Genomic DNA, 72,089 nt, shown 5'->3' with positions numbered 1-72,089 from the left:
TGAGTAATCTGCAAATTGGGATTTGAAGCCAATATGGAGTTCAGATCCTCATAGATACTGCCCAGCAAGGAAGTATTAGGCCCTTCGGAGTTACATAGTTGTCGTTGCACCATCTCAGAATCAGTCTCTATTACAGCAGGTAACAAATCCTGATCTAAAGCAAACTCAATTGCCATCTTACATGCCAAAACCTCTGCATGTTCTGGCGAAATTAATCCAGACAAAGGACGCCCACCACCAGCAACCATACTGCCATATTCATCATGAACCACAAACCCAGCACTTCCCATTCGTGAGACATGGTGAAAAGAACCATAATAGTATAGATTATTATTTTGGTTCCATGCATTTGCGTTGTTGAGATATTTCTATTGGCAATGTCACATGGTACCACCACTTGGCAATGTCACGTAGTAGGACATAACCACAAAATATTTAGGTTTCACTCCCCTTTTTGAAAACCACACACCTTCTTAATATTTTAATAGTTTCTTTTGTTCAACTTATATTTCTTTCCGACATTGCCCTTACAACCATAACTCTTTGATCATTTGACAAGTATCAGCAACAAGAAGAAGCAATATTTTTGAAACAATATGATCTTAACCTCTTGTGGCCAGAGCCCTTCCTGCTAGGTCCAGAAGCCATAGTAGACATCTGATACCTTGCGAAAACCATGTTCCTCATCTTCTTCGCAGACCTCCAAATCGAAGCTTTTCTGATGATCATTGTACCGCTCTCTGCAGCACTACTATCAGTACTCATGCTCTTAATTCCTGATCAAAGAGCTCGACACTCGACCAGAAAATCATTGGAGTTTGAAAGCACCAGAATCATCAACACTCGACCAGAACATATTTCTCTCAGTGGAACCTCTCTTCCTTCTCATCATCTTCCCATTTCTCTGATCACACAATTATATCCTTCATTTGGTTTTGTTACCTGATCTGGGAATTACATTAATTAGATCATTTTCCTCTGATTGTCAATTTCTCCTAATCTTGATTTGTCTCGTGATTAAACAACCAAACATCTCCTCTCCTTTGCTTTCACAATCTTGATTTGCCGAATAAATTGGATTTCGTATTGTTTTGACTGTGATTGGAACTCTAAAAGATTGAAGAGGAAGAACCTAGAAAACAAGTGGTACTTCAAGACCGTATCCCAAGACGTAAACGGACCCTCTCCAGGCTCGTCTATGCCATGAGATCGAAATCTCAGCCACTGCCCAGATTCCCGTTGCAGCGGTGATGCCAGAACCTGTCGCCGGCAAATCACAACCCGACGAGTCTTCTCGCTTGCTCTCACCCCCGATCTGAGAAGAACAGATCGAAATCGATCTACCCATTCTGAGATCAAACAGATCGAATTGGGCTTTTGCAGTTCTTCTGCCATGATGGCTCTATTGGAGGATTCTGAACAACTGTATTCATAATTTTGGCCTTGTTGCTGGGTTCGTTTCTATCGAGTTGGACTGTTGGAGAGAGATTAGAGAGCAAGGGAAAATAAAGTGACTGAGCAGGGATATTTTAGGAAGAGAAAAAAGCATCAGCTAACTAAAACTAATAAAATATTAAGAGGGTGTGTGGTTTTCAAAAAGGGGAGTGCAAATTTCACTCTTCAATAATTACTCTTCATATGGAAGGTTGAGATGTGTTCGCTCATGTTCAATTTCACAAGCATATTTATTAAAGCTCTTGTACTTTAAAAATTAAATAGACTTGTAAATAGACCAGATTTGAAGCACATGCATCGACATAAATCCGAATCCGTTTAGTAATAAAACTTTTCAACCTGACCTGATCCGATAACCCGATGGATCGTTGATAGCTCAATCCAAATCCCTATCTGGTGGATTAATGAATACCAGATCTGCTAACCTGATCTATTTATAATAACAAATATTATAACTTAAGTAAAAGAAAAGGATTTGGATTTGTTGTTGAGATTTCAAATGATTTGATTTGTCACGATGGTGACGTGTGTTTTTCTTAAAAGAAAAGGATTTTGATTTTGGAAATAATCATTGTGTTGATTTGTTGTCTTGAGTTGGAAAGGTGTATTGTGATTATTTGGGTTTATGCACACGAGCTTGCAAAGGCTTATCGGGTTTGTTGTTTCAACCCGGTGCACTATTCCATGGTGTAGGAGTTATTGTGCAGGTCAGAGTAATGAGTAATCGTAGTTGAAGCTGAGGCTTTGTTGCTGTTGTAGCTTGGATGTAGAAGTACTTTTGGTTTTAGTCTTTCGATGTGTAGTGACTGTGTTAATTATTGAATTGTTGTTCAGTTTAATTTGTAAACTCTATATAATGTAATATGTGACTCTAAAGAATGAGTCGGTATTGACATTTGTGAGCTCGGTTAGTTTTTTTTGCATAGTTTAAATGAAAAAATTTCTTAGTGTTCTTTTTGGGCTTGTTCACGTTTCGGATTCGAATTTCTTTACTCAAAATTCAGGGCGTGACATACAAGTACAAACATTTGCAGAGGAACCTAGTTCAAAAGCTAATACAGAGCTCGCATTTCTCCAATATCGAGTTATCGTGGCTAAGCGTAGATGGAGATCAAATTATGATTTAGACTATTGTCTAAGTAGTAAGTTCTGACTTACTTCTTGATTTTCTCTTGCAAGATCAGTTTCTTATGATTATTTATTGTACAAGTTGTTACAGTTCCCTACCAATGTTACTGCATGGATCTGTCAAACCTTAGTCACCTCAAGTCTACTAAAGCTTAGAGATTGTCTTCAGGTCATCACTTACTTTTTTGCAAATATGGTTTAGTTTTTAATTATGCACTACTTGCAGGCTATTGGTGTTGGCTCTTTCTCTGGCAATACTGTTCCAACGACCCTTGAAAATCTTGTTGCTCTTGATTACATGCAAGTCTATTCAATAAATAAAGGGAGTTGGTATGGAATTTAATGGTAATCAGTACAAAAAGGACTTCAGCACTGTGGGAGCTTTAGATTTCATTTCCTCATCTGAGAAGTGGGGTTATAGCAGTACAGGGGTTTACATGAGGAAGGATGATGCAAATTACATAGCAACAAACACCTTACCTGCCTCACCCCACTCTTAGAGAGGTAAGAAAACACTTGACCTTGAGCTTGGAGGGTTTTTTGCCTAACTAAATGAACAGCTTTTGCTACTATTATTGATCATTTTGACCCTAGTAGATTAGTCAATTTCAGGCTGGATTGATTTTAGTTTGTTGAAAATTTGGAAGAATTGATGTAGTTTAGTCACTTGGTGGCTGATTAAAGGGGTAGTACAATTTTTGCAATGTTTATCAATGGATATGTTGGTAGTGGTTTCCAGGTTTTTGATGAATGTATGGTACAAAGCGTTTCCAGTTTCTATATGAATGGTATATTGTGGTTTATATTTCCAAGTTTTGATGAATGTATGGTACATTATTATGGTTTCCAGGTTTCTGAATGTATGTTCCTTCATTAAGAAAAGAACAATATATTGAAGCCAAATTCTGTGGTTGTAAACCAAATGACACAACATAAAAAGCATAACAATTGAACATCCAACAATAGAATTCAAGAAAAATTATGTTGCCTGAACAACTAGAATCCATAGATAACTCACCATAGATGTTATTTGAATAAAGTTTACACAACAGATTTGCCAAAGAAAATTTAAATTTCTACATATTCAGACGATATTTTATTGTCGTTTCACATTAAATCAAACAATAGATAATTGGTAAAGTCTGTTGCTAAAGTTTAACTACAACAATATTTGATTGTTGTTCTATATTATATATAACCACATATACTTACAATTTGTGCATATTTGGGCACATTCAGACTACAGAAATTTTTAGGTGTCTGTCGTCTGAGTTACCTTCTGACATCGGGCTTTACCCGTCGTTTGAACGTCAATCAAATATTAGCTTACTAGAAGACAGTTTTTCTTCATATTAGATAACAGTCCAAGTCTGTCGTCTAATGAGGTTATTAGCATAGTGTCCTTTGCAGGTGACATTGGAACATCTTTTAGAAACTTCATGAATCTTCTTTGACGTCTCCTAATCCACTCAGGTCTCTTGGCATCATTAGGACTCCTCATGTCAACAGGTTTCCTTATCCAACAGGGACTTCTTAGCTGATATGTTCTGGAGTATTCTGAAACTTTCTCGAGCACTCCTTGTTCAATAATGACTCCTTATGACACTCGATTTCCTAATCCAACTAGGATTTGGTTTCCTTATTCAAGTAGGATTTTTAATTCCGCAACATTAAAAGTTTCATTTAAGTGTCATTTAGAAACTTTAATTATCAATAGAGCCACTAAATCTTTTTTGTCAACATAAGGCCACTTTGAGGCTAATAATGTGATTACTTTGACTATTATACCCCTCCAGAATTATATCGAAGAAAATTCTAATCCGGATAGATTTCAAACCAGATCTCATTGCTCTCTCCCCCCCCCCCCCCCCCCCCCCCCCCCGACGTGAAATTCTTTGATTCTTTTAGGGATGTGATATCAATTGAGTGTGATTTTGATTTTAATAGAGTGTGATTTTCAGGTAAGCTAGAGTGTAGAAGAACAACTCGTAAGCCAAGCTCACTTTTATGAGGCTAGCTCAGGTTTGTTCGAGTGATTGTTGACTTCTCTTCATACTTGAAACATAATTGCTCATGTATTTTCATTTTGGATAAGTTAATTCTTCTGCTTTGATTTCAATTTTGAATTCAACTGAAGGAATCTTCTTGTGCCCGTTACCAAACTTTTGAAGAGCTTGTCGAATTATGATCTATTGGTCATGGATGATTCAATCTTAGCATTATCTCTTCTTTTCCTTCTGTCTTCATAATTGCTAACATCATTATCGATCATTTTACTATAGCTCCTTTTGTTCAACAAAATTCATTAGGAATCTAATATCCGTGTCTATTAATCATGATCTGAAAGCTTTGCATAAAAATAATACTAGCATGGTTAGCAATTCAAGAATCTATTATGGCTTATGCTATGACCAGGGAGCTAGAGAATTAGAAGTTAACCAGGACATCTTGCATGACAAGACTGAACACCAAAGAGAACCAACCAAATTAAAGTTTTGAGAAAATACATAATGGAGATCAGGATTTATATAAAACTTTGGGAAAAAGATGGGATTGTCTATTTCAGATTTCTTTTAAGATTGATAAAAATATTACAAATAGTCTGTCATTGAATCATATTGCCTTGCAATTATTATTTGCTGGAACTTACATTTCTAATTGCATTTGGCATTTACATTCTATGCATTTTGATGGAACCGAGGTAGAGATTTTGCGTTATAAACTGAAATTGTGAGGCCAATAATGCACTTCTAAGCAACGTTTTGAGCTTTGTGATTGAGTCATTCGTAGATTTCTGTTTGGCTGAACTTGTGCTTAATAGGAGGTCCATTTGATTGAATTTTTGCCTAATCAGAACTTTGTTTGGTTGAATTTTTTTTTCTAATTAGAGTTGTGTTTGGTTGAAATCGGAGTGTTTTGATTCAAGCATTTGACATTGTAAATTTATAGTTGTTTCGATGGAGTAGCTTCTGTATTGGTTAGTAATAGCTTTCTCAGTCAATGGGAGTAGCTTTGTTCGTCTCTGGGAATAGTTTTTAAGTCTCTTGGAGCTCAGCTTCTGTTATGTTTGGTAGTACCTTTCTTGATTGTTGGAAATAGCTTTGTTAGTGTTTGGGAGTAGTTTTATTAATTTCTGGGAATAGCTTTTGTTCTGCTTGAGAGTAGTTTTCTGTCCCATTGTTAGTATCTTCTTAATCTGATGTCCGCAGTTTTTTTGTTTTCATTTTTGATTGATTTCAAGTGATCTTTTGTCAATAACTTATCAAATTGGAAAGTCATGATCTAGAATGAAATTCAATTTTCTTCTTGTTGTGATTTAATATCTCCACCATTTCTTGTTTGGAATTTGTGTTACACTATTAACATGTATAATCAGCTGGTTTTGTGTAATTAGTATCTATGTCAATAACTTTTTATTATTGGTCCAATAACTTTGTAAATATGTTAAAGTAATTTCTGTATCTATGACAATAGCTTTTTATTACTAGTCCAGTAGATTTGTACATGTTATTGTAATTTTTTTTACCCATGTCAGTAGCTTTTTATTATTGGTCTAGTAACTTTGTACATGTTTTATAGTAGCTTTTTATTATTAGTCCAGTAACTTTGCTGTGTTATAGTAGCTTTATAGATTGCTTATTTTTTATTCTCAAGTTGATAAAGAGTGGCATGTTTGCGATGCAGCAGTAAATTGCTGCATTTAGTTTTCATTTCAAATACTAATATTTTGTTGTATTTTTGTTCTTGTAGAATTCTTCTCCTTTGCATTTGTAGTAGTAGATTTTGAAAATCATGTGAATTTTGATATTGAAGCCTCCATTGACCAAGAGATCATTCGACCAACCAAGAAATGTTGAAATGAAGTCTTGTGCTGAAGATGGAAAAATTATGCCTGTGTGTTTAGAGTTTCACCATTGAAAAATGACAGTAGCATTACAACATTAACAGTAGCTTTATACAACTATTGTAATAGATTTTCATAACTATGGTAGTGACTTTTGACAACTACTGAAGTTGCTTTTTATATAGTGATATCATTGTTGAATGTTGCATACTCTTTATATCATTGAATATGTTTTCTTTTTTCGATTGTAGTAGCATTTTTTTAGGGTTGTATCCTTTACATTTTCATAGCTTTGTTAGTCACTAAGAATAGCTTTCTCAATCTCTAGGAGTAGTTTTTGTTCTGCTTAGTTATAGCTTTTGGCATTTATGAGAGTAGCTTTTGGTGATGGTGAGAATAATTTTTGTTACTGGTAAGAGTAGTTTTCTGGTGTTGATGACAATATCTATTGGTATTTGTAACAGTAGCTTTTATTAGTGGGGATAGTGAATTTTGGTTTTGAGGAGTGTATCTTTTGTTACAGGTGACAGTAGTTTTTAGTATTTGTAACAGTAGCTTTTATTGGTGGGGATAGTAGATTTTGGTTTTGAGGAGTGTATCTTTTGTTGTAGGTGACAGTAGCTTTTTGTCACCTCGCCAGAGGTTGCTGGAAATCTCACCAGAGTAGTTTTTGTTGCTAGTGACAATAGTTTTTGTTGGTAATGACAGTGGCTTTTGTTTCTGGTGACAGTAGCTTTTATTGCTGGTGATAGTAGCTTTTGTGACCTCGTTGGAAATCTCACCAGCGTAACTTTTGTTTGTGATAGCAGCTTTTGTGACCTCGCCGGAAATCTCACCAACGTAGCTTTTGTTGCTAGTGATAGTATCTTTTGTGACCTCACTGGAGGTTGCCGGAAATCTCATCGGAGTAACTTTTGTTGCGAGTCACAGTAGCTTTTGGTGTTAGTGACAGTAGCTTTTGTGGTTGCCGGAGTTTGCCGGAGTTCGGCTGGAGATCTCGCCGGAGAGAAGAGAGAGAATGATTGTTGACTTTTTACTCTAGTGGCATTTATATAAATATGTTGGTTTTTATATCCAAAATATAACATCATTTTTAATCAAATGGCCTTATGAGAGAAAAAATTAATTGGTGGCCTTATGGTTAAAAAAACATTTAAAGATGCACTTATATGCCAAGTAAGCTTCTGAATCTTACTCCAACTGGGATTCCTGTTCCTAATAGGAATAGGAGAACTTCATTTCGCCATTGTTGCTCATTTCTGTGCCACTTGTGCCTCACTTATATCATTTCTGGTCTTTGAGGCTTCATTTTACTCCTAAAGTATCTCCTTCACTACACATTACCTAGAAAACGAAAACTAAGTTAATATGATTAAGTTAAAGGAAATAACTTAGCAAAATATGAGAATATAAACATTATAAACGTCGTATTATATGCTCCTATAAAATTCTCCCACACTTAGATCTTGCTATTTGCTAGTCCCTTAGCAAAATCAAAACAAAGAAAACAAAAACTAAAATACTCAAAACCAACGAAAAATAAGTACGTGTAGAAAACGAAAATAAAAAAATTCAAAGGCTAGAAAACGTCATACCTAGTGACTTTGGTTGCTTTGGTTTGGGATGGCTTGGTTTTTTTTTTTTTTTTTGCAGATGCATAATTGCTCTCCAATTATGTCAGTGGCAAACTTCCTCAAATATCTTGGTTTATCTCGTACCACAATTGCGTGCATTGGTGAGTTGCGTAGGTAGAGTGAATTATGAAGTGATGTAATTGTTGATTAATTTTTTTTTTTTTTATGATAGAAAAAAGTTACATAACAAAACCACGAACAACACCCCTTCCCAACTAATCTAATTGGAATGTTGGAGACACAGAAAGGGGCAAACAGGAAAACCAAACTTTTGGATTCTGCTGATTTGAAGCTAAAGATAGGCCTCATCAAAAAGCCCCCAGATCAAGTGGGCCGATGGAGGCCGGCCGGCCGGCCCGGCCAGTCAAAAAGCCTGCAAAAACCCTGCCCGGCCACCCAAAAGTCCGCTAGGCCCAGCCCGTAAAAGCCCGCTAAGCCCAGCCCGTAAAAGCCCGTAAACTATTATATTATATTATATATATATATATATATATGTATGTTGATGTGCTCATATTTTCTTATATTTCTATGCCTCTTTCTCTTGGAGTCTTGGTATATATGTTTAGTTCTCCTTATTTATGGTTCATTTATATTAGTTTAGTGTCTTTGTAGGTGTGTTTCAAAGAAAGAAGAAAATTAGAAAAGAAGCTAAGCTGAGTTAACTAACACAGAAAACTGTTGTGCAGAACACCTAACTTTGCTGAATTACTGGGAACTTCTCGGATGGAATTAGGAGCTGTACTCTATATGCACGGAAAGCCCTATGTGTCTAATTTATGAGGAAATTTACGGTTTGCGATTCTGACTTTTCTAGAAGGAGTTATGGCAATTTAAGTGAAGGCAGTTCAGCTTGGACGGGAATCTGCAACATCTTTTACAAGTTCATGTCTAGAACCTAACTTCGCTGAATTTCTGGGAACTTCTTGGATGGAATTAGAAGCTTTACCCTATATGCACGGAAAGCCCCATGTGTCTAGTTTCTGAGGAATTTTACGGTTTGCGATTCCGACTTTTCTAAAAGGAGTTATGTTAATTTAAGTGAAGGCAGTTCAGCTTGGACGGGAATCTGCAACATCTTTTACAAGTTCATGTCTAGAAGGCCCAACACATATATTTGGAAATCTTCAGTGTGCCGCATCATCATTATTGAAGATTCAGGACTTTTAGACATGTTTATATATGTGTGTGTTTATATATATATATATGTATATATATATATATATATGTGTGTGTGTGTATATATATATGTATGTATGTATGTATGTATATGTTATATGTGTGTGTGTGTGTGTGTGTGTGTGAGTGTGAATTTGTTGTAATTTGGCTTATGGTGAAATTGGAAGTTCTCATACTTCTATAGAGAATATGTGCATATATATTCTACATGTCATGAATACGGTTGACCGATTCGATCGGATTCGAAAATATGGTGAAATTAGCTAAATTTTTTATCACACTCATAATTTATTATAATAATCTCATCCAACGGTCGGTTTTTCCATTTTATTTGAATTGATAGAGGTTGCCCTTTGGAGTGTATGATATATAAAAATAGGTTTATAAGAGTAACTAAGTTTGACCTAGTTGATCGAATTCGAAACGAGACCCAAATTAGCTGGATTTTCTACAACCACCATAAAACATTACAATCTCTCCATCGAGCGGTTGGTTTCTCCGAATTCATTTTCCACTTCATGGTTGCTTTAGAATGAACCTCAACAATTTAAATGCAATGTATAAGTCATACAACTTTAGGAGACAAATTGGTATAGGCCAACGTATTTGTAATTAAAATTGAAATTTTTATCTTATGTCCACGCACATCCATTGATGGAACATTTACAAACTTGATGTGAAAAAATAAGCACGTTTTGCGGTCGTCATGTCATCGGTCAACCAAGAAGACATATAAGTGACAACGGTTGACTAATTCGATCGGATTCGAAAATATGGTGAAATTGGCTAAATTTTTTACCACACTCATAATTTATTGTAATAATCACATCCACCGGTTGGTTTTTTCATTTTATTTGAATTTTCTCTTTGGAGTGTATGATATATAAATATAGGTTTATAAGAGTAACTAAGTTTGACCAAATTGATCGAATTCGAAACGAGAACTAAATTGGCTGGAATTTTTACAACCACCATAAAACATTACAATCTCTCCATCGAGCGGTTGGTTTCTCCAAATTCATTTTCCACTTCATGGTTGCTTTAGAATGGACTTCAACAATTTAAATGCAATGTATAAGTCATACAACTTTAAGAGGCAAAATTAGTATAGGCCAACATATTTGTAATTAAAATTGAAATTTTTATTTCATGTCCACGCACATCCATTGATGGAACATTTACATACTTGATGTGAAAAATAAGCACGTTTCGTGGTCGTCATGTCATCGGTCAACCAAGAAGACATATAAATGACAACGGTTGACCACTTCGATCGGATTCGAAAATATGGTGAAATTGGCTAAATTTTTTACCACACTCATAATTTATTGTAATAATCACATCCACCGGTCGGTTTTTTCATTTTATTTGAATTTATAGAGGTTGCTCTTTGGAGTGCATGATATATAAATATAGGTTTATAAGAGTAACTAAGTTTGACCTAGTTGATCGAATTCGAAACGAGAACTAAATTGGCTAGAATTTTTACAACCACCATAAAACATTACAATCTCTCCATCGAGCGGTTGGTTTCTCCAAATTCATCTTCCACTTCATGGTTGCTTTAGAATGGACCTCAACAATTTAAATGCAATGTATAAGTCATACAACTTTAGGAGGCAAATTAGTATATGTCAACGTATTTGTAATTAAAAATTGAAATTTTTATCTTATGTCCACACACATCCATCGATGAAATATTTACAAATGTGATGTAAAAAAACAAGCAACTTTTGTAGTCATTACGCCATCAGTCAACCAAGAAAACATGCAAGTGACTACGGTTGACTAATCCGATCGGGTTCGAAACTATGGTGAAATTGACTAAATTTTTAACCACACATATAATTTATTGTAATAATCACATCTAACAGTCGGTTTTCCTATTTTCTTTGAATTGCTAGAGGTTGCTCTTTGGAGTGTATGATATATAAATATAGATTTATAAAAAAATTAGTGTCTTTAAAAATTTATTTATAAATAAATTAGTGTCTATATATAAATATAGATTTTTTTTTGGTACAATATAGATTTGTTCCGTTTGGTTGTATTTGATCATTATCCAATGAATTTTCAAAGCTTGATTAAAAAAAAAGTATTAGTGTCTTTAAATATTTATTTATAAATAAAGCCTGCAAGGCCCGGCCCGAAAAAGCCCGCAAGGTCCGCTATATATGGACGGGCTTGGATCATTTGATTTACAATAAAGCCCGGCCCGCCATTATTTAAAAATGTAACAAGGCCCGGCCGGCCCGGCCCGTTGACGAGGCCTAGCTAAAGATGCTAAACAATTAGCTACAAAAGTAGCTTCCCTAAAAATATGTCTAAAAATTATCTCTTGGAACTGTGACGCCACAAGCTTGATGTCTCGAATTAGAACCTGAATTCTCTATTCTCCAAGGTATAGCAATATTTCCTTTGATATTGTCAATGAGAATTTTGGAACCACCTTTGAACACAATATGGGAATAATGACTAAGGAGAGCAGTATGAAGACCTTCCCTCAAGGCAGTAGCTTCTGCAACAAACTGTTAGTAGAACCAATATATCTACATGCAGCAATTAAAGGATTACCATCAAAATTTCTAATAACAAAAAAAATAGATGCATCACCATTTCGAATAAAACCATCAAAGTTTAATTTAACAAAAATATTATGAGGATGATCAATTGTGCTTCAATAGTTACGGTTATTTGATTAAGTGTGCAGTGATTTTTAGATTGGAGATTACTTGTTAAGGCTCTATACTCCGTTTAAGCCTAGTAAGCATCACAATTTATTGTTGTGGGCTTAGATTTTGATGTATACATTTTCCTAACAATGTCTCAGTGAAGTCATGCGAATATATGAATATTCATTCTCTTAAAATAAAAAATAAAAAAAACAAAGAATAAAAAAAGAACAACACAATTCCAGTTTTCTAGCATTACCTGGCTTAGTACGTAGTATTGTTATTATTTATAAAGTTTTCTTGTTTAGCCAGAAACCCGGTATATCTGTAAAATGGTTGAAGACTGCAACGATCAGAGGCAGCTAGACTTCGAAAAAAGTTGCCGTTCTTCATGAGACTGTCCTTGAACGGATCTTGTCTATTAAACTATACACACACATGGAAGAAACAAACCAAATTTAACTAGGCATTAATGTGTTTCACACCAAGAGAGCATCCTAGAATTTGCCATATGTCAAACTCATGATTGTCTATGGAACAGAATCTAGTCTTCTTACTTGTATATAAACAATAATCTAAGTGCATTACATTTTGGCATTTTCCTAAGTTCCAAATATAAGTTAGGGGGCCATTTTTATTAAACTAACTTACATGTCCTCCATAACCAGGACAACCAAGAGAACTTCGATGCCTCCATGTTTTATGTGACTTTCCAGGATTGAAGACCTCATTGGACTTGTTCAAACAGCTATTTCCAAGAAAAATAAAGGTTCTCCAGCTAATTTATTCTTTCCAATGCTATTTGATCTCTCTTTGTTCAGAGGCCTATGTATTTATTAATTTACATGCTTATTATACAATATCTATACGTTCTAAATATAAAAGCAAAATAGTCACACCTAAACCCTAAGCAAAATAGTCAAACTTAAGCGTATATTGTGTGAACCACTGCAAGTGGCATAGTGGTTCTTGCTTAGTTAGGTGTGCTCCCCAACCTAGGTTCGAACCCCGAAGCTGTCAAAGTGGCCAGACACTGTGCTGCAATACACAGTTAGAGCATTTCACATGCGCTGAAGGGGTTTATCTTGGGCCTAGGAAGCCTTTGGGTTCCCTTGACAAAGTAAAAAAAAAAAAGTGCATATTGTGTGAAACATGCAGCTAAACCTTTGAAAGAGTCAAGGATATACCAATCAATAATTAATGGTTTAAAAGAATGAAAGTTATGAATACCTTACCATACAATATGTTGTTCTTTTCTATGAAAATAATTTTAGTTTTCTTATGTTTTTATTTTGAAGTAGAAGTTGAATGCATTAGATCAATTCTCAAAGACTAGTCTACAAGAACTTACATAACAAATCCGACAAGAAAAGCCGAACTACCTACCTAAGCTAGAGTAGATCATTAAAATATCTGGGATGTTCACATTTAAGCGAGCCTATACAAGAATGGAAAAACTTTGTCTCCTGCGGGAAAAAAATCATTCAACAAGCCCTCCCTTGCCAATCACTCAATTGTGGTACAAACAAGATACCAGAAACGTCATAGAAAACTCATACAAGTTTATCCAACCTCACAGAGGCTTAATACCCTAATACATTAGGGCCCAGATTGCCTTGGCCTGAGCCCAACCCTGTAGGCCCAAACCCAAAACAAGTCTTGTCCAGCAGGAAAGCATCCCTTCCCCATCAGCCCAAGATTGAGCCCAGACTCAACCCCAAACAAACAGAGGAGGAGCCTCTCTGAACCGCTGCTCCTTTGCAGTCGCCGCTGTCATGTCCTCCAGTGGCAAACCTTTGGACCATAGCATTAGAAGTGCAACAAATTGACGGACCCGCTGCCCTGCCTCAACTTGACCGACCACTTCCTCACCACCAACGACATCGATCGAGCCTGACACTGCACCAGAGCCTAACGATTTAATCCACGCCTCCTTTGCAGCAAAGCGCTCTCCTATGTAGCCGGCCGGAAGTCTGCCCTGCCAAGCCGCTATATTCCGGTATGACCTAGAAGCCCAAACCAAAGTAAATTCGATCGAAGCCTCTCAGTACGATCACTGCCTGTCGCGTCTCATAGAACCCCTCCAACAGCGCGCAGGGCTTTCCTCCACAAACCGAGAACCAGTACAGTCTCACCTAGTCGTGACCGGTCTGGACGTGATCAGATCTGACGACCACCGCTTTGCTCGTCACCCTAGGCTTAGGGTTTCGCTTTATTGATTATTAAAAGTAATACACTGGTCACTCATAGTTAGTAATATTTAGTATTTTAGTTTTCTTATGTTGTTTTTGGATAACCAAAAATTATTGTTTTGGTAAAAGTATATACATTGTTGTAAACATATTATATATATATATATATATATATATATATAGAAAGCCGTTCGAGAGCGGACGTCCGCAACTCAGAAAAAGTGCGGACGTCGCTCCTCCGGCCTCGATCGAGTGGCGACGGCGCGGCGCGGCTTGCCGGAGGGATGCTGGGGGTCGTGCGGAGGGGTCTGCGGTTCGATGGAGTCGCCGGCGACGGTTCTGCGGTGCTGCACAAAACCTGCAACTGCAGGTGAGGTGGCTGCCCAGAAACCGGCAAGCCCGACCTCCTCCGACCTCGAACGCCGCCCAGAAGAGGTCTGGGACGCCTCCGGCCTTCCTCCGGCCATCCCTGTGCCGCCGCCTGGAAGCCGCTGCTGCATCGACGTTCGCACTTTAGCGAAAGTGCGGACGTCCGCTCCTGATCGGGCCTCTATATATATATATATATATATATATATATATATATATATATATATAGATCCTATCCAGAGTGAGATTGGAGTTTGGGGTTACTTTTTGCCTCATATCCACATCTCGACCGTTCAGTTTGTAGGTACTAATGTATAGATCATCTCTGCAAAATTTCAGCCAAATGGATCGTCGTTAAGGCATTGATAACTGCCTTAAAGTTATTACGGTTCAGGGTGGACAAATTCAGTTCGTCCATTGGTTTAAGTGAGTTAGATTACCTTAAAGACCATCAATTTGGCTGAAATTTTGCAAAGATTATCTATAAATTAGTACCTAAAAAATGAACGGTCGAGATGTGGATATGAGACCGAAAAGTGACTCTAAACTCCAACCTCACACGTTAATTTCAGAGTGAGACCTCACTCTGGATAGGATCTGTATATATATATATATATATATATATATATATATTCACGTAAATGCTCACTAGTTATGTCATTGTGATGTAAACCCTGACTCCTATATAAAAGGGTCTAATGATAAGGAAACACATATTTCTAGCTCCTCTCATATATTGTATCATTAGTTAGTATCATTAGTTATGTCCTTGTATGTAAACCCTAACTCCAATATAAAAAGATCTAATGATAAGGAAACACATATTTCTCTCATATATTGTATTCTCTCTCTCTCTCTCTATGATTCTCTCTCTGTATATTGTTCTTTAGTTTATAACATTTTGCACCAAGTCGTAATTGAAAACATTGTATCTGATATACTGTACCATACTGTCAGAGTTGGAAAAAAAAAAAAAAAAAAAAAAATTTTGGTACGTCCTGGAGCACCAAAGCTTGCAAAGAGTCTAGATTCTTGCAACATGAACGAGCATAATTAACTACGACGGACCAAAGTTGATGATCAAGATTTCTTGTTATACACGTCAGACTAGATACTTCGCAAGAATTGAAGCATCCTTGGTTATTAATAACGAACAATAAGATCGTCTAGCGGTCCTTTCAAATAGAAGCTAACTTGGCACTTAGCTAGCTAACACTTCCGGCTGCATGTTTTAGCATCATTACTCTCGATGTGCGTGTTCCATAGGATTGGTGTCCAATAGAGGATCAGATTCGATTTGACAAATCAATGGAATCTTCATATATGCCCCCCTTTTTCTCATAGCATACAAATGGCAGTCATTTTCAGAATAAAGAAAACGAAACCAAGGAAGTAAAAGAGAGTATTATTGTATCTAGAAGTAAAGTAATGTGCAATTTCTTTGAATTTTTTTTGATAAGGGAATAAGGGAGGACAAATCTATTGTTCAAGGACGGTAGGTTTTGATACCCCAAATTTTCCCGCTGCTGTTTTTGTCCAATGCGTACGGCATCTTCTTCCTCCTCCGAACTACCCAAAGGATCATTATAAATTAAGGACCAGAAATCAAGCGTTTTCCGAAACCTCCAAAACAGCCTCTCGCGAATAATAAAATGACCATAAAAAAGAAAAGAAAAGATCAGTTCGTTTTCTTGATCTAATTAAGACACTGATTCTCGAGAATAAAAAGATACCCATATATGCATCTTGTCTTTTTTTTGTTTTGTTTTTTGAGAAAATAGGTTTAACAAAAAGAAAAAGTTTATATATATTCTTCAATATCTCTCTTGTCTTTTGTCTTTTGTTCCATTCCCATGTAATGACACAAAGGAATTTTCATCATGAGATATTCCATCCCACCCTCTATCTCCTTCCTTCGATAAATGGTCATCCATCCCTCATGCTCCTCTCATTCTCTTCATCTACTATTTATTATTGAGTTTTCTAATTTTTGTCTGAAAGAGAGAGAGAGAGAGAGAGAGATAGTAATATGGAAGATATAGATGAGGAAGGGGATGAGCTTTTGAATCTCAGCCTAGCAATTGTTACAAACTCAGGCGGTGAAAGAATGAAAAAGAGAAAGAGAAGGGAGAATACTGGCGATCTCAGTTCATCATCATATGAAGGTTGTGAGGGGAAGATATTCAGGCTTCTTCAAATGAGGGAACAAATGCTAAAACTAGACCACAAGAAGAAAGGAGGAGGAGGAGGTCACAATTATTGTAATGATAATAATATTTATTGTAGTGTTGATGAAGATGGCAAAGGCCTCCAATTAGTCCACATGTTGCTCATAACAGCCACTGCTGTAAATGAAAACAATGTGAGCTCAGCCTTGGAGAATCTTACAGAGTTGTACAAAAGTGTTTCCTTGTGTGGCGACTCAGTGCAACGAGTTGTGGCTTACTTTGCAGATGGCTTGGCAGCGAGGCTTCTCACCCGGAAATCACCATTCTACGACGTGATTTCCAAGGAGCCAACGCATGAGGAAGAGTTTGTAGCCTTCACTGCTCTTTACCGGGTTTCCCCCTACTACCAGTTTGCTCATTTTACAGCCAACCAGGCCATAATTGAGGCATTTGAGAAAGAAGAAGACAAGAACAACCGTTCCTTGCATATAATTGATTTCGACGTCTCCTATGGCTTTCAATGGCCTTCACTAATACAATCTCTTTCCGAAAAGGGAAGCAGTAGCAGTCGGATATCCCTCAGGATTACGGGGTTTGGAAGAAGCTTGGATGAACTGCGGGAGACGGAGAACAGATTGCTCAGTTTTTCAAAGGGATGTCGCAACCTCGTTTTCGAATTCCAAGGATTGCTGCAAGGCTCAAATCTCATAAACTTGAGGAAGAATAGAAACGAAACGATTGCGGTGAATTTGGTTTTCCATTTGAACAGCTTGAAGAATAATATGAAGATATCTGACACATTAAAATCTGTACATTTACTTAACCCTTCGATTGTAATGTTGGTTGAACAAGAAGGAAGCAGAAGCCCTCGAAGTTTCTTGCCGAGATTCATGGAGTCTTTGCATTATTTTGCAGCCATGTTTGATTCTTTAGATGATTGCTTACCACTAGAGAGTGTGGAGAGGCTGAGCATTGAGAAGAACCATCTGGGAAAGGAGATCAAAAGCATGCTCAACTACGACCATATTCAGGAGGATCGAAAAACCGAAAAGTCGACGGAGACATGGAAGGCGAGGATGGAGAGTCATGGTTTTGAAGGAATTAATCTAAGCTCCAAGTCCAAGATCCAAGCTAGACTTCTCTTGAAGATAAGGACCCATTATTGTCCGCTTCAATTCGAAGGAGAGAGTAGTAATGGTAGCAGTACTGCAGCTGGCTTCAGAGTTTTTGAAAGAGATGATGGAAGGACAATTTCTCTAGGATGGCAAGATAGGTATCTGCTTACAGTTTCTGCATGGCACTGTCACTGTGTATCATAAATATATATACAGACATTTATATTCTCCTATAGCCTAACACATTCAATTCATATCATTTTTGTAATAATCTACTTGTATAAACTGATTGTTAAGCAAATGCTTAAGCTTACTGATCACTTTGCCTCAACATCGATTTGGTTTCCTAGCGCTAGAGTTTGCTTAGCTGTTCATCTGTGATTTGCGTTCCCTTTATGAATGAGATATTTGACAAAAGGGCAATGATATAGGGCCTCAATGAGGCCTAAGATTTGTGGCCTCAATTCTAGGTGTCAAGCCATGTCACCTATACACCTTACTAATTTGTCAAATTATGTCATATCATTCTTGAATAAAAAGACTATCTTATAATTTCAAAATCTAATGGCTCTAAATTATTTTAGCTTTATTCTAGAAAAGATACATTATTTTATTTTTTTTCTTTTTCTTTTTTTTATTAGTTTAAGTGAGTTAGATACCTTAAAGATCATTAATTTGGCTGAAATTTTGCAGAGATGATCTATACATTAGTACCTAAAAACTGAACGGTCGAGATGTGGATATGAGACCGAAATGTGACCCTAAACTCCAACCTCCCACTTTAATTTCAGAGCGAGGCCTTGCTCTGAAATTAAAGTGTGAGGTTGGAGTTTAGGGTCACATTTCGGTCCAACCTGAATCTGTCCAACCTGAACTGTACTAGCTTTAAGGTAGTTATTAATGCCTTAACGACCATCAATTTGGCTGAAATTTTGCAGAGATGATCTATACATTAGTACCTAGAAACTGAACGGTTGAGATGTGGATATCCGACCGAAAAGTGACCCTAAACCCTAACCTCGCTCTGAAATTTCAAAGCGATGCCTCGCTCTGGATAGGATCTGTATATATATATATATATATATATATATATATATATATATGTTGTTGAATATATAACGACTCTAAATTATTTTGACTTTCTTCTAAAAAAATATTGTTTGGTTTTTTTTTCCTTTCTTTCTTTTTCATTATTTTGGATTTTTTTTCATTATACATATTAAAAAAAAAGTATGGGTGTGTGTGTGCGCATATATATATATATATAATTCGTCCAAAAAAATTATATATTTTCGATGGAGAATTAATGTGGTATGTGTGTGTGTGTGTGTATATATATATTAATATCGTAATTATAATCCATGAAATCTGGTAAATTGAAGTAATATTTAAATCTTTTAATAAATAAATTTAATAAAATTAATGGGAGATTAGTTACCTTACATTAACAAGTTAATTTGAAAAGTCAAAAATTAAATTGGATTCACAAAAATGGAAAGAAAATGTATTTAAATCATAATTTAAACTCATAAAATCTTGTGATTGAAAACCTAGATATCTAAATTGATTGGGAAGTTGATATCTGAAAAGAAATTGCTTAATATGGAATACAATATATTGCACATGAGGAAATTAATTTTTGAAAGTATACTTGTTTTTTTTTTTTTTTGAAGGGAGTATACTTGTTTTGTTGATCCCAAATTTTTCAATAGACAATATTGATTTTTAAATGTGAATGATAGCTTTATTTTAGTGTAAATATGTCATTAGAAAAAAGTTCCCAGTGAACTCTACTTGTTCATTATTAGTTACTTGGTACTTTTTTGTTCGTATAAGACATGTTAGTACTTAGCTGACTTTCAATTTCAATGTGAATGATATATGGCTTCAATTTTAGTGTGAATATGTTATTAGGGAAAGATTCCCCGTTGAAATTTACTATTGGTTATTTAGTACTTACTTGTTCGTGCAAGACACGTACACTAGCTTATTTTAAGTTTCAATGGATGATGACTTCTATTTTAGTGTGAATATGTCATTCGGGAAAGGTCTCCAGTAAACTTTACTGGCTCATTATTAGCTACTTAGTACTTATTGTTCGTGTAAGACATGCTAGCTAACTTTAAATTTCAGTATGGATGATGACTTCTATTTTAGTGTAATTATGTCATTAGGAAAAGGTCCCCAGTGAACTTTACTAGCTCATTATTGGCTACTTAGTACTTATTTGTTACTATAAGACAATGTGGATGATGACTTCTATTTTAGTGTAATTATGCCATTAGAAAAAGATCCTCAGTAAACTTGACCAGCTCATCATTGGTTACTTAATACTTACTTGTTCATGAAGACATGTTAGCTCTTTCAGTTTTAGTAGATGATGGCTTCTATTTAAGTGTGAATATGTCATTAGGTAAAGGTCTCCAGTGAACTCTACTAGCTCATCATTGGCTACTGAATACTTACTTGTTCGTGCAAGACATGTTAGCTCTTTCAGTTTCAGTAGATGATGGCTTCTATTTAAGTGTGAATATGTCATTAGGTAAAGATCTCCAGTGAACTCTACTGGCTCGTCATTGGCTACGTAGTACTTATTTGTTACTGTAAGACATGTTAGCTGACTTTCAATTTCAGTGTGGATGATGTTTTCTATTTCAGTGTAAATATGCCATTAGGGAAAAGTCCCCAGTCAACTTTACTAAATATGCCATTAGTGAACTTTACTGGCTCATTATTAGCTACTTATTACTTATTTGTTCGTGTAAGACATGTTAGCTGACTTTAATGTTAATGTGGACGATGATTTCTATTTTACACCTTCCTTAATTGCACTTTTTCTTTGATTATTGCTGTGTTATACACCTATTGTTCATTGAATTTTTACATAGTATTAATAACATTATGATTGTTTTTTCATGTAAAAATAAACGAACAGTTGTATTAATGAAGTCTCACTTGACCTTTAAGGAACACTTCCTAATGTTGCGTTTGGATGAGACAATATTAAATTATCGAGAAATTTTGAAACGATGGAATCTAGAATTTTATCAATTTGTTGTAGAGAAACTGAAATTGAGAGGAATTTGCTGTGTATTCTCATTGATAATAGGGCATCTTTATATAGAGGATTACAATGCATAAAATCTCAATTATACAAGGAAAGTAATCGTACATTGAATAGGAATCTAGATCCTCCTAATTTAACCCTATTACCACTAGAGCAAGTAACCTAGAGTTTGGGCCAAACACAAATTAGGGTTTACTTGAACACTCCCCCTTGTGTTACCCAAACTCGGTGCTTCTCTCGTTGCCTCGTTAAAAACCTTGCCGAGTAACAAAAACCCAGTGGGATAAAAATAACCTCGGTCGAAGGGGAAAAATAGTACAACACACCCTTCACGATTCGAGACGAACATGTAGACATCTCCCCCTGATGTCTGCGCCTCTCCCTGATGACTACGATCATGGGAGTTTAGATAATTTTCGCAAACCAATTCTTGCCACATGTTTCTCGAACGTGGATTTGGGCAATGACTTAGTAAACAAGTCTGCAACATTGTCCTCAGAACGAACCTGGTTCACTTTGATCTTGAGGAGCTTCTGTTGTTGCTGATTGTAGAAGAATTTAGGCGATATGTGCTTGGTGTTGTCACCTTTGATGTAGCCTTGCTTCATTTGTTCAATGCAAGTAGCATTATCCTCATAAATGCTTGTTGGCTCATCTGTGGTAGACTTCAGACCACAATTGTTTCGAACATGCGTAACTATGGACCTAAGCCATATACATTCACGAACTGCTTCGTGAAGAGCAATAATCTTTGCATGATTCGAAGAGGTAGCGACTAAGATCTGGTTTGTAGACCTCCAAGATATCACGGTCTTTCCCATGGTGAAAACATAACCAGTTTGGGAGCGACCTTTGTGTGGGTCAGAGAGGTACCCAGCATCAGCAAAACATTCCAAAACACTTATATCGTTTTGGGGTGGGGAGAGGGAATGCGGTCCACCATATGTGGCGTCCCTGACACTAGATGGGTCTGAATCCATCTTCTCTCTGTAGGGATAGAACAAGTCCATATCGATCGTACCACTTAGGTATCGAAAGATATCTTTAACACCAGTCCAATGGCGTCGTGTTGGCGCAGAGCTATATCTAGCTAGCAAGTTCACAGCGAATGAGATATCCGGTTTTGTGCATTGTGCTAAGTACAATAATGCACCTATTGCACTTAGATAGGGCACTTCTGCCTCTAGCACTTCTTCTTCGTCATCTTTTGGACGGAATGGATCCTTCTTTGGATCAAGACTACGGACGACCATTGGGGTGCTTGAAGGCTTAATCTTGTCAGAGTTGAACTACGAGTGGCTTGATCCCTTTCCAAGGGTACGTAGGCAACCCATTGGAATATAATTCCTATTCTAAAAAGCAATACCTTCCAATGCGTCATTCACCCATTGGAATTCTTGAACTACGAGTGGCTTGATCCCTTTCCAAGGGTACGTAGGCAACCCATTCAAATATCCGGGTGCAGCAGCAAAAACAAACAAACATACACACATCCACAATTGGTTTCTTCATAAATGGAATCAAAGGGTGTTTCCTTGTAACAAGGGAATATAATTAAGAGACACATTCTGTCTTGAATGGGATGGGTCGAACCCGAAATAATTAAAACTCTATTCACTAAATGAATACGAGTGAAATTATGTTGGGTGACATTTACGCTCACAGTGTGCATATTTTTGCTCAACAGTAGGAATCGTTCAAGCCGGGGATTGAAGGTACACATGTAATTGCATAAACAAACAAAGAGTCAATTTACAAATATAGTGTATTATTTACGAAAACAAAAATAAAAGAATAAAAGAATCCTAAAACGTAAATTAGGGGGTATTAGGGTTTTGAAAGTTTAAAATTAAAAGAAACAAAAATAAAACTAAAATACATATACAAGGGATGAAATGTAAGGAATAAAGATCAAAACCACAACCATATGAATGAAATCTAATTACAATTCCTATAGTTGATTATTTATGTCATGAGAAAGAAGTTGACCGTGTGAAATATTAATAAGCAAACGATTTCCCATAGTTTACTTTCCTTGAATAATTAATCTAAGTGAAAGCACTTAAATCAATCCTATTAAACATGCAATCATAGTCTAGAAAGCTAGCTACTCAAGAACACATTCAATGCATGAAGAACAAAGAAAGGATGCCAACAAAAGTGCACATATACAACCTAGTATAAGAAAGCTTATCTATTTGCAATCCTCCTTAATTGATTTTGACTTTTGTCGACCAAAACCTTTACTACTTATGAAATAGATTCACAGAACTATTATGTGAATTGTTTACCTAAATCTAGCTCCAATTACATGCATATATCCTAAGTTGGCCACCAAAGAACATAAAAATGCCAAAAATTTCTGTATTCCAAAATCAATCAAGCAATCTCACATAAGCAACATAGAAATTGATGTGCTCATATTATCCTATATTTCTATGCCTCTTAATCTTGGTTTTTATGTTTAGTTCTCCTTATTTATGATTCATTTACATCTTTTAGTGTTTTTGTAGGTTTGTTCCATAGAAAGAAGAAAAGAAGCCAAAATGAGCTAACTAGGATTGAAAGGCAATGTGCAATTCCAAGTCCCAGAATCTGTCTGTGCAGAACATCCAACTTCGCCTAATTACTAGGAGTTACTCAGATAGAATCAGACAACGAACCTTATATCAATGGAAAGCTACAGATGTCTACTTTCTATAGAATTTTACGGATCTTGATTTCGATACTTCTAGAGAAAGTTATGATTATTTGAGTGAAGATAGGTCAGACAGAAAATCTGCTCGGGAATTTACAACCATTCATGGAGAACTCAAGTTCCATGGCACAAGATGGTCAATCCTAATGTTTCAAGGAAGTTAATTCAGATGAGGATTAAATGATGAACTCATTCCTACTTCTACAAGAGATATTTCAAGGTTTTTCCATTCCAAATGAAGAAAGGAATTTAAACCCAAGTTTTACAAGAAAACATGAAGCCAAAGATGAGCAGAAATCTTCCCTATATAAGGGAGCACGAATTTACATGAGAGGAGAGTCTCGGAGCACATTGCAGATGCCTAAGGAGCAGACACGACTCATCTATCTTCCCCATCTTTTTCCTTTCCATTCTTTTCATGTTTTTCCTATGTTTTATTTAGTTTTATTTAGCTAAACTCCTTTTCTAGGGCTAGGATGAGGCCCTAGCATGATTGTTTACATGTTTTGATATTCAATTGATGGATTATTAGTTTCTTTTCAGATGAATTCTTAATCTCTGCTTGAATTGTTGCTTATCGACCTTTAGGGCTTGCATCTAGTTATCAGAAGATGAATTTGAGGCATAGCTGTAATATAATTCATATTAGCTTCATGTGATTAAGAATTGTAAATTACATTATTACTTGAGAAAGAATAATGATTTGCTTGATTCCCTTGTTTTTTAAAGCGTAATGAGTCCTGCATGTTAAATTTATACCTGAGAAGGATAAACTGCATAGTTAGGATATACGACCTTTACCGAGAGGGAGAAAATCATGCACTTAAGGAAAACTATGGTCTAGAGTACCTGAGAAGGACTTAGATACGGGAATTATCATCTGGAGAAACGAAAGAATCCATTGGTTGGTTCAAACGTAGATAAGATTGCTTGTGGTTGATTCCGACACCCTAGGCTCATCATCATCATATTCTTACTTTCAATCATTATAGACTCTTTTCAATTTCAGTTTATTTAGATTCACTTTTTAAGTTTTTGTTTTAAAGAAATTTTCTCATTATCAACAACTCTTTTCAAAACCGTGAAAATCATAGTCTTAGTTTGAGTCATTGTGTGTGTCTTAATCGATTTGTGTTTCTTGTTTTGTGTGTTTTTGGTTTTACTTAATTTAGGTTTTCATATTGTGAATTGACTTAATATCCTCGTGGGAACGACAACCCCTTCTCTTCCATTACTATACTACATCCACCCTGTATACTTGCAGGAATTCCATCAGAAATCAACATATAGAATTCGCAACTTTATTTCAAAACATATAAACGGGCTTTAAACTTTGCCCTTAACGTTATTTGTTAACTAGAATCTATAGTTTACTAAATCAAACAAAGAAAACATAAGAGTTTACAAAGAAAAGATGAAATACACCGTGAAAGATGAATGACAAAGCCTTGAGACGTAGAACTTGAAGATCCTTGAAAGCAAGCAATCTTCTATGGATGACACAAGGGTGGATGGCAGCTAGGATCTTGATGTATTACATGGCTTCTTCTCCTCCTTACTTGAAGACGCAGAACTAGAAGACTAGAGAATGGAATATTATTTTTGGTAGTGAAAAGAATGAAAGAATTGATGAGGCTTGATGTTAGAATTAGAGAAAGAGGAGCAAGACTTTTTTTTTTTTTTTGTCTATTTCACCCAAAATCAGCACAAACCAGCAGGCTTAAACTTACCCACTTTAAGTTGACCTTTAAGATGTAACTGAATTAGACATGTATATATAGGGGACGGCAAGCCTTAGTCTCCAAGTCGTCTGGATCCTCTCTTTTAATTTTTAGAAATTATCTAATTGGTCTACATTGCTCAAACCAATCAGATAAACCCACGTTAGCATTCTTGTGACATCCAATCAACGAGAAGCCTTCAAATTTGAGCTATGATTCTTTAATAAATATTATTTTGCTGAAATATTAAGGATATATTCTGATTTTCCCTCTTCAAATTTGACAAACAAGGAGTGTAAGCAATAAGGAACGTATCTGGACTAGATTTCATCCTTCCTGAATGTTGTAATCCCTTAAAACTCTCCTTCATTATCTCTAGGAGTCTCCCTTTGGCCACAATCATGTCTAGATGCATTTAGGATTTAATTGAGATGTCATTATCCATATATATACTTGAAATTTGGCCAAAATCAGTCTATGTCTAATAGGGACTCCAAATCTTATTTTTATCCATCTTTTCTTGTTAAAAACGACTCCCAATCTATATCACCTTTGTATAGGACGTTTTGGACTTCTTCTAGATGCTTCTTGAATGTTCTTGGACTCTCCTAGTCCACTCAGGTATCCTAGCGTCATCAGGACTCCTCATGCAATTAGGTTTCCTAGTCCAATCAAGACTCTTCATGCTAGTCCAATAAGGACTCTTTGGTCAAAATATTTTCTAGAGTTTTCAGGACCTTGTCGAGCTTTTCTTGTCCAGCAGGGACTCCTTGTGTTATTAAGATTCCTTTTCATGGCAGGAGTAGGTTTCCGAGTCCAACTAGGATTGCATTTTCACCATTTTTCTTCATTTTTCCGAGCTTATTTCCTAGTTGACCCAGGATTCCTAATTTGACTGGGATTCATTTTCCTAGTTGGACCAAGAATACTCCATTCCTTCATTTCAGCTCATTTCTGCGTCCCTTGTGCCTTGCCTTTGTCATTTCTAACGTCTACATTGCTTCTCCTACTCTTTTAAGTTCATTTGTCTTTCATCTGCTCCAATGTACCTAGAAAATAGAAACGAAGTTAAAATGATTAAGTAAGGGAAATAACTAAAAAAAAAAGGCCAATTCCTTGAATGGATTGATAAGGGGATTAGGGCAAAAAATATGTAATTTGTTAGGTAAGTGGGCAATCTTATAAGATGTTTGGAAGTGTAGCTCAAATTTGGGCAATCTTATACACACAATCAATTGTAATATTACGTTTCCTTGTAGAACTCTGATTCTATGTCTTGTAATCTTCTATATAAAGAGGCCCCTATTATCAATGAAAGTACGACTTAATTCTCTCCCAATTTCAGTTTTCCTTAAATATGTTATCAGCATGAGCCCTAAAAACCAAAACCCTAAAACTCTTCTCACCAAATCCCCCGCAACTTCTACGCACCCCTGCGCTCACTACTCCCCGTGAGCGCTCCCTGCATTCGCTGTCCCCTCAGCCCTACGCTCACTTGCTGCCCCCACAGCTCCTACGAGCCCCTGCGCTCGCTGCTCCACTCGAGCGCGCTCTACCACTGCTGCCCGTAGCCCTGCAACCCCCGCATTCAATTAGCCTCGCCCAAAGCTCGCCTGCCTCGCACATCCTCGCAGCCTGTTTTCCAACACACCTGTATCAACTTGCGCGTGTTCTCAAGCCTAGAAACAATAAGTAAATTTTTAAGATTGAAGTTCCCATTTTTGAAGTTTTTCACACTTTTTTTCTTTTTCTCGGGGACTTGCAACCTCCTTTTTTCTACCCCACTTTCTTCATCATAAGCGAGACCAAATTAAGTAGAACTGTGGGGGTTCATGCTCACTCCAAGGTTGGAGCTTGTTGAGATCTCCAAACTTAGAGTTTGTAGAGTTTTTATGATCGACCACTTACGTCATTATTTCGATCTAATCCAATACCTCTTGGAATTGAAATTCTTGGAAGCGATTACGCTTAGAAATTCATAATATCTTGGGAGCACTACCCTCAGAAATTTTATATGTTTTTGTGGTATCTTTTTACGCTCTGAAACTAACCCTAATTTCTTGTTCTCTTTCAAGATGAGTAACCTGAATAAATTGGACTTTGCTCCATTGGGAGCAATTGGCTCTAGATATCACAAGTGGGTTCGTGATGTCCACCAACATCTCAAGGCCGATGGAATCATGGATACAATTCTCGAGCCTAGCCAGGACGTGTTAATTATTGAGCAAGCTCAAGCTTCGGAAGCAAATAGAGTAGCCTTAAAGGCAAATAAGGCGACAGCCATCATCCTAATGACTCGTCATATGGATGATTCGCTCCAGTACGAGTGTATGAATGAAGAAGACCCCAGAAGGCTGTGGGTCTCACTCGAAGAAAGATTTGGCAACGTCCGTGACTCCTTGCTTCCTGACCTAGAAGTGAGATGGCATAGCCTCCGCTCTTGTGATTTCAAGTCAGTTCTTGACTACAACTCGGAAACATGTCACATTAAATCCTTAATGGAATTCTGTGGCAATGAGATCACAAATGCGATGTTGATTGAGAAGACTCTTTCTAACTTCCCCGTCTCTGCATTGATGGTTACTAAGAACTATCGAATCGATGTTACTGCAGGATCGATCACAAGGTTTCATGAACTCATTGGAGCTATGAATGTCGATGAAAAGAATGACAACATCCTTGTGAAGAACTATAATTTGAGATCCGTGGAAACAGAGCATATTCCGGAATCCAATTATAGTCGCGCCCCTAAGAGAGGGCGCCAAGAGCGAAACCCTAATCTTAGGGATACTTCTAGACGTTTTGGTCTATATAATCACTCTACTTGGGAAGGTAACTGCCAAAATAGGCGAACACGGAACTGATGAGGTCAACATGCAAAGAGAGAGAAAGGCAACAACTCTGGCGATGTTGGTGGCGCCACCAACACTAAGAGCCACCTAAATGATGCTTTCAAAGCACTTCAATCAACAGAGTCTGAGCAAAGAGATGTATATTCTCGATGTGGAGTATCCGGTCATTGGGCACACATTTGTAGAGCTCGTGAAGAAATTGTCACCGCCTATAAAGCATATTGTGAAGCAAGAAAAGCTCACTATGTGGAACAAGAAGATCAAGAAGATGATCTAGAGTGAAGAGTTGAAGACTACAAATCTGGCTGGGATCAACAGATCGCCAATTCTGTTTAAGTCTTTATTTTTCCAAGGGACGTAATAGGCAATTGCCATATACTTTGTAGTAAATGCCAATGGTTTAGTCTTTCTTCAAAGTAGCTCACCCAAAGTAAGTGTGATGTCTAGGAAGGTTATGAGATTAGTGGTACTTAAGCGAGCCTTGCTCCACCGACATCTCCCTACTCACTTGATCACATTTATTTTGGAATTACCGAAAGAAGTTAGACGACTACCATTATTTTGATTTAGCTAGCATTTTGGATTAGATTTTCTTTGGTCAAAGAGACAATGATATAACTCCATTGACTTATGAATAAAATTTCGAGTTCTTTTCATTATGACTCAATTTTGATTCTGAGCATATGACTTTGTGACTACGATGGCTAGTCCATCAATATTAATTCAAGCACATGGAATAACCCAAGTTCCCCTTGCCAAATGGCACCTTGATTATTGTCACAGAAACTCTCTACGCTCCTAAGACAAATCACACATATGAATAGCCAACGGATTCCATGTGAAAAAGTATGTAGAGAACGGAAATGAGTTCCTTTGCAATGCCTCTAATGATTGCGAACAAAGGCGCATCTTAGAAAAGTTTATGTGGCTCTCTAGTGGACTCTATGTCACTATTCGAGCTATTAAATCCAATGAAGTTATGAGAGAAGATCTCTTGGATTTAGATACATAATGGCTTTGTCACAACATGATAGGTCATCCTGGTCATGATATGATGATCTGTCTACTAAAGACTTCACATGGACATCCTTTCTCTCGAGCGAAACGAAGCATGAATCAAAAGTTGATTCGTAGACTAAGTGTGACAGATGCTGCTGCCTAGGACGCCGCTTTCGTCCAACACCAGCCTAGGGATGGCGCAGTCCCTATCCATGACGCCATGGATGGCGTCCATCATGGTGATGGCACCCCAGGTGATGCTGCAATCACCAACTTGCTTCAAATAACATTTCAAACGCTCAGGCCCAACCAAAATCCCCATTGGTTTCTTCTAAAGCCTCTCGCTCGTTTTAAAAAACCTGTTCCTTAAGGAAATTAGGATTGAGACCATCCTATGCAAAAGATATTATAATACTCATTTTGTTCTTACATAGAACCCATGGGGATTCTATGGACTGATTCAACCAACTTGCAGACGTTTAAATATCTCAAGATGTTGGTTAACACGCAAACACGCTGGTCACGTGTTGTGCCATTATCCACTTGTAATACTGCTTGTGCTACACTCATAGCACATATCATATAACAACGGGCTCACTTCCCGGATCATCCTATTCCGTCAATCAGACTTGATGATGCTAGAGAGTTTACATCAAAGACTTTCAATGGTTATTGCATTGAGACTGATGTTGGACATTATATTCCCATGAACACACCCAAATGGTTTCGCAAAAACGACTATGATGGTAGTCAGGACATCGGTAATGCGCACCAATCTCCTTATATCCACTTGGGGTCATGCAATATTGCATGCTGCTATGCTAATTCTTCTACGACCTACTGCCACTCAATCTACCTCTACGTTACAGCTAGTGACTGGGTACAAGTATCGTACTTATGCATATTTGAGTGTGTCATTTATGTGCCAATTGCGCCGCCACATCACTCTATGATGGGTTCTTACAGACGAATGAGTAACTACGATTTGAAACTCCAACAATCGTTCGCCACTTAATGCCCTTGCAAGGCAATCTCTTTACCACTAGATTTGCTGGTTGTCACTTTGATGAGACAGTCTTCCAGTCGTTAGGGGGAGATAAGAACAGGAATGTTCAGCTAGAAAGACATGAATTTTCGTGGTCTGTCCCTACTATGTCTCATCTCGATCCCCATTAAAGTGACGAGATTACACAAATATGCTGCAAACATGCTTGCAAGGAAGGACATCTTTACAAGAGAACGTAGCGCCACCCTACACGGAGGTAGGCATGGCGCCAAGGCCATGGAGAGTGGCACTTTGGCGTTACAGGCCATGGCCCCAGTTAGGATGCGTGGGAGGCTCGTGGGTTCGAAGGATATTTTGGCACATTCCCATCCTTTGATCATCAACACTCAAAAACTGTCTCATGAGTATATTCCGGATTATGGTTATCGTTGGGGGACACTTCAACGTCAGAACCTATTCCTGAGAATATAGAGCTCTATGAAAATTACACTAGTGTACATGAGACATGGGATAGAAACTCCATCATAATTGATGATGTAGTTGCGCATGAGTTTGTTGAGTCAGATGATATCGAACCACTCTCCATTGATGAATGAATGCCAACGTAGAGAGATTTGGCATAAATGGAAAGATGCGATCCAGTTTAAGTTGGATTCTCTAACGAAGAGGAAGGTTTTTGAGCCAGTGATGCCAACACCTCCTGACACAAAACCTATTGACTAATGGGTCTTCGTTAGAAAGCGTGGTGAGAAATAGAGATGGCAATCTTGCCTTATGGCGCAAGGCTTCTCACAAAACGCCTTGGAATCAACTACGATGAGACATATTCTCTCGTAATGGATGTCATTGCACTCCACTACCCTGTCAGTTTGGTAGTTTCCCAATAACTGATTATGCAGCTTACAAATGTGGTCGCTACGTATCTCTATAGGGATCTAGATACGGAATATACGTGAAGGGTCATGGTGAACTTCATTTACCCAAGTCAAGTGGCTTTAGACCATGGAGTTCGTTTACAAAGAGGTTAAAGCGCTCACTAAAGTGATTACTTGATTGGGAAGGGATATGCTCGCACGTTTCCATAACAAGTTTTGGATTCTATCGCGGTTCATGTTGGACACGATCTTCATTGGAAGCCCTTAAAGAGTTAAGGGAAACAGTTGAACACTTGAAATCCGAGTTTGAGATGAAGGATTTTGGGAGAACACGATTATGTATCAGTTTAGAACTTGAGCATCGTGTTGATAGATGCTTAGGCATTTTGACAAGGTCAAACCTTCAAGCACCCCCATGATCGTCCGTAGTCTTGATCTTGAAAATGATCCTCTTCGTCCAAAGGATGATGACGAAGATGTGTTAGAGGTAGAAGTGTCTTACTGAAGTACAATAGGCGCATTATTGTACTTAGCTCAATGCACAAGACCGGACATCTCATTTGCAGTGAACTTGTTAGCTTAGGTTGTGATACCCTGGAAATTCGTAATTATTTTCCGAAGATTTTCCGGAATTAATTTTAGGTTTATTGGACGGTTTCGTGACTCGTGGACGGAGCGGAAGTGTTTCGGATTAATTTTCATTCGGAAATTGTGGCTTTAGGGGTGGCACAAAGGTTGACTTTTTATGCGTTGAGATTCTCCAAAAACTTCCTTCACGAAAGTTGTAGAGCGCGTCGATACGAGTTCGTGGATATGTGGAACGCAAGAATCGGAGTTCGTATGAGAAAGTTATGGCCATTGGAAGGAATTTCCATTTTTGTATAAATAGAAGTTTCCCAAGTTGGAAACTTACTATTTTCATTTCTTCCATTTTCGGAAGTTCACTTTCTCTCTCTCTTCTCTCTCGGCTGCACCTTCAGAATTGAAATAATCTGACTGACCCGACCCGGACCCGGTCGACCCGACCCGACTTTTCCGGCGAACTGCGGCAGTCTCCGGCGACGAAAATTTCCAGATAGGATCGTCTCCTCCGTCTGGTCGTCCTCTAGCACCGATTCTCCTCCACGGCGATGCTGCAAGGCGGTTCAGTTTGTGGATTTCGGACCCGGTCGGAATTCCTTGTTCTGACGTCGGCAAGGCTTCAAGTCTTCTTGGTTGAGCTCAGAGCAACCTCGTCGATCGATCCTTGGTGGTTGTTTGGATCGATTCACGTGAAACCTTGTTCAACTCAGTTTGGATTACTGTTCACGGCTTGTGAGGTAGTTTTCGACCCCTTATGCTTGTTTTCTGACTTCGAGCTAGTTATGAGAATTCACAAGCATGCTTAGATGAAGAACTTTGATGTTGGGAGTTTTGTGAAATATTGAGTTTTGGCCCGCGGCGGTGCGCCTCCGTCTGTGGCGGCGTTCCGGCAGTGTTCCGGCCACTTAAGGAACTGTTTTTGGTATTATATATGTTCTACTCGTTGATATGAGCGTTTCGATATATAATATGCAAGTTTTGGAGTTCGTTTGGAATTGTTATGATTTTTGCAGTTTTCATACCGATCGATTTATTCTATCCGTGAGGATTTGAGCGTCCGATCGACTTGTGATTTGGTCACATCGATCGTGGATGTATTCCGGAGACTTTGGGAGGTCTCGGATTTGGTTTCGCCTCGATTGGCGCCACTTTGGGGATTTTAGTTCAAAACAAGGGTTTCGGACTTAAATCAATTGTGAATCGTTACTGATTTGAGATCATTGGTGATTAGGTGCTTCGAAAGGTGAATTGGACGAGTTGTTGGTGATAGTGTTAGTTCGGTTCTGTATAGAAGACGCAGCGGGATTCTAAGGTGAGTAATCTCACGAAGTTCATTCACGAACGGGAATACCCTTATTGTTTTGAGAGTTATTTATTAACTGCAAACTATAGTTAGTATTAGTAGGCATTCCTGAGCGGATGACTACATATAGATATATATTTACGTGAAATATATATGTTTTCGTGGTTTGTGGATTTATGAAAACAATAGGCATGAAATGATGCTTTTATTTGTTTTAGGGTGTGGCTTTTGGAAAACAAATTATTTGTGGAAATGATTGATTTCGATTTGTTTTGAAAAGCGTTGAGATTTGAGAAAAGTGTTGAGATTTGTGTATGAAAACAATATGCATGAATTGATGCTCCTTATTGTTTTGTGTTATGGCTTTTCGGAAAACAATAATTATGGAAATGTTGATTTCGATTGTTTTCAAAAGCGTTGCGATTTGTGTAACATTTTGGGTCCAGTGTGACTCCTTTAATGATTTGCTCCAAGGGACAGTGCGGCCCGAGGATCGAAGGTCTAAGACCTTGGGCAGAATCTCAGGTGACCACGTCTTTGGCCGGACGAGTGGTTACGTTTTCAGTTAGAGCTCTAATCTGTCTGCCATATAGGTAATTCATGGGGTAACGGGAATTGGTTATTTACAACTCATGACATTACGAAATTTTTAGGGAACAAGGTGTGAGTTGCTTCCTTATTAATGGTTTTTAAGGGGACAAGGTGTGAGTTGTTTTCCTTATTAATGTTTTGATAGAAATCAAGGTGTGAGTTGCTTTCTATGGTACGATTATGGTACATTTGATAGGAAACAAGGTGTGAGTTGTTTTCTATATTTTACTGATAGAAATCAAGGAGTGAGTTGCTTTCTATGTTTTATTGATAGAATTCAAGTGTGAGTTGTTTTCTATGTTTCGTTTTAAAAGGAAACAAGGTGTGAGTTGCTTTCTTTTATTTCGATTTGGAAGGAAATTAAAGTGTGAGTTATTCTCCTTTATTTCGTGTTTTTAAGGAATCAAAGCGTGAGTTGTTTTCCTTACTTTGGCGTGAGTTGTGCATGTGTGTTTTGAGTTACTCATACGGGTTTGCAAAAGCTTACCGGGTTTGTTGTGTGGCAACCCGGTACACTATTCAAACGGTGTAGGGGTTAATCCTGCAGGTTAGGATAATCGGGGTTGAAGCTGAGGTAGCGCCTTTGCAGCGTTACGGTAGGAAGCCATTTTTGTAACTTTACCGTCGATAAGGACTTCCGTTGTATAGTTAACTCTGAGTAGCATTTACGTTTTATTTTGTTGTTGACAATTTAATTCGTAAGCATTGTAATATATGACTCTATGGAGCGAGTCTATATTGATATAGTGAGTTCAGGACATCAATATGTGTGTAAGTTAAAGGGAAAAAGTTTCTAGGTATTTTGTATTGATGGCTGAACGTTCACGCATATGTAATTATGGGATTATATATCGATTTTCATGTGTGTAAAAATCAGGGGCGTGACATAGGTATACCTCTACGCCAATGCTACACCATTGGATTGGTGTAAAAAGATATCTTTCGATACTTGAGATGTACAATTGATATGGGCTTGTTCTATCCCTACAGAGAGACGATGGATTCGGACCCATCACAAACCAGGAACGCCGCCAACACTGGCCTGCCTCCACTATCCCCGTCCCAAAAATGGTAAGCGTTTTGGAAGGTTTTGCTGATATTGGGTATCTCTCTGACCCATACAAAGGTCATTCCCAAACTGTTCACTATGGGTAAAGACCGTGATATCTTGGAGGTCTATAGAACAGACCTTAGTCGCTATATCTTCGAACAATGAAGAGATTATTGCTCTTCACGAAGTGGTTCGTGAATTTATATGGATTGGATCCATAATTACGCATGTTCGAACAATTGTGGTTTGAAGTCTACCACAGATGAGCCTACGAGCATATAGGATAATGCTGCTTGTTTTGAACAAATGAAGCAAGGCTACATCAAAAGCGACAACACCAAGGATAATCAGCAACAACAAACTCTCCTCGAGATCAAAGTGAACTAGGTTTGATCTGAGGACAGTATGGCAGACTTACTCACTAAGTCATTGCCTAAAATTCCACTTTCGAGAAACATGTTGGTAGCATCGTTTGCGGAAGTTATCCGAACTCCAATGACCGTAGTCGTCAAGGGGAGATACAGACATCAGGGGGAGGTGTCTACATGTATGGTCTCGAAATGTGAAGGGTGTGTTGTGCTATTTTTCCTCTTCGACCGAGGTTATTTTTGTCCCACTGAGTTTTTGTTACTCAGCAAAGTTTTTAATGAGGCAATGAGAGGAGCATCATGTTTGGGCAACACAAGGGAGAGTGTTCAAGTGAATCCAGAATATGTGTTTGTCCCAAACTCTAGGTTACTTGACCTAGTGGTAATAGGTTTAGAATTAGAGATAATATCGGAGAATCTTGGAGATATCCAATCAATTGTAATATTAAGTTTCCTTGTAGATCTCTGATTCTATGCCTTGTAATCATCTATATAAAGAGGCCCCTATTATCAATGAAAGTACGACTCAATTCTCTCCCAATTTCAGTTTTCCTTAAACAATTTCTTTATTTATTTTTTCTTCCATAATAAAGACTTTTCTTTTCTTCTTCCCTTCCTTTTTCTTTTGGTCAAAATTACACAACGAAAACCACCAAAATCTTCAACACAAATTCTCAACACTTTGAAAACTAAACTAATAAATCCTTCTAATTAAATCCTCCTAAAAAATCTCACTTTTCACAATTTTTCACCAACAAAATAACTCAACAACATTTAGAATCAACAAAACAACTCCAAAAATTCAAGGGTTTGTCCAAAACCCAATCCTTATCCTTTCTTCTCCAAAAACAGGCCTCTCCTCCTCCTTAGTCTTTTTCACCTACAAATCCGTCCAAAAACAGCACCACAACCAAAACCTCAAAATAAGGTTGTATGGAATAGATCCTTACCACAAATTCTTGCCAAACCCGTAACCTAGGTTCATGGTTTATGGGAAAATCGGGTTCATGCACCAAAATCACAAATTGAAATAAAAAACTCGAATTTGATAAGAAATAAGCATAGATCGGATGAATAGAGGTTGGATTAGGAGGGAGATTACCTTGATTTGGACTTAGAATAAAGAAGTCACAAAAACCCCCAAATTAATTTTGGGTTCTAGAGTTGTTGGATGATTGAATGGCTAAATCTCATGATTTTGTTTTGAGAAATAAATAGAGGGAATAAAGAGGAGAAAATCTGGAAATTTTGATGTTGATTGGGGTACCGCGGTGGCGGCCGGCAACGCAAAGAGAGAGAGGATCAGATGAGAGAGAGGGAGAGTTGAACAGAGAGAGAGAGAGAGAGTGAAGTGAGGAAAATGAGGTTTGGAGGCTAGGGTTTGGTGTTGTGAGGCTTTAAATACCTCTTCCCTTTAATTAGTGTGAAAAGTCCAACTTGCTCTTCCTTTTGGGCCAAGTGGGCTTGACTGTTCCCATTTTCTTTTTCTCTCAATTTCTCTCAAACCCATTTCGAAAATACCACTCAACCCATCCTTATTTCTGCAACACTTCACCAAATCTTTTCTGAAAAGCGCTTTTCCTAAGCCTCACAACACTTCACCAAATCTATTGATGCCCTCGAGATTGGTGAGGTGGCCCTGATGAAACAGTGGGCTTGAAGTAAACCCATTGTATTTGGGATTATGGTAAGGTAAATGTGGTGAGGAGGTCGAAGAAATTAGGAGGCGGCTGATCTACGAGCAACTCCTAACAGCGTTCCCCACCGTCGCAAATTACTGGACCAATACGCCGAGGCCATCAAAATCATACGAGTGTAACTCAGCAAGAGGAAAACCAAGCCCCTCGATATCTCCTCGATTGCGACACTGAAGCCCCGACTTTATCTTTCTTCTAGAAATAACTGTTTCCTACACAATTGTTTTCTCAACTATCCTATATAAAATGGTAAGCAGGTCAGCCGGTTATCATTCTCAACCATTAGATTAATGAGTATATATCCGACGGCCCGTAATATACTGACGTGCCCAAGCATAGCATGCTCGGAGTGTGGAAGAATTTTCCAGTATGCAGAAATTGGAAGTTAAAATCGGCGAGTCTCTTCCTCCTCCTCCTCCTAACAGTGTGGACTCGCAAGTCTCTTTGGTCTTTTCTTTGGATCTGAGATTTCAATTCATTCTTGTCTTGTGTTTTTGTTTTGTTTCTGAAAGAGAAGAAAGTGAGAAGCAAAACAATGGAGCAGATTCGGTCTGCCATGGAAGCTCACCTGGACCAAGTAGCAGATCTCGTCCAGAAACTCTCCGCAGACTTCCGCTCTGGTCTTGGACCCGCTTTAGATAACTTCATTGGCTTTTTCCACGCTATCGACTGGAAGGTACCCTCTTTGTGTCTCTCTGTGTTGTTTTCTTTGAACGCAAACCAAAACCAAATTCTGATTTATTTTTTATTTGCAGGAGCCGTGGTTGATGGGTTTGGTGGGACTCCACTTTCTGTTGTTGGTAATAGCCATTCTCTCCAGGAAGAATCTTAACTTCCAAATGCTTTTGTTCCTTACGGCCTGTAAGTCCTCTTTTATCTTCAAACCATTTTCTCTTTGTATCTCTCTTGTTTTCGCATTATAGGAGTAGTAATGTATTCACTGTTTCTCTTTTGGGTTCTGAAAATATATTATCCTTTATCGGTGGATTGATGTTTAGTAGCATTCGGTAGGTAAGCAGAAGATTTCATGGTCATAGTACCCTTGTAGAGGCTCTCGGATGGTGAATGATTGCAATCTCCTCATTAGTTAAATACTTGTCCCAATCAAAGTCAGGCCAAATAATAGTCTGAGTATTTCCCTGAAACGTTTTTCTTCATGTGCAACAATATTCAGCTTAATTGGAACTGGTGTTTGGTTATAAGTATGGATAGAAATGTTTCTAATGGATGTGGACCAGACTTGTGATGAAGCACGTAATATTTATACGCTTGTGGCTAGATAATTGATGAAATGCTTTATAGGATGCAGATATGTGTCCTTTTGGTTACGTTACAGCTTTTTTCTGGTCCTATTTTGCACACACTTTAAGAACAGAACAGTTGATGATGCCAAAACCAAGTTGAATGCTAAAGGTAGAAGCATGATTGAGAAGGATAACTGGGAACCTCTGCTCCAAGATCCGAGTTAATTGGGGCACTAATTTTATTAAAATAAATATCGACTCTGGCACATATATAATGGTTTGTTGCTTACTTCAAAATGGTAGGGACGATTGTCAAGGAACTTGGGATTCTACTAGATCTACTCAACAGCAAGCAAATTTGCAGATGATGATATGGTTCTATAAGGCCACTCCAAAACATCAATTGATTGCTTGGCTGGCTAGTACAAATAGCTTGTCCACCAATGGTCGTGTACTACTTTAAGTGGATAAAGATTTTTTTTTTTTTCCTCACAATTAGATCCTCTTTCTCTGCTTGCATTTCCAGGAAAAAAAATTTAGAGTTATTCACATGTAGCATAACTCATTATAAAAGTTTTCACTATGTGTTAGTAAAATTTTTCTGTGATGCCTGGCTTTTATAAACCATGAAAATATTCAAGCTCTAGAGTGAATCTGAACGTAAGGAAGAGATCAAGAAACCTTGGAACTTTTTGTTGTTAGGGAAGATGCAGAAAATTTATCGCCCTTCTGCTGCTCCTTGAAGCTTCTGAAATGCAATGATTTAGGAAATGACATTGGAACTTCTAATATTGGTGCACAGTTGCTTTAGAAAAATTAGGTATGAGTTGTATGGCTGAGATGTCATCCTCCTCGTATCCTTTGTAGAAGCTCTTTGACATTAAATTGTAGTAGTTTCTAACTTTGTTGGTAGTTTTGGCAATTCCCGTACCAACTAGTACTTTCTACATGGACTTATAGGAATACGCCATCAATGCTATGTGCCGACATTCTGCTAGTGCATATGAGGGCAAGAGGGAGGCATTCCATGTGTTTAGGGGTTTTTCTATAAGAAAGGGTGGTACTGAGGATTTGATTTTACACGATTTTATGTAGATTTAGTTGGAAGCAAGAAGGTGGATGTCGTGTATTGCTCGTGCTTTGGGTTAATCAATTTTTTACAGAATTTGGAGCTCCTGTTTTTGAGGAAACATGTATCTCTACTTTGATTTTTTATTTATTTATTTATTTATTTTTTAACTCATCAGATTTTCTTCTTGCTTTTAAGTGAACTCTTGTCTAATGATTCATACTCATATGTTATGATAATTGAACCTGGTTTCCTGATTTAAAAAAAAAAAAAATCACATTCAAACTCTTGTTGGTTGTAGGAATACTTGGAACTTTTAGTTAGGGAAAAAAGAAGTTTTATGGATGTTTGCTTCGTATCTAGACAGTTATATGACTAATGATGTTATGCAGTGGCTGGAGTTTATCTTGCTGAGAGGTTCAATGGTTTCCTGGGTCAGAACTGGAAGAGTTTCGCCAGCCAGAATTACTTTGATTCAAATGGAGTTTTTTTGTCAGTACTTTGGTCTGGGCCTCTTCTCGTAATTGCGATTTTAATTTTGGTTAGTATTTGCAATTGCTTATTATATTTTTTCCACTTTTTTCAATCATTAGGTAGTTCCATCTTTGCAACTATTTGCTTTAGCCTGATCTCTCATTGCTCTCACAGATAAACACGCTCTTTTCCTTATGTCACCTGATTGTCAAGTGGAAAAGAGCTGAGCTAAGACACCGTGCACGGCTTTCTCAGAATAAGCAGGATTGAGCGGAGTCCCATGGTGGACAGCTGTCCAATTGAACATCGAGTTCTTTTCTTCTTTCACTTTCCTAGATTCTTATTTTTGGGTGGTGCTATGGTTACAATATAGATACTTGTTGGGTAGTATTTCCCTTATAGTTGTGAACGGTGTAAATGACCAACTAAGTAATGTGCTCAAGCTTCTAATACCTTTAGTTTGTCTTTTGTAACATTACTTCATTGACGAGTTGAGTTTATATATTTTTATTTTTTTTAATCCATGTATGTCTCTCTCTCTCTCTCTTTTTTTTTTTTCTTGTCAATGTATCATCTCATAGACTTCTTCTTCATGCTTTATATGAAATCAAATCTCTCTTGTTAACAATTGGGATTTATGTTTTCACGAGAGGATCGCTTGATGAACAGCTGTGGTTAGTTGTGAAGGGAAGATTTTTGCCTACGAAGTTCGGAGCAATCTTGGCGAAATATATGTCCATCAATATGTGATTTGCTTCGCATGCAAACGTACACACTCAACTATCCAAAGAAAATCTGCGAAAGTACCATCTTATATGTGTGCTTCGTGATCAGTTGCTCCCTATTGAAGCTGGTTTTGTTGTCAAAGTTGGAAAAAGGAATAGTGCGGCATGATATGTTCTGAGACTTGATTATACCAACTGCTAGCTAATACTCTTAAATCAGTTTAGAGCGAATTTTGAGTTTGAGTGAGGATCTAGTTTTGTTGTTTAATTTTTAGTAGATTAATCCCTTTGTTTACCTAAATGAGTATCTTTCTAATTTTCGCGTTTGGTAAATGTTGCTTTTTCTAAGAGGTTTGGTTTGGTCCCCCTCCTTGTATCTTTTCTTTTAGTTTTGAATAAAAGGTGCTAGCTAAATCTGATTATATTACTTAATGTATTTCACTGATAACAGACACTCAAGATAGATGTGAGACAAAAACAACTGAGGGAAGAAATAGTGCACATTATCGAATGGAATTGAGATAATGTTACTGAGGGATAAAAGATCATTTGATTGGAATGAAATTTGGAATGACAAATAGCTGTGACGGAGGCAATTAGCTTTATTGGCTTTCCTTTATCTGCAAAAAGGAACTTGTATTACAAAACCAAGCATGAGACAGAAAACAAAACATACTGCTAACTAATTAGACCGAGTTATGCACAAAATGTAATCCCCTGACTTTTTTCTGCATATGCTAGGCGGATATACAGATTGTCAGATTGTCTCCACCAACCGGAAACTGTTGTATATCAATTAGATCTCTGGACCAGACCAGACACCCTATTTTATCTACAAATGCATGAGCCTGGCAAGAACAATTGTTTAGGCACTTTTCTCGTAGGCGCCATTTGAGTTGTCAGCATCCAAATATGCATATTCATGAGAATCCGTTACTTTCAACAGTGTTATCTTCCAAGACCAATCATCATCTTGTTTTTCTCTCAATGAGTTCAACTTGCTTGTGTTACTCTGACAAAACAATTTAGTTCGCCTCACTCAAACCTCCTCTCCAGTTTCCTTTGTTCCATAACCTCATCTGACTCTGGTACAAACCCTTTCAAACACTTACACATTGGATATTCAAAATCTTTGCAAACACCGAAAGGTCCGCATGCTCCATAATTGTCGCATGAGACTTTTGGTCCGGTGAAGTTTGCATACCAGTACTTACCACCATCTGATAGCATAAGCGTTGATGTTCTTTTTGAAGAGATGTGTAAATAGGTGAGTCTAGCTACCCGCAGAAAAAAAAAAAAGAGAAATACTTTATTCCCTGTGTTTTATCTTCTTTCAGACTAGTTCCACTTCCATATCGATCATCCATCTCTGATATTACAATGAACTTTGATTTATCCAAGGCGTGGTCCTCCAGTGGGGAATTGATCCATTGATCCAAAAGAACACTTGTGTTGGTGTCTCAGGTGTCAATCCAACCAAATATCTCCCAGATGTTGGATCATTCCCACTTTCCAGGGAGTCATGACATCCTTCGTTCCAGATTTATATCGAATCCTAAAACTATCCCACAATTGAACGCCTCATCCTACTTTATCTTCGACAATAAAGATTTCTTTGTCTGAAAGATATGCAACAACTGCAAAGGGTTTGGAAAACCAAAATTGAATGATACATCATTACAATGCCTAATGATCATAGAAATGAAATCTTTACATTAAAACCAAACATATAGGAACCTGACTAAGCAAATTTAATGCATAGAATGAAGTACGGTACGTCTCAACAGAGTAATTATTGCAACGATTTCATGAAAAAGTAGACTTATAAAGAATGTAACTTCCAATGAGCAATGAGGGTAGTCGTAAATTTATGTAGTCACAAATATATGCAGAAGATGAAAAATGAAGAATTGGATTCAGTGACGCTTAATCAATGATGATTCTCTATATACTGAAATCTTTCCTGTAACTAAATGGAATAACAAAGAACTTGATTAGATAATTAAACAATAAGCAACCACAGAGAGCAGACATAATGAATGGTGAAAACAGATGGTGTCAAATGTCAAAATGTATTATGGAATCTGATATCCCGACTCATTGCAGCATATTCTGGAAAGGCACCTTTTCCAGAAAATATCAAGCAAATGATGCTTAATCTGAGTTGAACAAATAAATGACAGTCTGTTGTTAACTGACACTCAGGTTTAGGATGCTTTGTGTCTCTCATAGGTTCCACTAAAATAAGAATAATGCTAGTCTATTATAGAAAATTGTATGAAGCACCTAATATTGCATAAACTGACGACTTGTAATTAATTACTTCAAACCAAAAGTAGCGGGAATAACCTTCTGCATCTTTCCCCTTCTTTTTCTTCTTGGCAGCCTTGCCAGAAGATCCAACACGATGATATGACATACTTGCAGGAATTTGTCCAAGTACAGCACTAACAAAACTGACAGTGGCCATTTCCTGCACAATAAATAGAAGTCAAAATCAGATAAATAGTTCAGCACAGATAGGAAAGCCACACCAGCAGGTTGAGAATATTTTACTTCAGGCTGTGGACAGTCGGCTTTACTCCTATGCAAGGTCATAGGAATGTCATGAGTGTATCCACCCTCCTGAAATGCAAAGTAAGAGAACATGATTTAAATGTTAAGAAAATGAGACATCGTATCAATTTAGTATCCCACAATAGCAAGCTTAGTACTCTCAAGCGAGATCCCAAAACAGCACTCCTACTCAAAGTTGAATTTGCATAGAAAAGTTCCCAACATACCAGATTGCACTGCTCTAAATTACACAGAATTAAAAAAAAAATAGTATGACTCTTACCATGTTTAAAATAAATGACTATCATTTATAGACAAAAGGAAAGTTTCCGGAAGTCTTACTTTAATTTTCCATTGTAATTTCTACAGGGCTGTGTCAGTTGAAGTAAACGAAAGGCTTAAAAAGAATGGTGCTGATGAAGTTTTGCTGAGAGCAAACTGCAAGTCAAGGATGGCCAGGGTCTTCTAGTATTATGCTAACATCTACACTACCTACTTAATTAAAGTTGAATTTTCTCCGGGGTCTTAAGGAAGTTCTGGATCTTATAATTGGTTTATATATAACAATTTCATTTCTTCATGGTTCTGAGTTGTTTGACCAATCTTTTCTATTTCCATCTTACATGGCAGGCTGGCATACCTGAACCTGCATTGGGATTTAACTGTTTTCCAAGCAATACTGCTTTTCTGGTTCTTAAATTTTGGGGGTAATAACTTCTTTAGTGCTGTGAGTTAACCAAAATGAATAGCTCAGATTTTCAGTAAAATCAGCCTAATCCCTTAATTTTCATAACTAATAATAACAAAACCTAAATCTCTTTTTAAGTTAAAACTAACACGAACATGAACATGAACATAATAAACCTAAATTTTCACCAGTACAAAAGCGAAACTTAAAACTATGAACATCAAATATTACAGATTGCCACAAAATGAATTTCAATAGTAGGCGCAGTCTTTCCAATAGAACAACAGCAGTTCTAGCCCTGCTGCAGCCGGGAAATAACCGATATTTTAATGCTTACAGCGTAAAGAAGATAAGTAATTCAAGACCTTCACTAAGTTAACAACCATTTCAAGAATCTCTAATGTAAACAGCTAGCATAAACAAATTGCATGTATATAAAGTCTTTTGTTCACAATTTTCAAGTACAAAAGGTGGAATCAAGTCTATTTCATAATTCAATATCTCTCCTCATTAATATATAATTTTAAATTACAGAGATGTGACTTTCATGTCAAAACTGGAAATATTGGTTTTTTTTTTTTTGATGAAAACTGGAAATATTGGTTACTGCTTATATACTGCCATAGTCTGATGCATATGTGCATTCTGCGACAAAGTACAGTTGAAGAAATGCTTAAATTTTTAAAATCCTGCACACTTTTCTAATTATATTTTTCCATAATATAAACTTAGCGTTGCGACAGGCGTTAGACAAGTGTTGGGGGCATTCGGTAAAAGAGACAGGGGGCAGGGGAAAATAGGAACGGCACTGTTCGTGTGGAATCTACTATTCATAAGGGAGATAGAGCTTTAGAGTACAGAACACAAGACTAGTTTTTTTTTTTTCCCCCTTTTCCTTTTCCTTTCCTTATAAAGAGGATCAAATGATTTCACTCCTACCTCCATGGTGACTCGAACCCAAAACCTGGATTGAACCCAGGACCTGGATCTTAGGTAGTGGGCGCTCAGTGGACTTTTTTTTTCTGTAACAAAGTGGTGTTAGCTCTGTGGTTTTCTGTTCATTCACAAGATTGTAACAAAGTGGTGTTAGCTCCTACCCAAGTTTTCTCTTCATTCATTTTTTTTAAAAATTTTTTTAAAGAGGTTCAAAGGATTTTACTCCTGCCTTCATGGTAACTTGAATCCATGACCTCGATCTTAGGTAGTGAGTGCTCTAACCACTGAGAACACAAGACTAGTTAACAAACATAACTGTAACAAAGTTCCCAATATCCAGAGGACTTGGGTAGATCATAAGATTATTAACACTAGCATTTTTTCACACATGCTCTGCATGTGCAAGTTATTAATTTTTTATTTTAGAAAATAAAAAATAAAAAAGTTGGTTATTGCAGAGAAAAGAAAATGGGAGAGAGAAAAGTGGGTTGTGGATACTTTTTTTCAAATTTTTTGTAATAAAAATACATTTTGTAAACACTATGCCAAAAAGGCCTTCAGACGACACACTTCAGACGACATAATTTTTTTTTTCTGTCGTCTAAATATAGACTAAAACCATACTGGTTTAATTTGGAAAAATGGTGAGCATTCAGACAACTCATTTATGTCGTTGTAGAAGGTGGTGATTTCCTATCTCAGATTTGGAGGGATATCCAAAAGTTGATTGAGTCTTTTCCCTCTCAAATAGCCAAGCCCTTGTTGACTGAAAAATGTTGCAACATTTAGACAACATTTAACATTTAAATGTTGTCTAAGTGTGAAGCTTGTTTTAAAATTTGTGAAGCTTGTTTTAAAAGCTTTCAAGTTATTTTGACTTGTGCCTAGCTTTTGATATAGAGATAGACCTCGACACCCAATTAAAGGCATTTTCTCTCGTCCTTCAACTCTCTCAGCTTGACCTAGTTAGAACCCGCGAAAACGAAAAACTCAAACACCAGCCTCTCTCCGTCTCTCTCAACTCTCTCAGATCTCGATTCTCATGCACTCTCTGGATTCTTCTTCTTTGTCTCTCCTTCTTCTTCTTAGTCTCTACTTCATCTTTTGCATATGGATTAATGGAGCTCTCCAGCAACAAATAGAGCTATTTTCGATACGGATATTGGTAAGCAATTTAGGGTTTCAATTGTTTTTTAGTTTAGTTTTTCGATTGGGTTCAATCTTCGATAGATTTTAGGATTTTATCTGCAGATTTTGGGTTTGCTTATTATCCAAAATTTCAATTTTAGGGTTTGATTTCGATTAGGCTTTTCTTCTATTTGGGGATGGGGTGATTGAAATGGATATAACTGCATTGGGGTTTTGTCTTCAATTTAGTGCTGTGGTTTTCCTTCGATTGAAATGGATTTATGTGTTGGGGTTTTGAATCTTTTGATTTCCATGTTGTTTGACAAGAACTCTTTCTTCTTTCAATTAAAACTTATTTGTATTGAAAAAATCATGGTTTTATCAATAATTGCATTGCCGTTCTTCTACTAGATCATGTTGATATATAAGCATGTAAATGTTGTTGAATATTTACATATAGTTCGATGCAAGAAAGTTTATATTAACAAGCTTATTGCAATTTTAGATGGCTTATGTTCAAAAAGGACTTTGACAGCAGCTATGGGGGATTTATGAAGGATGGAGCTAAGTGGTTGGTGGAGAACACTGAAATCCTTCTTTGTATGCAGCTATCTCCAGTAAGTTCAAATTTCCTATCTCTTCAAGTAAGTTCATTCTGTTTCAGTCGTTCCAAGAGTTTGGGTGTGATTTGTTGTAAATTTGGTATAGGTGGCTGGATTTGTGAAATACAAAGTGGGTGTTAGCAACTGGAATTTTATTTGTTGTAGCAGTTGATTGGCTATATGAGCTGCTGAAAGCTAAGGCTTGAGGTAGGGAAAGCAAACTTTTCTCTATATCTTTGATTCTGATTTGGTATGTAATTGGTGTGATTGTGTTGGAACGTTTTCCTCTGCAATTTTTAAGTGCAATTTGACAAGCAGAGAGTCACACCCCAAACATCTAACCAGATTGTACGTAGATGGTTTAGTTTAGTTACTACCTGGGATATGAAAAGCCAAATGGGGTTGTAATGCTTCATGCATCCTCTTTGTATTCCCTTGTTTACTCTCCAATGTAGTAGCTATTCTTTTAGCTTGTAAGCTAGTTTTTTTGTTGTGTCTCTCTTGTTTACTCTTAAAACAAACCAACTTTAAAATCAAAACTTCATATTGTGGTTAAAACAGCTTTGCTGAATTTTCTGAGAAAGTTGCTGATCTGTTAAATTTGAGCTTTGTGTTGCCCTACTTATTGATCTCCAAATGTTGTGAAATTTTGATATATTTCTGTTCTGCTAGTTAAAAAATGATCTGGAAAGTTTCACCTTATTTCGATATATAATGAATCTTCAGTGATTTTTCTTTTGAGTCTGGTCTGCTTTATTAAGGTTCCAGAATTTTTAGTGTACCCTCTAATTTTCTGCTGAGATTTGAACATCTATTTGAATCATTTAACCTATGGTCTTTGTATATATTGAACTAGACATTCCAATAGTTGTTTCAAAATTGATTTCTTGTCAATTGGTCGTAAAATGACTTTTTGGTGGATTTTCTATTTTGACTTTGCTGCTGCTATATTTCTCTAAAACCTGACAGTTCAGTCTATTTGCATCCATCGTTTCCCTTACTTCTTGAACTTTGATTAGTTTGAAATTTTAGTATGTCGTACCTTGATATGTCAGCTTTCATTCTGAAAAATTTTAACTCCATTGTTGCACAAATGAATTTTTCGTAAATCCTCAAAGCCAAATTGTTCTTGCCTAAATGTTACACTTTAAGTTGTGTCAAATTTGGTCTTTTTCTGAATTTCTTTTGCACGAGATCATTGGGGAATGGAGCCTATGAATGTTGGGGCAAGCAGAGCTAAGGTGAGTCTAGTAATGGAACCTTTTCCAAAATTGATGATGAACTGTTTGATTTATTGTCTTTGAAAAACTGTGCAGCTAGCCAGAAATTGATTATGTTTAGTTTCATTGTTCTATATCCCAAACGGTGTGTTTTGATTCTCTTCCTTTGGTTGAATTTTGTTGCAGAAGGAGTTGAAGCACCTAAAGGTTTTGAGGATGGCAGTGATTTACTTGATGATGTGTGTGCTGAATCTGTACGAGTACGCAAAGAAGAACTTGGGGCCTATGAGATCGATTGTACGTGTGGACTGTGGAGGTTGCTATGATCAATATTGTTGCTCCAATCTACTGGAGATTCAAAGGAGTGCCTGATGATTTCCTTGGTTTACTCAACACGAAGGTAAATCACTCTTATCCCTTCTTACAAGCAAAAGAAGAAATACAAATTGTATGGATGTAAGGAACCAGAAGTTTCTCAGATTCATTAGTTTCTTTGGGATGAATTAAGTGCAGTGTTAGCTTTTCACACTTCTCCATGCTTTGGGCAAAACTAAAACCGGTGGTGAATTGTAATTTGCTAGACTTGATGTGAATGTTGCTATATGAGAATGATAATCAGTAACTAGTTTCATATTTACCGGCATAACAGAATTCAGCTTCCTCTACTTGTTAACCTCTTTGCTCAATCTGCCGGTTTAGATTTAAAGGTTGTTTTGTTGTAGGAAAGGATGTGCTTGTGACTGCTATGTTTGGATATAAAATTAGACCTGGATTATGCTTAATTGCAAAGTAGAAATGGGATATTGATTTTCGTTTGTAAACAAATTTTGGAGCATATTTCATTAACAAAAGTCTATTAGCCTATGTTTATTTAGTTTTTTTAAAATGTCACCTATATATTCATTGCTTAGACTCTTTTACAGCCAAACACTCGGTTAACAAAAACCAAGCTACTTCTGTTCTCTTTCCATTCCACTCTCACTCTTCTCTTAAGCTCAGAAACACTTGAAACTGCTTGGTTCACTTTCATCAAAGGTCGAAAATCAGTAGCTACTTTATCTCCAAGTCTTGCTTCTCATCATGTTAGGAGGTATGAAGCTAAGGGTCGATCAAACCTTCTACTGCACTTTTCCAATTTCGCAGCACCAGGTCTTCTATTGCCTTGCATGTCATGTATACCTCCTCTAATTCACGTATTTCACTATGACAGAACAAATGGAAGACTTTGAGATTTCAAACCACTGAGCTTCTCTCTATTTTGCTTCAATACCAGAAATTTTCTTTCCTTTCAGTAAGAACTTCTACTTTCTGTTAAATTCCAGTTCTTAAAGTTATTCAAGGTTGTAATGGAATGCACTTTTGATTATTATGTTTTGGTAAACCCATGAGGATGGATAGGACTGGAAAAGACCAAAGTTCAATTACTGCACTCCAAGTGTTTGGTGTTATGCCTCAAAGACAACACCCAAGCTAAACCAGTGGGCTATTCCATAATTTTCGAAAAATCTATACTCCTTGTTTTACTCTCAATGATCATTTTGAACTTAGTTTCGTGAAAAACGGAGTTAAAATGAGATACTTGTGCTATTTTGAAGTTACTGCACTATTTCAGGATTTCTGTAGAATCAACGTTTCTGTCAATTTTAGATTCTTGTTTGACCCTCCATTTGAAATTCGATTAGCTTGAAACTTTGCAAAATAGTAGCTTTGCATGTCTACTTCAAATCTGGAAAGTTTTCCTTGAAATCACTGAAAGACTAATTGTTGGTGAAATTTTCTTGCTTGTTACCAGTTTTCTGAAATTTTCTCAAAACTTGCAGCTTATTGTTACAAACAATTGATTTGAGAACCTTTACACTTGTTTTCTGTCCTCGATCTTCAGTAAGTTAGATTAGACATGCAAAGCATGCCTTGAAACTTAACTTCAGTTCGAAAGGCTTAGAAAAGGTTTTGTCTTTGATTGAAAGTGACTACAAACCAGTGTTTTGTATGCATTCTGATCAGAACATTCTGATCAATGTTTTCTTTTCAGAATAAGCCCACACATGGTGAAGCTCTAGCTATTGCCCAGTCTCTAATTGAGTGATTTAGTCTAAGGGAGAAATGTTATTAGGACTGATGGTGGTTTACATGTTCATAATAGGATGGACTCAAGTAAATTGAAGAGTGGTTCTGTGGTACTTGCTGGGAGTTACACATCAAGGATTCCAGGTAGGGGGTCTTCACTAGTTAGAGCTTTTCTTGAAAAGATTTCTATGTTTTTGTGCATACACATTGCATTGTTTTTAAGTGGTGACCTGAGAGTGAAGGGAGCAAAGCGACTACCTTGGGTTTCGATCCCCTAAACCTCAGGAGGGGCTATACGGACTGGAGGACGTCTAACATCCTTTGAGGTGTGGCGTTACTCCTAGGTGGTATGGTGTAAACGGTCACTCTCGCTACTTCTTGCTGGTTGTTTGTGCATTTACTTTAGCGAGTAAGTAGTTGGCATTAAGACCGGTCATCGGTTTGTAGAAAAATGGGTACCCTTCATGCATACTTTTCACTGGAAACTCTCATACAAACTTTAGTTTTTTGCTACTGTTGTCTAAAGTTTTATTGGTACCAACTTTAATTAGTTTTCAAACCTAGCTAGCGTTACTTCCTACTGAGCATATGAACGTAAGTGATGCTCACCCCTACTCATTTCAGGTACTGTGCACGAAGTTGAAAGGGAGCAGAACTAAAGTGGTGGCTTTGGCATTTTGCTGCTTGTCAACTCCTGCCTTTTGAGGTTTATCCTATTTTGAAACCCTGATGTTCTTTGGTGTTTTGAGCCTTTATTTTGTTGGAACTTGTGTTGTGGAAAGTTGAACTCAGTGTGTTGTAAATCTGTTGAAAGGCTCACTTTTGCTTCATGTAAATGTCTAGGCTAGTCTTCATTTGAATCACTCTCAGTGATCTATTTTGAGCCATGTATATATTAAAGGCCATGTCTCTCTGCCCTAATATGCGAACCAGATTTCCATCCTTCTATCTCCTATTTTCAAGCTTCTAACTACTCTTACTAAGCTTGTTATTTCAGTTGGATAAATCATATTTGTTGTTATCATCGCTTGAAATTTTTCCACAAATTGTAGTGTGAAGCCTCAGATTTCAAACCTCTAGAGCTTTGAAGTCTATTTAGTTTAGCTACCTCGAGTTTATTTAACATCAGACTTCACTTGAGTTTATGTTGTTTCTTTTCTTTCACCAAAGGTTAAGACACGTTGATCCCAAATATCAAGTTTGCAGCTGCCTAAAAACTTAGTTTCGTTATCTTTAGCCTTGCGCATCTTAGGAAGTTCAAGTATTACTTTGTCAATACTTAAGCTTCATAAGATACGTGGCGCTGTGACGTCAACCAGTTTTGGGACGTTACAGTAAGTCCTTATTCATGGTAATAAATAGGATTCATACTAAATGTAATTTTCTGGTGATTGTATAGGTGATCAAGATGGAGGTTGACTATCTCTGAAATTTGAAATGGGAAATCCCATTGTTCATACATACTTGAGGTAATGATGGTTCTTAAAATCATACACTCATTTCTGGTTGGTTGTTATAGCTGCTCAACAAGCCTCAAACTTTGACTGATTGTTGTTCATTTGACATATATTTTGGCAGAAAATTCATTGATCTTGCTCAAGAGAGTTACTAAAAAGTAAGTTTCCTTGGTACCTTTCTCTTACATATTTGGATTTGCCAAGTTGATATTATCTAATATTGACTGCTTGGCTTTTCTGTGTTTTCTGCAGACTCCTAATATGCAGTTTGAGGCTTTGATTTACTACCTCACAGATCTAAGTGAATTACAGATGGTTTTAGTTTTGGCTACTCTTTTGATTTTTCTGTGTTTTCGCTTTTGCTATATTCCTCCCTGTAACACTACGTTACTCATCATTCAAGGTAAACCCATTCCTCTACACTTGACTAGAAATTTTACACTCCTCACAATCATTTTATCTACAGGCTCACTGGCTGTTGAAATTGTATTTCATTAATTTGTCCATTTACAATGTTTACAATATATAGGAGAAGCAGCATCAGTTTTGCAATACTGTAATAACTAAATTTATAACAATATCAAAACTGATCCTAGATTAATGCACAGCATTATAGCCATATCAATGGCTAGTGATTGAGTATCTTTAACATCCCCCCTCAAACTTGACAGGCCTGGACGGACAAGTTTGCTGGTGAAAAGAAGATGCCGAGACTTGTGAAGTGGCTTTGTGAGTAAGTCAGTTGGCTGATCTCTGGAAGGAATGAAGCAAACTCTGTGACTTCCACGAGCAACTTTTTCACGCACATAGTGGTAGTCAAGCTCAATGTGCTTGGTGCAGGCATGGAACACCGGATTGGAAGCCATATATGTGGTGCTGAGATTATCACAATGTAGTAAAACTGGAAAATGGATCGTGGCACCAAGCTCATACAATAAATAACCCAACCATGTTGTTTCAGCACTAGCATGAGCAAGAGCTCTATATTCGGACTCAACACTAGAACGTGCTACCGTAGGTTGTGTTAAACAGCGACAAGCGTGGCCCGTGGCCCACCATTGTACCGATATTGTCCCAACTTAACCACTCGTTAGGTGTTGGGTTTTAATCATAAAAGGCCTCGGTACAATTGGGTGAGATCCACCCACTTATAAGTTATATTTCATTTGTCACTTTTCCAATGTGGGATCTTTCCTCTCCAACACGCCCCCTCACGTGCAACCTAACTCTAGGTCTGCATGTGAAATTAATTAATCCAATTTCCACATTAGAAATTGGGACACAAGTCTCATATCGGAGACTTGGTCAATACAATCCAAGGCCCACATTGGACACTTGGTAATTTCAATGGCAATACAGGGAACCCCAATTTGGGCTCATGATACGTGCCTACGTGGAGATGCAATTGGAGAAGGACCCGCTCTGATACCATGTTAAACAGCGACAAGCGTGGCCCGTGGCCCACCATTGTACCGATACTGTCCCAACTTAACCACCCGTTAGGTGTTGGGTTTTTAATCACAAAAGGCCTCGGTACAATTGGGTGAGATCCACCCACTTATAAGTTATATTTCATTTGTCACTTTTCCAATGTGGGATCTTTCCTCTCCAACACGCCCCCTCACATGCAACCTAACTCTAGGTCTGCACGTGAAATTAATTAATCCAATTTCCACATTAGAAATTGGGACACAGGTCTCATATCGGAGACTTGGTCGATACAATCCAAGGCCCACATTGGACACTTGGTAATTTCAATGGCAATACAGGGAACCCCAATTTGGGCTCATAATACGTGCCTACGTGGAGACGCAATTGGAGAAGGACCCGCTCTGATACCAAGTAGAAAAGAATACTTCAATTCAGGGTTAATTCAATAATTCTATTCATCCCACAATGGGTGTATATATACAAGTACAAATGAGTAGTCTAACTCTAATAGGAAACAATCTTTCCATAATTGTAGGATATCCTAATTAAATAAGATCCTAATTACATACAGATTTACAGCGATTCTACACAGTCGCATTTTCTGTTTCGGAATTCATAATGCTCTGTTCGGCAACTGCACTCTGTTCAGCAGTTGCATTTTCTGTTTCGGAATTCACAATGCTCTGTTCGGAAACTGCATTTTCTGTTTCCGAATTTCTACCTTCAAATCGTTCCTCCAAATTTTCCAAGTCTTCAAAGACATCAAAATCAATAATAGAATGAGGATTCCCTTCACAACCTCTCTCCCCCTGAAGGGAAGACTGAGAAGCTCCCCCTGAGTAATAAGGCTCAGATTCACGAAAAGCAACATCAAGAGAGACATGTAAAGTGCCAGTAAGAGGATCATAACATCGATAACCCTTCTGGAAGTCAGCATAACCAACAAATATACACTTACGGGCACGGGGATCAAGCTTGCTGCGTTAAGGCTTGGGAATATGAACATAAGCTGTGCACCCAAACACCCGGGGCTCCAAATTAGGCATAGAAGGGATGGTCAAAAGTGTATGAAGCTTCTGATGAGGATTTTGAAACTCAATCACCCGTGAAGGAGTACGGTTGATAAGATATGCTCCTGATTTCACTGCTTCTCCCCAATAGGACCGAGGTACATTCATTCCAAACAAGGAAGCACGAACAACTTCCATCAACTGCCTGTTCTTCCGTTCTGCTAAACCATTCTGTTGAGGAGTATAAGAATTGGAGGTTTGATGACGAATTCCATGTGACCGGCAAAAACCAATCATAGGGCCATTCACAAACTCTCCACCATTGTCAGACTGAAACACTCTGATGGATTGTTGATACTGAGTTGCCACCATTTTGTGAAATTCGGTAAACATTCCAAATACATCACTCTTATTCTTCAGTAATGACACCCATGTCATGCGAGTACAATCATCAATAAACGTTACAAAATACCGAGCTCCAGAAAGAGAAGGAATTTTCGCAGGACCCCAGACATCAGAGTGAATCTTCATAAAAGGAACAGGACTTTTATTAAGACTTGGTGAATATGAAATACGGTGACTCTTGGCCAGTTCACAAATGTCACAGCGGAAATCCAAATCACTAACAACTGAAAACAAATGAGGTTGCAGCTTCTTAAGATAACGAAAGGATAGATGACCTAAACGGCGATGCCATAACCATATAGCTTCCTTCGCATTCTGTACCCCGTTGATCTGATTAGCTTGTCCCAAAAGATGCTTCTGTTTCTTTCCAGTCTCTGTCAGATCCAGATAGTATAATTTCCCCCTTCTAACACCATAACTAAGAATCCGTCGAGTCAGAATGTTCTAAAACACACAGAAAGACGGATAGAAGGTCACAATACATGCAAGAGCTAAAATAATTTGACCAACAGACAGGAGATTATAGGCTAGTGATGGAACAACTAGGACAGATTCAAGGGTTAAGGTATCAGATAAAGCAATAAAACCTTCTCCGGTGACCAGAGTTGGAGTACCATCAGCAGTAGAGACAACGTCTTGAGGGGAACGTCTAAGGTTTTCACAAGACTTGGGTCATTGGTCATATGGTCAGATGCACCTGTATCAATTATCCATGTACTATTAAAAGTAACCTTACCCTTCATACCTGACTACGCTACATAAGCAGAGGCATTGTCTAGGTAAACTTCCTCTGTAGTAGCAACAGCGGCCTTGCCCAGATTCTTTCGCGGTTTCTTGGTGAAGTCCCACCAATCAGGGTAACCAATTACTTCATAGCACCGCTCTTTGCTATGACCTAATTCCCCACAGATAATGCACCTTTTGTTTGCATATGGATTTGGTTTACCCAGAAGGCGGCGTGGAGAAGGTCCTGAGAAGCCTGGAGGATGACCCTGTTTGCGTTGAGCCATAACAGAAAATTCGGTAGTCACCGAATGCCCAATAGTCTGTTTCTCTGATTGCATCATTGAGGAATTCATGATTTTCGCAAGTTTGGATTTTCAAGGGTTTCAAGATGGATATGAATGTTTTGGATAAGAAAGTTTTTTTTTTTTTTTTTTTTTTCGAAAACAGGTAGGGTGATGGTGGTTTGAAATTCAGGATGGTTTGATTTCAACGGTGGTGGTACGCAGCGGTTTGTGGTGTTCTTCAGGATTCAGGATTCAAAGGATGCAGCGCAAGTTCAAAGGATTGAACCTGCTCTGATACCGAATCCTCGTTCTATTATTGATTTTGATGTCTTTGAAGACTTGGAAAATTTGGAGGAACGATTTGAAGGTAGAAATTCGGAAACAGAAAATGCAGTTTCCGAACAGAGCATTGTGAATTCCGAAACAGAAAATGCAACTGCTGAACAGAGTGCAATTACAGAACAGAGCATTATGAATTCCGAAACAGAAAATGCGACTGCTGAACAAAGTGTGGTGAATTCTGAAACAAAAAATGCAACTGCTGAACAGAGCGTTGTGAATTCCGAGACAGAAGAGACGACTTTTCTGGATAGTTTGAATCAAAATCAAGACGTATCTGAAGCTTACACACAAGATATTCCCCCTTCTGCATCACCAACTGAAGATCCATGTCAGAATTGTCCACCTCAGGTACCCCTAAACTTTAATGAGTCTTCTGGGTTAGAAAGTGTCGAACCTAGGAAATCACAAAGGGTTACCAAGGGAATTCCTAAGAAACAATATGAACCAGATATCAAAGCCAAAGCTAAATACCCTATAGCTAATTTTATGTCTAACCATAGGATTTCTGGGTCACATGCACTTGTTGTTGATCAATTATCTACTGCATCTATTCCTAGTAACGTGCAGGATGCATTGACGGATCCAAAATGGACAAAGGCGATGAATGAAGAAATGGAAGCTCTTCAAAAGAATGCAACATGGGAGCTAGTACCTATGCCGGTTGGAAAGAAGACTGTAGGATGTCGTTGGGTATTTACTGTGAAGCATAATGCAGATGGAACTATTAATAGATACAAGGCGAGGTTGGTTGCCAAAGGATATACACAACGCTATGGGATTGATTATGAGGAGACTTTTTCACCTGTGGCAAAGATTAATACTGTTCGGATTCTAATCTCACTTGCAGCAAACAAAGATTGGCCCTTGCACCAGTTTGATGTGAAGAATGCGTTCCTTAATGGGAATTTGGAGGAAGAAGTGTACATGGATGTGCCCCCAGGTGTTAAGAATTACCCAAGTGACGTCGGCAAGGTGTGTAAATTGAAGAAGTCTTTGTATGGCCTGAAGCAGTCTCCAAGAGCTTAGTTTGGAAGATTTTCAAAGTCCATGAAAGCCTTTGGATACAGACAGAGCAATTCTGACCATACCTTGTTTATCAAACGCAAGAATGGTAAGATTACAGCTCTTATTGTGTATGTTGATGACATGATTGTTACAGGGGATGATCCGAAAGAGATGAATGAATTGCAAAAGTATCTGTCAAAGGAGTTTGAAATGAAGGATCTGGGACAACTGAAGTATTTTCTGGGTATTGAAGTTGCAAGGTCTAAGAAGGGGATTTTGCTTTCACAAAGGAAGTATGTACTTGATTTACTTGCTGAAACGGGGATGCTGGACTGCAGACCAATGGAGACACCCATTGAGATGAGTCACAGACTTGCTATTTATCCTGATCAAGTTCCAACTGATAAAGGGAGGTATCAACGTCTTGTAGGAAGGTTGATTTATCTTTCACATACTAGACCTGATATTGCTTATGCTGTGAGTGTTGTTAGTCAGTTTATGCATTGTCCTAGTGAAGAGCATATGGATGCAGTCTTTCGTATTTTGAGGTACTTGAAGATGGCGCTAGGTAAAGGGTTACTGTTTCAGAAAAAAGATGAATTGGAAGTTATTGGGTACACAGATGCAGATTGGGCTGGTGATAAAACTGACAGACGTTCTACATCTGGGTACTTCACTTTTGTTGGAGGGAACCTTGTCACTTGGCGTAGCAAAAAGCAGAAAGTTGTTGCCAAATCAAGTGTAGAAGCTGAGTTCCGAGGTATGGCACACGGAGTCTGTGAAATGTTGTGGATTCGTAATGTCTTGAAAGACCTGGGTTACAAGCTTAAAAAGCCTATGGATTTGCATTGTGATAATACACAGCTGCCATTGAGATTGCACATAATCCAGTTCAGCATGATAGAACAAAGCATGTGGAGGTTGACCGTCATTTTATTAAAGAAAATCTTGACAGAAAGGTTATTCGCTTTCCATTTGTAAACTCAGAGGAGCAATTAGCTGATGTTCTTACTAAAGGAGTGTCCAAGAAGGTATTTGACAGCTCAGTTGACAAGTTGGGCATGATAGACATCTATGCACCAACTTGAGGGGGAGTGTAGAATCGCTGTAAATCTGTATGTAATTAGGATCTTATTTAATTAGGATATCCTACAATTATGGAAAGATTGTTTCCTATTAGAGTTAGACTACTCCTTTGTACTTGTATATATACACCCATTGTGGGATGAATAGAATTATTGAATTAACCCTGAATTGAAGTATTCTTTTCTACTGGTTGCTTTTTAGAACACCAAGAGATGAGATTGGAACCGAGATACACAAGGTAGCCAGATGTAGACTGACGAGACGCTGGACAACCAGCCCAATCTGTATCAGAGTAAGCTGAAAGATGAACTGGTTGACGTTGAGGAGTGAACAGCAACCCATGACCAAGGGAGCCCTTGACGTAACGAAGGATACGTTTGACAGCGATGAGATGGGGAACACGAGGCTGACTCATAAATTGAGAGACCAAGTTAACAGCAAAAGCAATGTCAGGACGGGTGATTGTGAGATATTGCAAAGACCCAACAAGCTCACGATACACTGTAGGAACTGTAGGATTCTCAAGGAAAACCCCATCAGTAGAGTGAAGATCAGACTTGGCAGACATGGGCGTACGAACAGGCTTGCTAAGCAAAAGGTCATGTTTAGAGAGAAGATCATGAGCATACTTAAGCTGATTAATATGCAGCCCATGATAGCGTTTTGTAACCTGTAATCCCAAAAAATAATGCAAAGGACCTAGATCCTTAATGTCAAAACCACGCCCAAGGTTAGCAATAAAGGATTGAAGCAGCTGATCATTGCTGCCCATAACAACAATGTCATCTACATAGAGCAGAAAAAAAATCTGATGCTGGCCATGACGATAGATAAACAAAGAGGAATCTGCAAGACTCTGAGAGAACCCAACAGAAAGAAGAAAGGTGCTCATACGCTGAAACCAAGCACGGGGTGCTTGTTTCAAGCCATTAAGAGGGCCGGCGGCCGTCACAGCGAGGGGGAGGGCCACTCGGGAGGGGGGGGGGTGCAGAGTTCTGGGGTGCAGCTGGGTTGGATCCATGGTGAAACAAGGCCGAGGCAGTATTAGAATCTGGTGACCGGGTTTGCTGAGCCTCAAAAGCAAGGATTCGAGCTCGAAGGTCAGAGAAATCTGGAAGAGAAGATGATTGAGCAAGGGCAGTACGAAGCATTAGGTAATCTAGTCCAAGTCCATGAAGTGTGGCCACAACCAGATCAGTATCAGAGACGGGTTGATTAATTGAGGCTAGGGAATTAGCAATTGATTTGGCTTGTTGGAGATACTCATCAATAGATTGAGAACCCTTTTGAAGATCAAAGAGTTGAAGTTTGAGGCTTGTGGCACTGGCAACAGACTTCTGGGAGAAATGGCAAGCGAGGCAGTCCCATATCCCTTTAGATGTATCGAAGCCAATGGTGAGACGCGCCACATTTTCAAAAAGGGAAGTGGTGAGGATGCTGACAATTTGTTGGTCAGTAGTGAACCAGGTTTCATGCTCAGGATTAGGGATGGTTGCGGCAGATTGGCCACAACTTGCAGGTTGTGTTTTGGTGGCAGTAGGTTCAGGGATAGATCCATCTATATAGCCCCAGAGTTTCGCACCATGAAGATATGGTTTTAGCTGACGAAGCCATACAAGATAATTTGTTTCTGTAAGTTTGGTGAATTGAGCAGTGTTTTGGGAGGGAGGGTTGGACGAAGAAGAGGCCATGGAGATAGGGAGGGTGAGATTGGAAGAAGGATGTAGACACAGGAAAAACAAAGGAGGTAAAGTTGACACCTTAGACTACTGATACCATGTTGAAATTGTATTTCATTAATTTGTGCATTTACAATGTTTACAATATATAGGAGAAGCAGCATCAATTTTGCAATGCTGTAATAACTAAATTTATAACAATATCAAAACTGATTCTAGATTGATGCACAGCAATATATGCTACAGCTATCTATATTTATAACAATATCAAAACTGATCCTAGATTAATGCACAGCATTATAGCCATATCAATGGCTAGTGATTGAGGAAGATTGAGTATCTTTAACACTGGCCATTCCCTTCAAATCATACTATGGAGGTAAGAAAATGTTGTCTAGTTGTTGGCCTGTTGTAGTGATATTATTGTGTTCTTGTCCTGAATACTATTATAATCCACTGGTCTAGTTCTTCATAAAATTGAGTTAAATAAGCCTTGCAACTTCAAGCAATGTGATAGTTATCTAGACATAAAGGTACTAGAAGCACTAGCAAATAACTTCATTCTACGTGCATATTATCTGCAGGGTTATGCATATATGCTCACGCACCCCGGAATACCTTCCATTTTCTATGACCACTTCTATGATTTGGGTGATTTCATTCATGATCAGATCGTGAAACTGGTCAGCAGTACAGCTAGCTAGTTCCTTTATTGACTTGTGTCTAGTAGAAGCTCTTCCTTCATTAAGCATTTGGACTTCCAGATTAGTATATATGGGCCATTTTAAACTGATGCTCATGATTAGGTTTGTGTACATGAGACGATGGTGGATTAATGGAAATTGCAATGAATGATTTTGGATGTGGATTTTATGGTTTCATGAATGACTTTGGATGTGGATTAATGGAAATTGCAATGGATGATTTTGGATGTGGATTTTATGATTTTAATTTCCAAAATGCATGCATAACAATTGTAACAGAGGACTACTAATATATGTTATCTCAAATTGCAAGCTACAACAAAAGCACACTAATGTGTGGTTGCAGCTGCACAAAAGCAACACAAAAAACAATTAGAAGTCTATTGTCTTTTTGGTAGTGGGACGACAGAAAATTGTAGTCTAAATGACAAAACAACAACATAAGTTAGATGGAATTGTTGGCTAAAGCGTATAACAACAACAAATAAGTGTGGTTGGACTTGATCACAGACAATATCAAAACACGTACTATTAGTGGTCCTTTTTATATTCAGACCACAAATATTTGTGGTCTTAATAACCTCAAACGACAGTAAATTGTCGTTGTAATGAGACTGACATGCATAACAGAAATAATATGATATCTATTGTCTAAACCATTTCCCAATATCACATAAGTACAATTTCAAAACCTTTCACACAACACTTAAATGTCATATAAACCTACCCTAGAACGACACTTAATTGTCCTCTGATGCACTTTACGACCACAGATAATTGTTGTTTAAAGTCAATTTGCACAACATTTAATTGTTGTTGTATGCTAGAAGACACAATAGTATTTACAAAAGTCTGTGGTTGTTTTGTTTATCAGACAATACAAAACTGTTGTTTGAATGCTTTTAAAGATACAGATCACAATGTTCCCAAAATGCAAAACTCATCAGACAACACATGACTTTTATTTTTTTATGTCGTCTGATGCCCCCAAGAGACGACACCGTACTAAACGACATATTTTTGTTCGTTCAGAGTTTTGTCGTCTGAAGGCCTTTTTGGCATAGTGAAATGTCTTAATTATCCTTGTGATTTAATTAATTCTCAAAGTTTATTAATCTTCTAGGGTCAATTCTGTCAAAATTTTAGATTTTGGTTGACAAAGCCTCTTCTCTTAATAATAGTATAGATAATGGAGGGATAAGCAGCGCAGATAGTTAAAAACTTAAAATAAGACTATCCACATAATACTACACGGTCTCGGTCTCGGTCTGGCTTTGGGTTTCGGTCTTGGTCTCGGTCTCTGTCTCGATCTCATCATCAGAATCAGAATCAGAATTAGTCTTGTGTTTACCACCCAAGCCACAGCAAATGCAATGCATCTTAACAGCAAAAGATTTATGTCCACTCTCAAGGCAGTAAGAAGTCCATGCATATCCCTCTAGTAAAGGTTTTGAAGGATCGAATTTTGGCCCACTATGTAAGACTTCCTTTGGATAAGAAGAAGCAATTTTCCCCATCTCTTCTAGCCACCTGTTTTGGATCTCATCTACCCTTTTGCACTAGAGGGTCCGTTCATTTATATCTACATCGCACATGATATCAATTGCATAATCTGGTAGATCAAGGCTGTTCTGCCTCGACCTCTTGGCTGGGCTCAGGTCCGGTGCGGAGGATGTGGGTGAGCAAGGATCTAGTGAGGATCCGGTTCATGGCTTTGCTTTAGGGTTTGCCGTCCTCCTTCAACTTGGTTGTTATTTCGATTGAGAGAGGGAGGTCTTGTTTTCGGTTTATTTATAGGCTAGTGGCACCCTTGTACTTTCTTTAATTTTTAATGTTTAAAATTTAAGTCCATTTTTCTAATGGCTACTGAGAAAAACTATCGGGCTTGGAGTTTCGGACTAGTAGAGTTCGTAGGTGTCAGCCCACAAGTAAAGGCCGGATTTGGAGTGGAGGAGGGGACCAGAAGGAGCGATCGATGCTGGAGCACTGTGTTTTGGTGGCCATGTCTGCAACCACCAACGCAAGTAGCCGAGGCCGACACCCCACTCTTCCAGTGACTATGGCGGCCTGGTGAAGGGCTGCGTTCTGGATCTAACTGGTTACTGGGCACCATGACGGTCCACCATGTTTGGAGTTCTTCGGCCTCCATTGTTCAATGTCGATGTTCACAGGAGGCTGAATTCATTACTGGCCTGGTCCGACCACTGATGCTGGTCGCGGTGCATTGACAACGTGTTTTTTCAGAGGTGGTAGTCCGGCTCGAAGGGTACGCGCGGGAGACAATAGCCATGTCCAGGTCGCAGACCCGTCCTGCGGGTTTGGGCCTCTCATTTGGCTATGGGCCTATCAGGCAGGGATGGGTCACTCCTGTGAGTTGGGGCCTTTGCTTGTGGTTCTGTCCTAGGTATTATGTTTTCCTATTATTAGGTTTCAATTGTAGGTGTTTCTTATTTACAATAAATCCTTTCCGATTCTTGGTAAGGACATGTGGGATTTGTTCCGGCTTGCACGTTAGGTGTGCCTTGTCTGGCCTAGTGAGGCGGCGTGTCGTTGTTGACTGGACGCAACCTCCTAGTGACAGAATGAAACAGAGTGTTGTCGATCTTGTTTCCGATTGGCAACATAGTGAGACAGCTATTTTTATTTGTCAATTAATGATCCTCTTCGTGAGAGTGATCTTGCCGGTCTGTCACCATAAAGCAAATGCAGTTGCCAGAGGTGCAACCATTGCTATTGGATGCATGTTAGGATACATTATTTTTGTAGAGGTTCCTGCTATTATTGCGGGACATTCTCTAAACGCTAATTGTAAGTTGGGGTTAAGGCACCACGTCCCCTCCATGTATTCTTCTGTTTTATTAATCAAGGCTTAAGGGCATCCGCACAGCCCTTCAAAAAAGAAAAGGCCTTTTTTTAAATATTTTAAACTATAAATATATCTCTTTACAGATTTGCTCACCTAAGGGACAGTTTTAAGGGATTGTGAGGGATAAATGCATCTCAACCACATGTATTAAATATAAAAGCAGAAATTATAACAACTTAAAACTGTGCTTTTATTTTCAGCCGTCAGATTCACTTATCCCTCACAATCCCTTAAAAACTGTCCCTTAGGTGAGCAGACCTTTATCTTTTTATGCTAATTTATAGGTGCAGGAGATGTGTGTAATATTTAGTGTCTAAGAGCTTCTCCAACCCTTCTATTAAATGAAGGGTGGAGGCTCAACAGCACAAAATGTGTCAAATCCTATGTGGATTTGACATATCACCCCAATCTGCCAAATTTGACCGATCTCTTAAATCTGTCGAATATTTTCTTTTCTTCCCTTCTCTGTGTTCTCATCTCTGTCCTTTTTTCTTTTCTTTTCTAGTTTTCTCCCTCTTGTCTTTTCTGTATCCTCTTCCTAGTCAACAAAAAGTCATAATCTGGGCAGTGAAGTCAGGCCCAGCGCCTAGGCGGCCGCCTATATTGCATTTTAGAACTCTATTCAAAATAAGCACACATAAAGCAATACACAATATACTGCCAATAGTTGATAGACTTCGGTAAAAACAGGTATATATTGAACAAACTAGATATGTACTTTGCTTACTCGAAGAGGAAACTATATATCATATTTGTCGCTGTTGCTCTTACAGAGAAGAAGATTGTTGGACTCATATTTGGAAATCAGAACTGTTTGCTTTACGACAGTAGCTAGTGCGCTGGTTTTTTAAGATTGGGTGGAATTTTGTGTCTTTAAAATTTATCAACCCTAGCGTGGAGTAAGCTGCTATTTTTTATGTGGGGTGCTTGGAAAGAGAGGAACAATCGAATCTGGAGAGCAAAAACCCAAGAAAGGGTAATGTGATTTTCAGGTTAAATGCCAAATTCACTGATTTTCAATTTTATAGAAACCAAGCTACTATGAAACCAAACCGTGTTCAATGCTGTGATAGAATTAATGCTTTCCTACTCCATCCGCGAATGTTCGCTAAAGTGCATTTGCGAGATGAGGTCACTGCGGAGAAAAGTTCGTGAAGTAAGTTCATCGCTAAAAGTGCTTTTGCGAGATGACGTCACTGCGGGAAAAAGTAAGTCGCGAGTTCGCTAAGAAGTAGTGTTCGCGAATAACAGTTCGCGGAATAACTAAGTATGTTCACAAGGTTGAGTCTGTTCGCTGTCGCGAAACTTGCTGCGGTGAAAGATATTTTACGGCCACTTGCATTACTGTTTGCTCCACTCAAATTAAGCTCGATATTTTGTATCTAAAGTACTTTTAATCTAGTTTAATATGCTTTCATCTTAGATATTTTGTAGGTTAATCTTGTATCCTATATAAGGGAAGTGTTGGTTGATGTAAAAGTGTGAACAAGTTTAGAAACTCAAGTACACAAGTTTGCTGGGTTAAGTTGATCTGTTCATGCTTCATTTGCTACTGCAAATTAATCAAATCAACAAGTTGTGGTTTCGATTATATTTTGTTCAAATACAAAGTAGAAGCAATCAAAATTTTATAAATATATTCAACTTGGTATCAGAGCTCTATTGATCAATATCAACTGGGTCGTATCAACTGTTGGATAAAAGAAAAAAGAAAAAGAAAACTAACATAAGGTACTAATCTAATATGGCTAGTTCAAGCAACTCATTAGAAATCAGAGATCCAATCTTCAGTGGAGAGAACTTCGACTTTTGGATGATCAAGATGAGAACCATGTTCATCTCACATGAACTATCGAGTTATGTGGATGAAGGCTATACAGTTCCAGAAATTGAAAATATGTCTAATGCTCAAAGAGTGGAGCTGAAGACAAACATAAAGAAAGATGCAAAAGCTCTAGGAATACTACAAAACTCAGTCTCAAAAGAGATCTTTCCAAGAATCTCAAATGAAGAAACAACGAAAGCAACTTGGGATGTTCTTCTGCTTGAGTTCAAAGGCTCAAAAAAGGTTAGAGCTATTAAACTTCAATCTTTGAGAAGAGATTTTGAGTATACTAGAATGAATGAAACTGAGTTGCTAAATGATTACAATACTAGACTGACTGATATTGTAAATCAAATGAAAACCTATAGTGAACCTGTTACGGAGAAGAGAGTAGCCCATAAGATCCTTATGAGTCTAAATAGAAAATATGATGCTATAATCTGTATTATAGAGGAGACTAGAGATATGGAAACTCTTGGTGTTCAAGATGTGATGGGGACACTTTAGGCTTTTGATCAGAGGTTAATGAGACATTATGAACCATCTGAAAAAGCTTTTCAAACACTGAGTCTTAGCTCAAATCAAAAAAATGATGAGCCATCTAGTTCTAATTCATAAAAGGGAAAACAAAAGATGAAGAAGAACTGGAAAAACAAAGGGAAGAAGTGGGAAGGCAAATCAGATCAGTTAGTGAAGAAAACTAATGGAAGTAGCAGTTAAAGTTATTCAAAGTGTTTTATTTGCTCAAAAATGCACAATGGTGAATGTTGGTTTAAAGGAAAACCAAAGTGTACAAATTGTAACAGGTTTGGTCATGTCAAGAAGGATTGCAACTACATAGGCAATCAACAAACAAACTGCATTGAAGAACAGTGTGATACCAACATGTTCTCTGTCAGTGATGCTGGATCTACACAAGTGAGTGAAAATGTATGGCTTGTTGACAGTGCTTGCAGTAACCATATGATTGCGAATGCTAATCTTCTATATGATATTGACTACAACAACATCACTAAAGTGAAGATGGGAAATGCAATGTTGGTTGACACAAAAGGCAAAGGAAGTATTGAGGTGGAAACCAAAAATGGAAAAATGTTCATCAGAGATGTTATATTAGTTCCAGATCTTGATTCGAATCTGCTAAGTGTTGGTCAACTCATTGAGCACTCATATCACCCACACTTTGGTGACAACACTTGCAAGATCTTCGATAGAGGGAGCAGCAAGAAGCTGATGGTAGGAGTTGAGATGAAGAGGACCAGAAGTTTTCATTTGACTCTCAAATATGCAACAGAGAGTGCAAGAAAAATGGAGCTACAGGATGATCCTTGGCTTTGGCATCGAAGACTTGGACATTTGAATTTTCAAAGTCTCAAGCAACTGCATCAAAATGAAATGGTGCAGGGATTACCAAAAATTAAAGAAGTTACTGATGTATGTGAAGGATGTGCACTGGGAAAGCAGCACATTATCTCATTTCCAAAAGGGAAAGCATGGAGAGTCAAAGTTCCAATTGAGTTAGTTCATTCTGATGTGTGTGGTCTAATGAAAACCATAACAGAAGCTGGAAACAGATACTTTCTGACGTTCATTGATGATTATTCAAGAATGACCTGGGTTTATTTCTTAAGGCAGAAGTTTGATGTGTTCTTAGTGTTCAAGAAGTTTCAAAGCCATGGTTGAGAGACAATCTAATCTCAAGATCAAAGTGCTAAGATCAGACAGAGGATGCGAATATACATCAAATGAGTTTGGAAATTTATGTGCAGACATTGGTTTGGAAAGACAACTCACAATAAGCTATACACTACAACAAAATGGGGTAGCTGAAAGGAAAAATAGAACAATCGTGGAAATGGCAAAATCAATGTTGCATGACAAGAAGATGCCTCAAGAATTTTGGGCAAAAGCTATCAACACCGCAGTGTATTTGATGAACATGTATCCAACAATAGCAGTGCAAGGAATGACACCAATTGAAGCCTGGAGTGGAAGAAAACCAAGTGTTAACCACTTGAGGGTGTTTGGTTTAATTTGCTATGCACATATCCCAAAGGAGCTTAGAAGGAAGCTTGATGAATCAAGTGAAAAGTCTGTGTTGATAAGAGCATAAAATGTGACGTACATAATGTTTAAACCCTATATTTTACTAAGTTATTTCCTTTAACTTGATCAATTAAACTTAGTTAGTGTTTTATAGGTAAAATGGAGTCTCAAAATTCAAAAATGACTAAGGAAGGCATAAGTGACGCAGAAATGAAGAAAAATGAAGAAATGGAAGTTCTCCTAGTTTGAGTAGGAAAAGGAATCCCAGTTGGAGTACGAGTCTGAAGCTGACTTGGACTAGGAGTTCTACTTGAATAAGGAAACATAATTCTACTCAGATAAGGAATCCTAGTATGACAAAGAGTCCCTATTGGATAAGGATTACTCAAGAAGGTTCTGAAAGAATGTAGAAGCATCGCGGAAAAAGAAGTTTGTATTCAACTAGGAAACCGGATTGCATATGGATTTCTACTTGCACTAGGAATCCTATGGAAGCTAGGAGAAGCCAAGGAACATCCAAGAAGTATCTAGAATGTCCCATGAAGATCACATGTCGTGCACATGAAAGGAGAATACATAAAGGATTCGGTTTTGGAAGAAAGAAGATGTTGGAATCTGAAATGTAAAAAGGATTGAAAAAAGCCATGAACTTCATGAAGGTTCTACATGGTTCTTGACGTCAACTCAAAGGCAAAGAGGACACGGATTAGGATGTGTGACGCCATTTTGATGATGTGAAATTATTTTATTGGTCAAGGGATGTGTCAACCAATCAGAAAATTAGAAGGAAATCCCGAATCAACACGAACTTGGAGAACTCAAGTAGGAATGAATTGGGAGAAACTTTGGGACCTCACAATATAAATACCTCTTAGTTTTGACGTTTCAAGGTTACATTCTTTCTCCACAATTTCGATTTCTCACTTGTGCTCTTGAGTTTTCAGGTTTTTCACATCTTCAAGTTCCTAGCCATGCCATCCTCCATCATAGTCGTGAATTCCACCTTGTGCCACCACCTTAGAGCTCCTTTGGATCTTTGGGACGTGACTTAGAGCAAGTCCACCCGTTGAGCTTACCGGTCAAGACTATTCACTGCTTTTTTGCCTTGTATTTCCACTATTGACCTTGACCAGTCAGATACTGTTCACAAAATGTCACGACTAGTCAAGTTTTTAGTCGAGTTCTAAGGGTTGTTCATACCATCTTCCATATGTACTCTTCACAGTTTAGTGTTCTTTTAGATAGAATTTTTTCTTTTGATTTTCTTTGTGTAAAACCGAAACCATGAGTATGTAATCTGATTTTTGGATTCAATTTTGATGTTCTCTTCAATGTTTGATTCGTTTATGTGTCTTTGATCTTTGTTAGTTTCCGAATTTATGGAATGATGATCTGATTTTGTTTGATTGAAATCTTTTATGTGTTCTTGTTCTTTGGTTCGAAACTTAGAATGATTGCATGTAATTGGAGCTAGTAATTAGGTTTATGCTTTGTAACTTTAATTCAATTGAATAGTAAAGGCTTAGAACATAAGTTGAAATTAGATTATGCATGTAATGAATTGACTTGCTTTGAGTACTTGGATTTGCATGATTATTAACCAAACTTTCACTTGTTCTTAATGATTCGAAAACATGAGATTACAAGTTGCTTTGATTGTGTGATACTTGTCTTTGGAATATATTGTTTGAGTGCTTTGCTTGATCAATTGTGTAAAAGGAAGTAAAATAAGGGACATTGGTTGCTTTGATCTTTGTTTCTTGGTTGATAACATTCCATGGTAACTAATAAGATAAAAAAGATTGCATGAAGGGATTGATCTTGAATGGTTCTTGATGAATTGTTTTCCAAAAGTTCTTCTTTTCCCACCTATGTATAGAAAACGTTTTCTTTATTTTATGTTTTCTGAAAATTTATATTTTGATTTTCAAAACTCCCCCTATCTTTACGTTTTCTTGTTCTTGTACATGTGTAAATTGGATTTAAGATTTTAGATAGCATGAAACTGTAAATAATCAAGTTATAATCTGAAAATATTGTTTTAATTTCGTAAATAATGTAAAAAGAATCAATCTTGGCCGAAATATACCCTTGGTGCTTTGTAGGAATTGTTTTGGTGTTTTTTAGGAGATTGTTATGTGTTTTTTAGGAATTGTGTTTTTTAGGGATTTATGTTAGTGGTTTTTAGGGATTTTGTTTCCTATGTGTATTTGGATTCCTAATTAGTGTAGAACTAGTAATCCTTGTTGTATGTGGATTCCTAAGGTGACTATGACTTGTAAAATGTATATATATAAGTGGGAGTAGGATTTCTAAAACCCATTCTAACTTGTATTTCTTTGTTTGTTTCGAATTGTATGTCTATATATATGTTTATTTCGTTGCTTCTCATTGTTGTTTGCTCTCTTATTTCATGTTAAATGTATGTTGCTCTCTCTAATTCTTTGTTGTTTTGAATTTTATGCATGCTTGTACTTGTGATTCTTGTGTGAACTTGTATGTGAGTCTTTTCAATTTCGTGTGAATGTATATTCTTGTTCTTTGATTTCGTTTGTTGCATGTTGTACCCTAAATCCCCGGTTTGAACGATCCCTGCTTATTCTATACTAACAATGGTTCTTTTCAAGGTTTAAATTGGCGAATGCTTTTGCACGTATCATGTGTTCATGGGATACAACTCACATACAAAGGGCTATAGGCTCTACAATTTGAAAAAGAAAAAAAAATGATTATCTGCAAAGATGTTCTCTTCAGTGAGAAATCATCTTGGGATTGGAATCAAGGTTCAGTCCTGCAACAAGATGTGCAAGATAATGTTGTTCAAAATGAACAAGAGGTTCCACAATAGTTGGAACTTGATCCACTACAACAGTCACCGCCTCACAGTCCTCAACAACCCTCACCAGCACCTTCAAATGCACAATCAACTCCAAGCTCAACACCGATCAGGTTAAGAAGCTTGAGTGATGTGTATGAAAGCTGCAATGCATGCTTGTTCGAACCTAAACATTTTGAAGAAGCTGTGAAAGAAGATGTATGGAGAACTGCGATGAAAGAGGAGATCGATGTGATTGTGAAGAACAATACATGGGAGCTGGTTGATAAACCAGATAACAAAGATGTAATTGGTTTAAAGTGGATTTACAAAACCAAGCTAAATGCTAATGGTTCTGTACAAAGAAACAAAGCAAGATTGGTAGCAAAAGGGTACTCGCAGATACCTGGAGTCGATTTAAGTGAAACTTTTGCACCAATAGCAAGGCATGAGACTATAAGAGATCTAATTTCCATTACTGCACAAAAAGGTTGGTTTCTTCACCAATTAGACATAAAGTCTGCATTTCTAAATGAAGTGTTAAAAGAAGAAGTGTTTGTGGAACAACCACAAGGTTTCATCATCAAGGGTAAAGAGCAGAAGGTTTACAAACTGAAGAAAGCTCTTTAAGGTTTAAAACAAGCCCTAAGAGCTTGGTACGGTGAGATCGATTCCTATTTCACAGGATAAGGGTTTCAAAGGAGTGAAAATGAACCTGCCCTTTACACCAAAACTGAAAGTAAATCAAGCATCCTTATTGTCTCCTTATATTTTGATGATTTGGTATTTACTGGAAGTAGTGAAAAAATGATTTCAAATTTCAAGCCTGATATGATGATGAAATATGAAGTGAGTGATTTGGGAATCATGCATTATTTTCTGGGAATTGAAATAGTTCAATCAGTGGAGGGAATCTTCATTACACAAAAAAAATATGCAAAGACAATTCTAAAGAAGTTCAAAATGCTTGGTTGCAAATCTGTCGCAACACCTCTAGTTGTCAATGAAAATTTTCAAAAAGAAGATGGAAGTGGTAGTGCAAATGAGAGTATATACAGAAGTTTAGTGGGAAGTTTGCTTTACTTGACAGCAACAAGGCCTGACCTTATGTATGCTGCAAGCCTGTTATCCAGATTTATGCACAAGCCAACCAAAGTACACTATGGAGCTGCAAAGAGGATCCTAAGATACATTCAAGGTACAATTGAGTTTGGAATCATGTATGAGAGGAATGTGGAACCAAAACTCTTTGGTTTCTGTGATAGTGATTGGGGAGGCAGTGTAGATGACTTGAAAAGCACATCTGGGTATACTTTCATATTGGGAACTGGTGTATTCTATTGGGCTTCAAAGAAGCAAAAATCAGTGGCCTTATCTACAGCTGAAGCTGAGTATGTGTTTGCATCTATAGCTATTTCGCAAGCAATTTGGCTCAAAAGAGTCATTGAAGATTTTGGTGAAAAACAAAATCTGCAACAACCATTCTCTGCGACAACAAGTCTGCAATTGCCCTGAGCAAGAATCCGGTGTATCATAGTAGGGCGAAACACATTGCCTTGAAGTTTCACTACATCAGGGATGCAGTCGAAGAGAATGAAGTGGATTTGGTCTACTGCAATACTGAAGACCAAGTTGCAGATATCTTCACCAAAGCTCTACCAAGAGAGAGGTTTGAATACCACAGACGCCTTCTAGGAATGAAGAAGCAAAGCATTAAGAGGGAGTGATAGAATTAATGCTTTCCTGCTCCATCCGCGAATGTTCGCTAAATTGCGTTCGCGAGATGAGGTCACCGCGGAGAAAAGTTCGCGAAGTAAGTTCGTTGTGAATGTTCGCTAAAAGCGCGTTTGTGAGATGAAGTCACTGCAGGGAAAAACAAGTAGCGAGTTCGCTGAGAAGTAGTGTTCGCGAATAACAGTTCACAGAATAACTAAGTCTGTTCGCGAAGGTTGAGTCTGTTCACTATCGCGAAACTTGCTGCGGTGAAAGTCTTAGCTGCGGTGAAAGATATTTTACGGCCACTTGCATTACTGTTTGCTCCACTCAAATTAAGCTCGATATTTTGTATCTAAAGTACTTTTAATCTAGTTTAATATGCTTTCATCTTAGATATTTTGTAGGTTAATCTTGTACCCTATATAAGGGAAGTGTTGGTTGATGTAAAAGTGTGAACAAGTTTAGAAACTCAAGTACACAAGTTTGCTGGGTTAAGTTGATCTGTTCATGCTTCATTTGCTACTGCAAATTAATCAAATCAACAAGTTGTGGTTTCGATTATATTTTGTTCAAATACAAAGTAGAAGCAATCAAAATTTAATAAATATATTCAACATGCTGCAAGCCTCCTCCTCAAGGGTGGATTAAACTAATCTGGATGGTCCTTACACGAAGGCTACTTCGAATGGTGACATTGTTCTTGTGATGCCCCGGAAATTAGTATTTATTTTCCGAGGATTTTCCGGAATCTAAATTTTGATTATTGGACGATTTCGTGGCTCATGGATGGAGCGGAAGTGTTTCGGGCGAATAATTATTCAGGAAGCGTCGTTTTAGGGGGGGCGCAAGGGTTGACTTTCTATTTGTTGGGATTCTCCGGAAACTTCCTTCATGAAAGTTGTAGAGCGCGTCGATACAAGTTCGTGGATATATGGAACGTGGAAATCGGAGTTTGTATGAGGAAGTTATGGTCATTGGAAGAAGTTTCTATTTTGGTATACAAAGAAGTTTCCCGAGTGGGAAACTTACTATTTTCATTTGGTTTCCTTTTCCGGAAACTCACTTCCTCTCTCTTCTCTCTCTCGACTCCTTCAGTGTCGAAATATTTCGACTGACCTGACCCGAACCCGGTAACCTGACCCTGCTTTTCCGGCGAGCTTTGGCGACAAAATTTTCTAGATCAGTTCGTCTCTTCCGTCCGATCGTCTCTGTGGTGTCCTCTAGCGGCGATTCGCGGCGCTGATGGCGGTATAAGGCGGCGGAGTCTGGTGTATTCAGACCCGGTCAGAAAACGCAGCTCCGGCGACTTCTTGGCTTCATGCTTCCTTGGTTGAGTTCAGAGAAGGCTCCCTGATCGATCTGTGGTACGATGGTTGTTTGGATCAATTTACGTGGAACTTGGTTCAACTAGGGTTGAACA

General features: G+C 37.8%; 4 protein-coding genes and 1 long non-coding RNA gene across 5 annotated transcripts; 4 read left to right on the top strand and 1 right to left on the bottom strand.

Moving 5' to 3' along the window:
- Positions 1 to 16,392: 16,392 nt before the first annotated feature.
- On the top strand, positions 16,393 to 18,076 carry LOC112173749 (GRAS family protein RAM1). Its single transcript, XM_024311433.2, has one exon. It carries the CDS (start codon positions 16,500 to 16,502, stop codon positions 17,955 to 17,957), a length of 1,458 nt encoding a protein of 485 aa, XP_024167201.1. The 5' UTR covers positions 16,393 to 16,499; the 3' UTR covers positions 17,958 to 18,076.
- An 18,778-nt stretch (positions 18,077 to 36,854) lies between these two features.
- Positions 36,855 to 39,890, top strand: LOC112169205 (transmembrane protein 18). Its single transcript, XM_024306197.2, has 4 exons — positions 36,855 to 37,239; positions 37,319 to 37,424; positions 39,269 to 39,417; positions 39,525 to 39,890. Exons 1-4 carry the CDS (start codon positions 37,099 to 37,101, stop codon positions 39,618 to 39,620), a joined length of 492 nt encoding a protein of 163 aa, XP_024161965.1. The 5' UTR covers positions 36,855 to 37,098; the 3' UTR covers positions 39,621 to 39,890.
- A 10,042-nt stretch (positions 39,891 to 49,932) lies between these two features.
- LOC121049873 lies at positions 49,933 to 51,092 on the top strand. Its single transcript, XR_005801503.1, has 4 exons — positions 49,933 to 49,978; positions 50,672 to 50,741; positions 50,851 to 50,887; positions 50,982 to 51,092. It is a non-coding gene; the product is annotated as an uncharacterized LOC121049873 (long non-coding RNA).
- A 206-nt stretch (positions 51,093 to 51,298) lies between these two features.
- Positions 51,299 to 57,790, bottom strand: LOC121049995 (uncharacterized mitochondrial protein AtMg00810-like). The gene is made up of 2 exons (XM_040508513.1): positions 57,244 to 57,790; positions 51,299 to 51,630 (listed from the first exon to the last, which is right to left on the bottom strand). Exons 1-2 carry the CDS (start codon positions 57,788 to 57,790, stop codon positions 51,299 to 51,301), a joined length of 879 nt encoding a protein of 292 aa, XP_040364447.1.
- An 11,970-nt stretch (positions 57,791 to 69,760) lies between these two features.
- LOC112171196 (secreted RxLR effector protein 161-like) lies at positions 69,761 to 70,468 on the top strand. Its single transcript, XM_024308414.1, has one exon. It carries the CDS (start codon positions 69,761 to 69,763, stop codon positions 70,466 to 70,468), a length of 708 nt encoding a protein of 235 aa, XP_024164182.1.
- Positions 70,469 to 72,089: the final 1,621 nt, after the last annotated feature.

Source organism: Rosa chinensis, chromosome 6 (assembly GCF_002994745.2).
Source record: "Rosa chinensis cultivar Old Blush chromosome 6, RchiOBHm-V2, whole genome shotgun sequence".
Taxonomy (NCBI): Eukaryota; Viridiplantae; Streptophyta; class Magnoliopsida; order Rosales; family Rosaceae; genus Rosa; species Rosa chinensis.
Note: the sequence above shows the minus strand (reverse complement) of the source record. Positions and strands in the feature narration are given on the sequence as shown.

Excerpts from the sequence above, each read along its gene's own strand:
- LOC112173749 (XM_024311433.2), top strand. The coding sequence starts at position 16,500 with ATGGAAGATATAGATGAGGAAGGGGATGAGCTTTTGAATCTCAGCCTA.
- LOC112169205 (XM_024306197.2), top strand. The coding sequence starts at position 37,099 with ATGGAGCAGATTCGGTCTGCCATGGAAGCTCACCTGGACCAAGTAGCA. Across the intron at positions 37,240-37,318 it reads TCCACGCTATCGACTGGAAG|GAGCCGTGGTTGATGGGTTT; the intron begins GTACCCTCTTTG and ends TTTTATTTGCAG. Across the intron at positions 37,425-39,268 it reads GCTTTTGTTCCTTACGGCCT|TGGCTGGAGTTTATCTTGCT; the intron begins GTAAGTCCTCTT and ends GATGTTATGCAG.
- LOC121049995 (XM_040508513.1), bottom strand. The coding sequence starts at position 57,790 with ATGGGCAGCAATGATCAGCTGCTTCAATCCTTTATTGCTAACCTTGGG. Across the intron at positions 51,631-57,243 it reads TGGCTACCTTGTGTATCTCG|TTTTACTACATTGTGATAAT; the intron begins GTTCCAATCTCA and ends TCCATTTTCCAG.
- LOC112171196 (XM_024308414.1), top strand. The coding sequence starts at position 69,761 with ATGATTTCAAATTTCAAGCCTGATATGATGATGAAATATGAAGTGAGT.